The following is a 72,089-nucleotide window of genomic DNA, read 5'->3' on the forward strand; positions in this document are numbered from 1 at the left end:
GGAGAAGGACTATGTATGCTGTAAGGATGTATCAGTTCTGCTGTGAGACCCCAAATAAAAGACAAGTTGCATTGTTGCTGGTACTCCAGAGTGCTTCTTGCTAGAAGGAAAGTTCCTGTATGGATGAATCTCTGCCCCTGGCAGAACCCTGCGGGATGGAGGTGCAACACCAACCTGAGGAAAAGACCCCTGTACCCCAAGCTCCTTACTACACCTGCGGAGACTCAGCCTCCTGGGAGCCTACAGGTTAGCACCATAACACCCGTAACACACCAATTTCCCTTAGGGGTGAAGGTGTTACATTATTATTATTATTAAAATTACTAAATTGTTTCCAAATGGCATCATTCTTACCTAGGAAGCAAAAAACACCTGCAGATTTCATGACTTTATAATTTTTTTTAATCAAATTCACATTTTCTCTATAATCCATAATTTTCAGCAAAACCAAATCATGATTTTTTTTTAGGGCGGGATCCAAAATCAAAACACTGGGTCAAGTGCCCACAACTAATCAAAAGCAATGAAGTTAGTGCTCCGTAACCACCCTTCCATGAGTTTAGTACATAAGTCACATATTACCACTTTGCTATTATAGAATAAATGGTCGAACTTTGTACAATTTTGTACGAATTAATTTTTATTCAAGAGTGAACTGCAGAGAGGAAAAAACTTCAACTTTAATCAGTCAGCTTGTCCTCACTTTTAGGTTTCAGTTATGTTACAGTTTCGACAAACTTTAAAACTCATCTCAATCCTGTTTTCACACTTTGAAAATATTCACAGTGCTTGTCCAATTTTGGATCAGTGGAAAATGTATTATGATTGTGCTTATTCTAGTTTGGTTGTGAAATGTAACTATAATATTTGTGTTCCAGTGCCTTCCACTTGATTTAATTAACTATTTTACAGTCTTCCATAATACTAAAGGATTACATACATTCATAGGATTCCAAATAAACATCTCTGTCACTGACCCACCATCTGGATATGGTTTAGATATTTAATTTCTTTCTTTTTTTTAAGAATATGCATCATAATCTGTTATTCCAACAGATTTATTTAAACACTAGCTGATATACCCGACGTTGCCCGGGATTGCAGGGGCAGGGTGCGTGAAGGGTGGGGTGGGAAGGGGGGGTGCGTGAAGGGCGGGGTGGGGGGTGAAGGGCGGGGAGGGGGTGGGGGGTGAAGGGCGGGGAGGGGGTGGGGGGCGAAGGTCAGGGATGGGGGCGAAGGGCAGGGAGGGGGTGGGGGGCGAAAGGCAGGGAGGGATTGGGGGCAAAGGGCAAGGGGTGGGGGGCGAAGGGCAGGGGGTGGGGGGAGAAGGTCAGGGGGTGGGGGGTGAAGGGCAGGGGGCAAAGGGCAGGGGGTGGGGTGAATGGCAGGGGGTGGGGGGCAAAGGGCAGGGGGTGGGGTGAAGGGCAGGGGTAGGGGGTGGGGGGCGAAGGGCAGGGGGTGAAGGGCAGGGGTAGGGGGTGAAGGGCAGAGGTAGGGGGTGAAGGGCAGGAGTAGGGGGTGGGGGGTGAAGGGCAGGGGTAGGGTGTGGGGGGTGGGGGGTGAAGGGCAGGGGTAGGGTGTGGGGGGTGAAGGGCAGGGGTAGGGGGGGTTGAAGGGCAGGGGTAGGGGGCATGAAGGGCAGGGGTAGGGGGGTTGAAGGGCAGGGGTAGGGGGGGTTGAAGGGCAGGGGTAGGGGGGGTGAAGGGCACGGGTAGGGGGGGTGAAGGGCAGGGGTGTGGGGGGGTGAAGGGCAGGGTAGGGCGGGGTGAAGGGCAGGGGTAGGGGGGGTGAAGGGCAGGGGTGGGGGGGTGAAGGGCAGGGGTGGGGGGGTGAAGGGCAGGGTAGGGCGGGGTGAAGGGCAGGGGTAGGGGGGGTGAAGGGCAGGGGTGGGGGGGTGAAGGGCAGGGGTAGGGGGTGAAGGGCAGTGGTGGGGCGGGTGAAGGGCAGGGGTGGGGGGGGGTGAAGGGCAGGGGAGGGTGGGTGAAGGGCAGGGGGTGGGGGGGTTGAAGGGCAGGGGGTGGGGGGTGAAGGGCAGGGGTTGGGGGGGTGAAGGGCAGGGGGTAGGGGGGTGAAGGGCAGGGGGTGGGGTGGGTGAAGGGCAGGGGGTGGGGGGGTGGGGGGGTGAAGGGCAGGGGGTGGGGGGGTGAAGGGCAGGGGGTGGGGGGTGAAGTGCAGGGGGTGGGGGGGTGAAGAGCAGGGGGTGGGGGTGGGGTGAAGGGCAGGGGGTGGGTGGGGTGAAGGGCAGGGGGTGGGGGGGTGAAGGGCAGGGGTGGGGGGGTGAAGGGCAGGGGGTGGGGGGGGGTGAAGGGCAGGGGGTGGGGGGGGGTGAAGAGCAGGGAGTGGGGGGAGGGTGAAGGGCAGGGGGTGGGGGGGTGAAGGGCAGGGGGTGGGGGGGTTGAAGGGCAGGGGGTGGGGGGGGGGTGAAGGGCAGGGGGTGGGGGGGTGAAGGGCAGGGTGTGGGGGGGGGTGAAGGGCAGGGGGTGGAGGGGGGTGAAGATCAGGGAGTGGGGGGAGGGTGAAGGGCAGGGGATGGGGGGGTTGAAGGGCAGGGGGTGGGGGGTTGAAGGGCAGGGGGTGGGGGGGTTGAAGGGCAGGGGGTGGGGGGGGTGAAGGGCAGGGGGTGGGGGGGGGTGAAGGGCAGGGGGTGGGGGGGTGAAAGGCAGGGGGTGGGTGAAGGGCAAGGGGTGGGGGGGTGAAGGGCAAGGGGTGGGGGGGTGAAGGGCAGGGAGTGGGGGGGGTGAAGGGCAGGGAGTGGGGGGGTGAAGGGCAGGGAGTGGGGGGGTGAAGGGCAGGGGGTGGGGGGGGGTGAAGGGCAGGGGTAGGAGGGGATGAAGGGCAGGGGTAGGAGGGGATGAAGGGCAGGGGTAGGGGGGGTGAAGGGCAGGGGTAGGGGGGGTTAAGGGCAGGGGGTGGGGGGGGGTGAAGGGCAGGGGGTGGGGGGGGGTGAAGGGCAGGGGGTGGGGGGGGTGAAGGGCAGGGGGTGGTGGGGGTGAAGGGCAGGGGTGGGGGGGTGAAGGGAAGGGAGTGGGGGGTGGTGAAGGGCAGGGAGTGGAGGGGGGGTGAAGGGCAGGGGGTGGGGGGGCTGAAGGGCACTGGTAGGAGGGGATGAAGGGCAGGGGTAGGGGGGGTGAAGGGCAGGTGTGGGTGGGTGAAGGGCAGAGGTAGGAAGGGTGAAGGGCAAGGGTAGGAGGGGGGTGAAGGGCAGGGGTAGGGGTGAAAGTGAGGCACAAATTGTTGGCAGGAGTAAAATGTCTCTCTCCACACACACACACACGACGGGAGTGAGAGGTGGTGGAGAGTTGGACTGGCGCAGATCCGAGGAGGCTGCTTGGCCCCCCAGCGGCCGGGGAGGTAGCGCCGGGGAGGTAAGGGAGCGCCGGGGAGGTAAGGGAGCACCGGGGAGATAAGTGAGCGTTCGCGGATGGGTTAGGAGGGCCATGCTGCGCTTCCCCTCCCTCCGGGAGCCGGTTGAGAGCGAGGGGGGAGGAGCCTGAAGTTGGCGGCTGTGGCAGGAGGGCCGCGCCGCGCTTCCCCTCCATCCAGGAGCGGGCAGGCCAAGGGAGCCATCTCATTGGCCTGAGGCGGAGTGACAGGCCAAAGGTCCAATGCGATTGCCCCTAGAGACAGGGAACACACATACAGACAGGCAAACACACATACGACGGTTTGAGAAATATATAGATAGATATGTTTATGCACATTACTCATATGTATTAATAAAGACATCCACACGCAAACACATGCACTTTCACAAATATATGTGGCCTGGTTCCCCGCTGGGTCCCGCTTCATCCCCTTACCTTCTGCTGCGGCTGTCCGGAGTGTGGGGAGGGTTGCGGGCAGTGGCAGCGGGCGCCGGTGTCACCGGAGGTTCCCATGTTGGGGGTGCGCGCACATGCACAGTAGAGGAAGACAGCCCGGTGGCCATTACAGACCTCACGCATGCGCAGTGTAGCGCAAGCAGTGGTGATCATAGAACAGGCTCTGCAGAGGGACTACATGTCCCAGCAGCCCCAGGGGCTGCAAGTCATGGGGCCAATCATAGCCAATAGCGTGGCTGGATTCCCTGCTTTCCAAGAAGATACATTTGGCGCACTAGAGAAGCCACGCCAGTCGGAGCTGGTACAGGACAAGGGTAGGGTGTGCAGGTGTCTGTGGCACCTGCACTAGGCCAGATAACCCCTTTGGCCCCAGATAGGCCCTGACTCACCTTTCAGCTTGTGGTTGCTGCAGGGATAGGCCCATGAGATAGGGACACTGCCCCTGTAGTAGAAGTGACAGAAATCTAGCCAGGACGCGGCTGTGCTGGCCTTAGGTGATCTGGGACCAGATCACCCCTCTGTTACAAGAAACATTGCACATGGTGGTAGACTCCACATGGGACCCGGCCAACGTAGAGGTGGAGGCTTCGCGGATACATCCTTGGATCCGTGAATCCCATCAATGAGACATCAGCACGCCCGGGTGTGGGACCACCCGGCAGGTACCTCAACTCTGAATGTGCACCAACCATACACTTTAGTGGGCAGTGCTGTACCACATTTTGGGGAGGGTCTATATACTCATGGACATCAGGGTGGTTGGGTGCCCGAGGGCCCCTCAGTACTTTGGGGAATGGGGTTCCATGTGGGGGACAAAGTGCCGGGTTGGCACGGCCGTGCATGGCCTGGTTGTGGTATATATATATATATATATATATATATAAATATATTATATATATATATATATATATATATATATGATTCATGCAGTAAACTGTTATACTTTTGTACTGTGTGTTTCATTGCATGGTCTTGTAGCAGGGTTATCCCACATTGTAGGATCCTGTATAAGTGGAGGCGCTCTCCAGAGATGATCCAGGTACACCCCATGCTCCCAGTAGCGGAGGCTCAGGCCTCCTGCAAGCCGTTGGTAAAAGCAGCACACACATTATCCGCAAGATCTCCCAGGGGGTGGGTGAAAGTGCGCTACATTTATATAATGGGGAGTTATTGCCTTTGCTCGCTCCTCCAGGGGGTCATCTCGGTAGACACTAATAAATGTAAGGCAGAAATAGTAAGGCAGAGCAGGACACATACCTACTCTTCTTCACTACTATTGTCTAAAAATATAAATGAAACACATTTGGAAAATCACTGAATGGGTGGGCTTCTAAAGCGTGCACATTCTTAGTGATAAGAAATATTGCACATTAATTCTGTATTATGGCATTACCGGAATGTAGTATTTGTCTTAGAGACGTAGACATGCAGAGATCTAAAAGCATTGAGTTTCAGCATTGTATTGTTAAACAATTTGCACTGAAATGACGAGTTTTATAGCCATCTGGTGTTTAAATTGCTTCTCTTTTCAAAAAGCACGTGCGGTTACTTTCCCAAGCACAAAAGCACAAGTGACATCATTGAGTTCCATGATGGAGTTTATATTTGTGGTTTTTTCCTCATTTCTCAAAACAAATTGAAAACATGCGTCACCCAGGTTAGCATCTTAGGCAGTACGGATGCAGAAGCCCAGTTAGATGTTTCAGCTGCTTAGTTCCTTGGTTGTCAAAACAATATTAAATGCATTTTGCAATTGGAAACCATTGTATAATTAATGATATAAATCATGTGAATAATAATATTTTGCCTTTAATTCAGACACTTTATTAACAGTATCGCTCATTAACGTCATCACTTCATAAACATTTATGCAGTCATGTCAATATTGGAAAATCTGGCATACAGATAATTCCATCTTTTAAGATGCACTTACATAAAGGAACAATTCTATTATTAACTTATTACATGTTTGTGTAAACTGAGGAACATAGTTGTGTAGTTGCTTTTCCAAGATCATACACAAAGCTACCAGACTCAGGAAAGTCCCTCAAATAAGAAGGAGTTCAACCGTTAGTCTTACATAATAACAATAATGTGTAAAGAAATGTCTCTGTGGGTTAGCATCAAGTGAACTGAACAATGTTTGCTCACAGAGCTCTTGAGTAAGAAACATCCCTTTAGGAGTTCTCCACCCGACACAGGATTTAGTCCATAATAAACTTTGTACTTAGTTGAGATTTTTTTTACATTGTACACATTGTGGGCAGGCAAATACCTGTAGCATAGGCACAAAATAAAAACATTGTAACCGCAATAATTGCAAATGCAAAGTGGCTAATTTTTTCTGCAATATGACAGCATTCAGTGGTCACATTAGTGCTGTGGGATTTGGCCACACTATCAACTGGAAAGATGCATAGAATTGACAAAGCAGCTACCCCTACCTATAAGGGTTATCTCAGGACATCAAGATGGTCAATGGACCGGTTGCCAAGTGTCCGGTTTTGATCCAGAAAGACCAGTAATTTGCCCGTCTGTCCAGTAAAAAATGAGAGGTAATACTGGACATGTATGCATTCTCATGGGTGAGAGGATGAGCTGGGTTGCAACAATCTTGGAAGTAGTGGGAGAGAAGCATTAAGATCAGTATAGCTCGCCATATATGACTGCAGTTATGTTATTTATAAATTATGTCACCGTTATGTAATTTCTTTCTAAATTTCACTCCACGTATGCACCTACCCAGAATTTTTTACGATATAGAATATAAAATGGTGCAAATTGGTGCATACGTGGAGTGAAATTTAGAAAAAATTACGTAACGGTCTGAGAGTTTATAAATAACATACCTCCCCACCAACTTTGAGCATGCCGCATTTGTCACCATTGTGTCCAGAATTTTTGGAGAAGCCACCTGGCAACCCTACCCACCTGAGATGGCTGTGTGAGGGTCAGTGTTAGACCCCGCCCCCGCGACAGGTCCCGTGACGACACGTGTGACGTACCGCAGACCAGGGAAGCCATCCACAAGCCCCGCGCCGTCAGATAGGGGCATACCTCCAGGTTCGTGCTTAGGCCCCGCCCCGCATCATGTCCCATGATGACATGGGTGATGCATCACGTCACAGGAAACCTCATACCAGCACCACGGAGCACACAAGAGGTTAATCTATAACTCCACTCTGCACTGGGATCACCTATAGCTGCAGCTCACTCCGCCTCTGCTCCACCATTGGGCGCCTGCTAGCTCTGGAAGCTACTTGAGAGCTGCCTATTGGTCACCAGCCCTTTATATGCTCAGCCAGCACTCTGGCAAATTGGCTGAGCATAATCTTTCATTCCTAACGTAGTGCTTACCTCAAGCTTCCGTTGCCATGTTGCCTTGCACATTCTGTTCCTGTTTGTTCCTCAGTGTTTTGACCTCGGCTTATACCTTCACCCCCGACTTTTCTCTGCCTCGACCTCAGCTTGCATCTGACCTCCACCTTTGCCACTCCTGGACCCCGGCTACCCTCTACGACCATCTGACTTCTCCAACCCCTGACCGATGCGCTTTCTTCTCCAATAAATTCTCTTCTGCCATACAAAACTATGACGTAGGCAATTGAGAACTCCTGCCATCAAAATGGCTTTAGAAGAATGGAGGCACCTGCTCGAGGGTACCGAAAATCCGGTCACCATACTAACGGATCACAAAAATCTCCTATACATTGAAGGCGCTCGCCAGTGGGGTTCACGATAAACACGAAGGACACTTTTTTCCGGTTTAATATTATTATTTCGTATCTACCAGGTTCAAAGAACATGAAGGCAGGCACCCTCTTCTGACAATTCCTGGTGGAGGACAAAACTGAAGACAGAGAGGAGACTATACTTCCCCAGAATGCATAATCTCCGCAAATAGCTTTGATTCTTTGCAGAACATCTTTCAAGGTCAGTTCAACATTCCTGAAGGTCTCGAAGTCCAGAGGGTCATCTTTTCACCGCACCTACATTTCGTAGGAAAGTACTGGAGTGGGTTCATCCTCCAAGAGCTCTAGACACCCAGGTACTAGGAGAACCTTCGACCTGCTGGAGCGGATTTTGGTGGCCGGGAATGCGTAGGGAGATGAAGGAATTTGTCACTGCTTGCCCTACATGTGCTCAAAATAAGACTTGCCATAACAGACCCACAGGGTTGCTCCAACCCTTTCCTATTCAAGATCGTCCATGGACCCACCTATCCATTGTTTTCATCATGGAACTTACAATATCCAAAGGTATGAATACCATCCTGGTAGTGGTGGACTGTTTCTTAAAGCCTGCTCACTTTATTCTCCTCAAGGGCCTACCTAATGCCCCCAAACTATCAGAAGGTTTCGTCAAGGAAAATTTTCGTCTTCATGGGGTCCCCCAGGTTATTGTTTCAGATCGGGGGTCACAATTTATTTCTAAATTCTGTCGGGCCGTTTGCCAGCAATTGGGGATCTCTCTTCATTTTTCTTCGGGTTACCATCCCCAAACCAATGGTCAGACAGAACGGACTAACCAATCATTAGAACAATTTATCTGATGTTTTATTTCCGATACCCAGGACAACTGACAGACCTTCAACCTTGGGCCAAGTTTTCTCACAACAATTTACGGAGTGAGTCAACAAGGGACTCTCCATTTTTTATCAATAATGTCTTCCACCCTTCAGTTCTTCCACTACAGAACCCAGATCCAGATTGCGAGCATTAACAACAGGATTCTGCAGATACAGACCTCATGGGAGAGCAGTGTCCATACAGAAGAAACAGTCTGACCGGCATCGACGAAGAACTCCTGCATACAATCCAAGAGAGAAGGTTTGGCTATCCACCAAAAATATTCGCCTAAAGGCACCCACTGCGAAATTGGCACCGAAGGCTCATTGGTCCATTCACCATCACTGAAAAGACCAATCCGGTGGGCTATCCCTTACGCTTGCCGGCTTCCATGCAAATTCCATCGGTTTTCCATAACTCTCTTCTAAAACCATTAATACAGGACCCTCGGTCTCCTGTCCCGGCTTCGCCCCCTGAACACCTCTTTATAGAGGGACAACAAGAATTTGAGGTACAGTCAGTACTGGATTCCAGGATAACCAAGGGAGGTCTCCGGTGTTTGGTCCACTGGAGGGGTTTCGGTCCCCAAGAGCGATCCTGGATCTTCCGGAAGCAGTTACAGTCTCCCAGGCTCGTCCGGGCCTTCCACTTGAAGCACATTCTCAAGCCATCCCTGAGACGCCCAGAGCTTGTTCCTGAAGGGAGGGGGGTACTGTGAGGATCGGCGTTAGACCCCGCCCCCACAACAAGTCCCGTGATAACACGCATGATGTGCCGCAGACCAGGGAAGCCACCACAAGTGCTGCGCCATCAGACAGGGGCATACCTGCAGGTTCTGGCATAGGCTCCGCCCCGCATCACGTCCTGTGACAACATGGGTGACACATCATGCCACAGGAAACCTCGCACTAGCGCCGCACCACAAAGCACACAAGGGGTTAATACATAACTCCACTTTGCACTAGGATCACCCACACCTGCAGCTCACCCCGCCGCTCCACCATTGGGCTCCTGCTACTTAGTGAGCGGTTCAATCTAATCTCTGGCAGCTGCTTGCGAGCTGCCTATTGGTCACCAGCTCTTTATATGCTCAGGCAGCCCTCTGACAAATTGGCTGAGCATAATCTTTCGTTCCTAACGTAGTGCTTACCTCAAGCTTCTGTTGCCCTGTGCAATTTGTTCCTCTGTGTTTTGACCTCGGCTTGTACCTGGACCACGACTTCTCTCTACCTCGACCTCGGCTTGCATCTGGACCTCCACCTTCTCCGCTTCTGGACCCCGGCTACCCTCTATGACCATCCGACTTCTCGAACCCTGTCCCGGCTATACGACTATCACTCTGCACTCCGGATGTGCCCATGCGGCTGGAGGTCGGCTTATACTAATATCCCAACCTCATCCTCGCGGTCTCGTTTTTTTGTGGTGAGTACCCGTTACAGGCTGCTGACAAGAAGTCAGCCTCTCTCTGGTCCTCTACTTACTGCCAGCAGCTGCTCCAGGACTCTAAATAGCAGGCAGTTGCTCCCTGACATTGCTCATGCAAAGTACCCAGTACCATGTTTCTGCTTGCACTCTACCTTTGTTCCTGTGTTCACCTGCCTGTGTTTGGACTGCTTGGACCTGACTACCATTGCCTGCCGCCTGCCTCGACCCCAGAAACGGATTTGCATCCCAGGGCTCTGATCCTAGGTTGGTGTATCACTTCCTACCTCTGCCCTGCGGGTCCGAATCCTGGTTGCAGTCAGCAATGTTACACTACTCCACTTTAATTCTACCAACTGTAAAACTCTCCCACCCACAGGTAAAATACAAGTGGCCAAGCTCCCTTCTAACTTATTATCTGCCTTTCCCTCAAGTGCAGAGAAACTGAGCCCCTTCCCCCCTCTGGCCACATCCTCTTTCCACCTCCTTTTATATTCAACTTTCAATTCAATGACAGGCATAGCCTATGTGTTCCATAGACATGCATCCAAATAGATCAAGCATAGACACAACCACTACAGCCTTTATTTCTGCAAGTACTGTACCATACAGCCAATATAGGCAAAGTGACTCTGTAAATATATATATACAAAAAATATATAGCGGTAAAAAAAAAGCAGCAAGCACTCCAATGTAGATATCCAGAAAGGCCTGGTGCTAGTCCCATAAATAATGTAAAGAGTATGTTACCATCCAGCATGGCAGCAGAACAGCAAAGAAAGACAGCACTCAGAGGTAAGTCAGCAAAATAATGAAACAGACACAAAAATCCAACGTTTCGATCCCCAGAGGAATCTTCTTCCAGGGGGTGTGCAGTAAGCCTATACCTTACTGTGACTAAATACCCTAAACCCTGTGCACCCATCACCTGAAATAAATAATATTAATAATAATAGCATGTTCTTGTATAGCGCTGTTAGTTTTTTACGTAGCGCTTTACAGAGACTTTTTGCAAGCACAGGTCACTGCCCCATGGAGCTTACAATCTATGTTTTTGGTGCCTTAGACACAAGGAGATAAAGTGTCTTGCCCAAGGTAACAAGGTTCCCCTGCTTCAAACTCTAAGTGCCAGTCAGTGTCTTTACTCACTGAGCCACTCCCCCTCCCCTGTAATCAATCACAATGCTAATTGGAGCCATCTGATGTCCCTCCTACTTTCCAAAGCACTGGTGTCGGCCATCTTGGATCAGCTGCCTCTAAAATCCTGCTCTGGAGTGTGCAGCAGCTGTGGAATGTGACAGCTACCGTAATGAAGTGCTGAGTCATTTGTTGCCTAGGCAACCACCACTCCTCCCCAAGCAGCACACAGCACAATAAAAGTGCTGCCTGCAGTGCTTGCAAAACACTGCCGTAGGCAATCTTAGATCAGCTGTTTCTGTGGTCCGTGCTCTGGAGTGTGCATCAGCTGTGGGAAGCAACAGTTAATCAAGAGCTGAGTCCTCTGTTGTCAGGGCAATTCCCAATACTATGCATGCAGCACAGTCCAAGTGCTGGAAGCAGTACCTGCTGAAAGACATCCACAAGCATAGCCTATATAACATATTGTCCACCAGGGAGGTGCAGTGTAGTGTGCGCATAGTGAATAAAAAGGAACACAAGGGGGTAGAGGCAGGGGGGATGATCTCTGTAAAAACGAGAGGCAAAATGGACAGATAGGCATGTATGAAAACAAAGGACATCAGTGCCAACACCAGAGACACAGGAACCATGAATAAAGAATAAAGAACCAGACATAATCAAATGAAGAAGGAACACTGGTGGGGCACAAGTCAAAGGTCCATAATGCAAATCCATGTGGGCAATCACAGATAACAACCCAAATTAAGGTCCTCATTCAGCCCCCTATGTGACATGGTCCCCAAATTATGTATAGTCTTAGCTTCTAATTGCAGTAGGAGTTTATTCCTGTCGCCTCCATGACTAGGGATATGTGCTTGTAGGATAGGCATATACTTGAAGGTTGCAAGGCTGTGTTTTTTCTCTTTGAAATGCCAAGCGACAGGAAGATGTTTCAAATCATGACCCACATCTGTACCAAGGAGAGCTTTTCTGATGGTTGATCTGCGCGTGGCAATTTTGCTGACTTACCTGTGAGGGCTGTCTCTCTTTGCTGTTTTGCTGCCCTGCTGGATGGTAACGTACTCTCTCTATATATATATTGTTATTGTATTATTCGTAGTGGGCACATAGAGATAAACTGTTTTAATTATTATACTGTTATACAGTTAGGTCCGGAAATAATTGGACACTGACACAATTTTCATAATTTTGGTTCTGTACACCACCACAAGGGATTTGAAATGAAACAACCAAGATGCAATAGAAGTGCAGACTTTCAGCTTTAATTCAAGGGGTTGAACAAAAATATTGTATGAAACGTTTAGGAATTGCAACCATTTTCATACACAGTCCCTTTATTTTAGGGGCTCAAATGTAATTGGACAAATTAACACCATCATAAATAAAATGTTCATTTTTAATACTTTGTCGAGAATCCTTTGCAGGCAATGACTGCTTGAAGTCTGGAACGCATGGACATCACCAAATGCTGGGTTACCTCCTTTGTGATGCTTTGCCAGGCCTTTACTGCAACTGTCTTCAGTTGTTATTTGTTCGTGGGTCTTTCTGCCTTAATTTTTGTCTTCAGCAAGTGAAATGCATGCACGATCGGGTTGAGATCAGGTGATTGACTCGGCCATTGCAGAATATTCCACTTGTTTGCATTAAAAAACTCCTGGGTTGCTTTTGCAGTATGTTTTGGGTCATTGTCCATGTGTAAAGAGAAGCGCTGTTCAATCAACTTGGCTGAATCTGAGCAGACTGCTTCTGTCTTCTGTCATATCATCAATAAACACTAGTGATCCAGTGCCATTGTAAGCCATGCATGCCCATGCCATCACACTGCCTCCACCGTGTTTTGCAGATTATGTGGTATGCTTCGGCTCATGAGCCGTTCCAAGCCTTCTCCATACTTTTTTCTTCCCATCATTCTGGTACAGGTTGATCTTAGTTTCATCTGTCCAAACAATGCTGTACCAGAACTGGGCTGGCTTTTTTAGATATTGTTTGGCAAAGTCTAATCTGGCTTTTCAATTCTTGAGGCTTATGAATGGTTTGCATCTTGTGGTGAACTCTCTGTATTTGCTCTCGTGAAGTCTTCTCTTTATCGTATACTTGGATAATGATATGCCTACCTCCTGGAGAGTGTTCTTCACTTGGCTGGATGTTGTGAAGGGTTTTTTTGTTACCATGGAAAGGATCCTACGATCATCCACCACTGTTGTCTACTGTGGACGTCCTGGCCTTTTTGTGTTGCAGAACTCACCAGTGCGTTCTTTTTTTTCCAGAAAGTACCAAAATGTTGATTTGGCCACTCCTAATGTTCCTGCTATCTCTCTGATGAATTTTCTCTTTTTTGCAGCCTAAGGATACCCAGTTTCACTTGCATTGAGAGCTCCTTTAATAGCATGTTGTGGATTCACAGCAATAGCTTCCAAATGCGAATACCACACCTGGAACCAACTCCAGACCTTTTACCTGCTTAATTGATGATTAAATAACGAAGGTATAGCCCACACCTGTCCATGAAACAGCTTTTGAGTCAATTGTCCAATTACTTTTGGTCCCTTGAAAAGAGGGGGCTACATATTAAAGAGATGTAATTCCTAAACCCTTCCTCCAATTTGGATGTGAATACCCTCAAATTAAAGCTGATAGACTGCACGTTAAGTCCATATTCATTATTTAACTGTAACTTGAATTTATTTTGGTACACAGCTGAAATAACAAAACTTGTATCAGTGTCCAATTATTTCTGGACCTAACTGTACATACTACTGTGTGGGTGTTTCACAGAAATAAAAACATTATAACCGCAAAACATTGGAAATGCAAAGTGACTAGTTTCTTCTGTAATATGTACAGGTACATTAAAGTATTCAGTGTTCACATTAGTGCTGTGGGATTTGGCCACATTAACGACTGGATAGATGCATAGAATAGACAAAGCAAAGTTTGACCTCAATTTGGAGAGAATGGAGAGGATGGAGAGGGACATTGTGAGTCCCTATTCTATTCTAGGCCCACAGGAGCAGGAGAAAGCAAGACATCTGGAGGCACCTTCACCACCCTCTGTGTCTCCATGCCATACCAAGATGTTACAGAACATCACATTGGAGGAGGAAATTTTGATTACAAGCCCCATTGACGGAGGCAGAGATCTGGAGGAAAATGTCATCCAAGAGCAGAGATGTGCCTGCTTTCCAAAGCACACCTGCGGCACCACAGTGGCAAAGACCACAGATGATCCATGGGAATGCAGTAGGTGACGTCCCGCTTTACGTAATACCAACGGAATCTCTCATAAGATATGCAATAGACTGCAGAGGACAGCCACATCGATTTGCCCTGGTAATTTTCAAACACCATGTCATTTACGAGTTGTTTTCCCAGTGGTTCAAACAAGTGAACTTTGATGGCTCGAAGGGGAAAAGGGCGATTCCCATCAATTTGAGTAGAGCCATTTTAGAAGAACTGCAGAAACAGTTTAAAATGAGCACTGCACAATTTAAGACTGTCAAAGACACCATCAATGCAATTTTGCTGCATCAGTGGACTCTGGGCTGGACTCTTCTGAGCAAAGAAGACACATTTTTGAACTAAATAAACAAAGTTTTACAGAAAATATTTTGAAATTACTGTAGTACTTTATTGTAGTTATTGTTTAATTCTTATTTTCATTCTTGTTTTTCAGGTTTGGTGAGCTGATGACAATATCGTGTTTGTGCAGGTAACACATCCAGCCATACTGCTGAGTACAGTGCTGCCATTCATGCATCAATAGTATTTTCTCCTCTAAAAAACAATCCCACGATTTATTTAACATTTGAACATGTAAAAGAGACAACAGTAAGATGTCAGTTGGTGGTTGAAGAATTATTATTGTAGATTTTTAAAAATGCCTATTATAGTCATTGTTTAATTTTTGTTTTCATTAATGTTTTGCAGGTTTGGCAGGCTGATGAGCATCAACACTGTGTTCGTACAGGAAACACACCGAGCAATACTGTCGTGTAATGTAATTTAATTTATGCATCTATTTTTTTTGTCAATACCACTGATACCCATACAGGGCAGAAATTCAATGACACGCATATGCGGTTCAACCAGGTTTAATAGAAACACGCATGCGCAGAAATGTTATTGCATGCATATATGTTTCAACAGGTCCCATAGAAACACACATGGACCACACAATGTAATTCATACACTAGACCAGGTGTGCGCAATCCCCTTCGCCAAGTGTGGCATCAAATAGCACGTGGGGTCATGTGACATCACGTGACCCATGGGGTAATTTTATGCTGCGTTGCTATGGTAACACGTGTGATGTCACATCGCATGAACCCACAGTGTCATTTGATGCCGCGTTGCCATGGAGATGCACCAGACGCCAGCTGAATCGTGGTAAGTTGATGTTGCAGAGGCCTCACGCGAAACACCGGCATTTAAATTTAGTGCCTTGGGGAAGAACGCGGGGCCTCTGCAAACAGCAGAACCCCCCAGAAAAATCTTGCGCCCCCCAGTTTGCACACCCCTACACTAGACGACTGTAAAGGAAAAAGGAAACAGCGCAAAAATCTCATGTTGAAGTATACAGGTATAATGATTAAATTGGGGAATCATACATAAAAGGTAGGTAATGTGCGTACATCAATATAGAAATTTACAAGCATGACATGTTTTGGACATGTTACCACAGTGGCAAAGGACCCCCGTTCTCCACACCAGTCTCTCGAACCTGCAGACTGCAACCAAATAGGAGTCCTGGACCTCCTTGTGTTTAGAAAAATGGGTCCTGCAGGCTGCAACTAGATAGAAGTCCTGAGTCTCCTCTTGTTAGGAGAGACTGTTCCTGGTGCGGTAGGGGTCTAATTTACTAAGATAATGCGATTAAAAGTCCTGCATAACAAGGGGCAATAGGATGCTTCAATGTGATTCATCAAGGCTTCCTATTGGCCCATATGACAAGGGTCCTTTAAAATTGCAGGAAATACTTTCAGCTATGGAGACCCCTTGCTTCCCACCAAGGGGGATTTGTTTTTATTTTTTCGGAAATTGTCTTTTTACAGTCTGAGTGGAGTAAGGACAACATCTCATGGAAATAGATCTTAAGCTTAGATTAGTTTACCTTTGAAAGTGTTAAACATTAGAGTGCTTTTTTATTTTATAGAACAGTAAGGCTATATTAGATAAAACAGATGTTAGAACATGCAGGTACATGTCATACATTACACATTTTTTAAATGTGACACCCTTTGTTAGCATTTATCTTAAACAATTAAATCACATGGTACTCTTCTGCATTCCCATTCAGTAGAAATCCTCAAAATATATAGTACAGTATAGTACAGTATACTGCTCAGTTGCATGAAACCGATTACTGTAAATTCTCATCACTAAACAGCATCAACCTATTTTGCAGTTGGAGAGTTTTTGGGTTACAAACATTTAAAGTTTTCCCTTCAGGGCAAGTGTTGTTTTTTTGCTTCTGGTATCACAGCATTCCATTGCATGAACTGTTTGGTTGGTTATAAGAACATTTTAATTTTTTCTATTATACCTTTATGTTACATACTGTATTATTAGTAAAAATGGAAATAGACTGGTTTCAGGATGAAAGGGCTGGAATCACATGGATACAATATTTTGATTAGTGTCCAAATTACTTGCTTTGCACTCAAACCACTGGAGGAAACAATTGTATTTTCTAAAAAAAAAAAAAAAAGGAATACAGGGACATTTTTTACTTGGAAACAGAGTGCGGGCAGCACAAAAAGAAAATGAACAGTTGTTAGTAACAATATTATTATGATGTGTGAAATCACAGTGCTCAGGGTAATGGGGGTATGTATAATATAAATACAGGTGATGTACTCACACGGCCATGTGTGAGACTGTCTCACAAGTTATTTCTTTGTGGACTATAATCATTAATTTGCTCAGAAGAAAATCTTTCCTCCTGGATCTTTTTCCTCTCTGTGGGGTGTTTGTGTTGTATGACTAGTGTCCTCGCGGTGGAACCCAATGGGGATGACAGACAGCCACACAAGTGGTTAAAAAGTGACGCTTTTAAGGAATATTATACATCTCTTTACAATCTGCCTGGCCCAGTGGAAGAATCGGCTAAAAACAAAAAAGCGAAAAAAACTCGAAACTTTCTAACCCAATGCAGGCTCCCCACGCTGGAACCAGAAGATATAATAAATCTTGAAAAAACTATAGATACCCCTGAAATCTTGGAGGCTATCAAATCTTTGAAAAATGGGAAGGCCCCTGGTCCGGATGGATTTTCAAATCTTTACTACAAAAAATTCTCCATAATACTCCTCCCACACTTAACCAAGGTATTTAATGAAATGCTTTTAGGCCTCCCCCCACCCAGAGATATGCTACGAGCAACCATAGTAGTAATCCCAAAAGATGGAAAAGATCCCATGATGTGCTCTAGCTATCGACCTATATCTTTGTTAAATACAGATCTAAAATTATACGCTAAAATCTTGGCCACTAGATTAAACAATATTCTTCCAAGATTGATCCATCCGGACCAGGTTGGCTTTGTCTTGGGCAGACAAGCCCTTGACAACACAAGGAGGAAGGTGAATTTAATACATGTAGCAAAACAAACCTCACGCTCATTATTACTTTCACTAGACGCTGAAAAAGCTTTTGATCGGCTGGATTGGCAGTTTATGAAGGCCACACTGTCACAAATGGGATTTACTCCCAAAATCTTAAACAGCATAAACACGTTATACTCTGTTCCAACAGCCATAGTAAAAACGAATAACTCCTTGTCTGACCCTTTCCCAATATCGAACGGAACCAGACAGGGGTGCCCACTGTCCCCCTTGTTGTTTGCTTTGTCAATTGAACCATTAGCCTGCCAGATAAGAATGAACCCCAATATCACGGGTATCAATGTTGGACAGAAGGAATTCAAGATAGCTCTCTATGCGGATGACATACTATTGACGCTCTCAAACTCTCTTATCTCCCTCCTCAACCTTTTCCAAGCTCTATCTGAGTTTGGCTCCTCTCAGGATACAAAATTAACCACTCTAAATCTATGGCTCTTAGCTTAAACCTTCCCAAGGACATGGTAAAATTACTTGAACTTAATTTTGACTTGAAGTGGAATCAGACCCACATTAAATATTTAGGGGTTCAAATAACAAAAGACTACTCATCCCTATACAAAACAAACTTTAAACCTTTATTTGACCAAGTTGCAAAGGACTTGTCCACCTGGAATCCATACATCATATCTTGGTTCGAAAGGATCGCCACTATTAAAATGAACATTTTACCTAGAATACTGTACCTCTTCCAAGCTCTCCCAGTAAAGATTTGTCAGAAAGACCTAAACAATATTCAAAATAAAATTCTGAAATTTGTATGGCAAAATAGACGTCCTAGAATCCGCAAAGATATCCTTTATAAATCTAAGCTAGAAGGAGGCTTAGCCCTTCCAAACCTACAAAAGTACTATAGAGCGGCACAATTAGGGCAACTAGTTAGTTGGCATTCAAACCCAACCGTAAAAGATGGGTTGAACTAGAAGAATCGATCTGCTCCCCATGCGAAATTAAGACTCTCCTCTGGCTTAATAGAAAATCCAGACCAGCTGAGGTTTACACAAACCCGGTGTTGTCTTTCGCATGTAATCTTTGGGACTCCCTTAAAGTCAGGTTCCAACTGACTGGTACCCCATCCCTCATGCAACCTGTGTTTTCAGATCCCTCCCTTTTTAAACTAATAACCAACAATCCAACCTTTGGGCCCAAAAAGGACTCCTAAGAGTTAATGATATTCTCATCAAAGGTAAAGTCCCTCCATTCACCTCGTTACAAACGAGCCACGACATTCCCTCCTCTGAATTTTTCAGATTTCTCCAAGTTACGCACTATATTCAATCCATTTACAAGCCAAACCAATCAGATGTGTTGACGCTATATGAAGACTGGTGTGTACGTCAGCCTCTTATGAAGGGCATTACTTCCAGGCTATACCATAGTTTGACGCCTGTCAAAAATAGCCAAATCCCTGATAAATATATGACATCCTGGGAGGAGGAGTTAAATACCAATTTGGACCTTGATGTCTGGAAAGATGAGGCTGCCTCCAAAAATTCTTCCTGTGTTGTGATTAAGGTGAATATTTACAAGCTAATATTTAGATGGTATATGCTCCTACCAGGTTGAACTCTTTTCTCCCAGGTGTGTCTCCTTTATGTTGGCGTGGTTGTGGCGAAATGGGGAATATACTGCACATATTTTGGTTGTGTCCAAAAATTCAGCAAACATGGAGGGATGTGTTTGCTTTAATACACAGGGTTCTGGGAATCACTGTCCCACAGGACCCAATATATACAGTCTTGTGAAAACCAATGGCCAATCGTAACAAAAAAGAAATTAAAGTTATCTCCCAAATTCTAAATGCTACTAGATGCACCATCGCCAAAAACTGGAAACAACGACCCCCCCATCCGTAAACCAAATCAATAATAAAATCTGGCATATAGTCTACATGGAAAAACTCACTGCCTACCTAACTGTATCCACTTCACAATTCTCCGAAACATGGGCTCCTTGGTTTAGACATGCAGGTATATCCCCATATTTAGACTAGATTATTCTGAACAGAGTGATTTAAGATTTATGATCTATGTTGTACCTCACCTGTTATTTAATATGTTATATGGTTTCAAATGCTGTCCCCTTGCCCCCTTCCCATACTCTCCTCCCCTCCTAATGTGTAATCAGACTATTTGCAATATTGTACCATTGTATTGTTCCCCCCCTTTTTTCTTTTTGTACCCCTCTTACTTTTGGAAAAAGGATTAATAAAAAACTTAAGTAATAAAAAAAAAATGCAGTCTATTGCTAAAAAGTCAGAGTAACAGTGTACTCACACATAGAATGGACGCCTCCGGTACTTGCAGCTGCTTCCAGCACTGAGGTTCAGTGCACTCCTGCTCCCGCGTCCGGTTGACAGGACTGGATACAAAGCGGTTGTGATTTCACACATCAGAGCAATATTGTTACAAACAACTGATAATTTTATTTTTGTGCTCCCCGCACTCTGTTTCTATTATTCCATGAGGATCACGGGAGGATCCTCTTTGGGTTGAGCAGCAATACATATCGGGCTAGTATTGTACCATTTGGTTTTTATTCGTACGTAGACTTTGCATTTTAAGACACGGACTGTCAGCCATACAATCTGTTTCTTTTTGAATTGATAGTTAGAGGGAGCGCCCCAGATATCCTTCGCTACATTTTTTATTTGACCACAAACCCGTTTTGGTGACTAGAGATTTAAAAACATGGCCATCCATTTTAAAGAAGCTGGAGAAAACAACGCAGTTTGGGGAATCTGTTTTCTGAACACAGAAGGATCTGGAGAGGCAGCTTCTCCTTAGAGCCAGTGTTCTATGGGGTAGATCCACAGAGCTCAGTTAAATCTTTTATCGTGACGTTACCCCCATTTAATGTACCGATAGTCATAACACATATTCACAAAGGTGATTAGCAATGTCCTCGCATTAACCTGGGAAATTTCATACCGCTAACTTTTAAGGGACTCTTGCTTACTCATATGCAAATCATATGCTGCTGAGACGTTAACCTAACATTGCATATGCACAAACCTCCGTTCCTGTTACTGCACGGAAATAGTATTACGATAATTAGATCACATCCAGACCAGGATTATCATAGCGTATTTCTGGAAATAGGCTACAAGCAAAAAGGGCAGGTCTAAAGTGGTACTCAAATGATTGTACCAAGTATAGGACTTAACCCTTTCATTGCAACAAGTTACGTGTCATACAAAGATACAGTACACTGTATATCGTTGTTGTAGAGATAAAATGAATTAAATGCATTTTTGGCAAAAACGCAATAAATGCACTTCCTGACTTGAGCCCCAGAATGCATCTGGACTTCCTGACTTGGAAAATCTTGATATTTCTATTGAAAAACTTATTAGAGACACCTAATCTTCATAACGTTTCATATCAAAATATCTTCCTTTTTAAATACTGCATTTTTCTTGTCAAAAACAACATTTAATCGCCTTTTCATCAGTACTCAATGAATATAGTTAATGATGTTTACCTCTACAATGACATATTATGGATCATATAAATGTCTGAAACACACCCAGAAATGTATCTGGTAATGTACTGTATCATGAAGTTCTTGTCATAAACGATACTATGGTTTTCAGTGATTAAAGTAGGATATGTTTGTCTGCCTAATATGGCATATAATCTTGACTGTATTAAGTACAGTATGGGTGTACAATAATTTGTCTATATATTATAACAATAATTACCAGAGACAGAAGTTGTGAAAAAAAACATGTATTTCCACACAGCTACAGTACTTCACTGTGTGCGAACAGTATAGGGAACAAAAATGTAGAGGACAAATAAGAACAATATTTACAGAAAATCCACCCCTCTTCCTTTTTTGGGTGAAACTGCCAAGCTCACTAGTCCCACTGGTGCAAGCCTGTCATGCTTCAATCTTAATGGGAACAGTGGATCTGGAGGTAACATGGGTGACTCCACAGAGAATGGAGGAGGAGGTGGAGTGGCCTGCACCAAGGAGACCCATGATCTGGACAGGGACTCAATTGATGCTGCAGGGGTGTGAGCATCGAGGGAGCTCTTAGGCTCTCCATCCCCTGGTGTACAGCCCAAGTCAGGACATTCACAGTAGCAGTGAGCTGACCAAACATGTTGGTGATTACAGAACTGTGCTGCGGCATCTGGTTGCCCAGATGCCCATTCATGGTGTGAAATTCATGGCGCTGGAGCTGCTGCAGCAGGAGCAGCAAGAGCTGGAGCAGAAGTTGAAGCCTTTGTCGACATTTCAAAGGTCTAGCTGATATGGTTAAGTAACTTCAGTATGTAATGTGTATTTATTTAAATTTAAACTGGATCATGGGTGTTATGCATATCTTTAGCTTTGTGGATATCCATTACAACTAAGGAAAACAAAGGGATGTTAGCTATGTAGGTAAATGTCATGTTAGAAGCATGTTTAACAGAGCTCTGTGGATCTGTCCCACAGTGAGAATCTGAAGACTGAGACTGACTGTGTAGGAGTTTCTTGTCTCACCTGTCTCTGCTGCAGCTTCAGCCCTCCACAAAGACTTGCCCACTGATGGATGTCCCACCTACTGACCAAAGCCACACCCACTGACAGAAGCTCTGTAGAAAGAAAGGGATTTCCCCTGGGGGCTTCCTGCATTTGATTGGGACCCCTGTAGAAAATTGATGTTATGACAGGGGCTGGGGACCTAAACCCACCAGGCCGGGATAGAAGTACTGTACCAGCTGTCCCTCCCTTATTTATATTTATTTTTCAAATGTTTTATCAGGATGTAATACATTGAAGGATAACATATTTTACCAGGAATACATTGAGAGTTACCTCTCATTTTCAAGTATGTCCTGGGTACAGTTATGATGACAATACATGGTTAAATTAAATTAACAGGATTATACATCATATTTAAAGACATTTCATGAACAGTTAAAGATAATATATGTTATAGGCGTATGGAACAGTTACAGACCAGATTAAAATGTGAAGAAATAAGAAAATTATGTATAGTGGCACTGAAACAGGGACGCATCCCTGTTTAAATAAATCTGCCACCAAAAGCTCTGAGGAATCCAGCAGGGAGCTACATAATTGCAACCAGTCAATTAACCAGCCTCCACCTGGATAATCAGAGCTGTAGAAAAACCTCCCATGGGAAAATAATTAGACACACTCCTTAGCACAGAAGTGTGCTGACACAGGAGAGCAGAGAGGCCTGCACAAAGACTCCTTAGCATACCGCGGTGCTGACAAAGGAGAGCAAAGAGTCTTGAAGCACACACCTGGGAGAAGCAGGACTGAAATGCCTGCATCTGGAGAAACTGGAGACGCCGGACCAGCACAGTCAATTGAGACTTTCTTATATATTGCTACTTGATAAATAGGTTATATGTTCTTGGACTGGGAACTGACCTATCCAGCCAGTCACAGATAGTTTGGGCATGTATTGTCTATTTAGTCTCCTAAGTGAAGTAGGTGTTTGTTTATTTTGTTTTTGTATAAAGGGACAGGCTCAATAAAGCCATGTTTTAATTTCACCCAAATCTGTCTCCATTAGTGTAACCCTGCACACAACTCTTACAGACACTAATAATTAAAAGTATCAATAAAAAATAGTGAATATAAAAAGTGCAAATCAAAAAATTATTGAACAAAGGATATATGTATAGCAGAGCTCCCTTCCTACCTCCGGTGAGAGGGAGCTCCTGCTGTGTACCACAGGGCGGACACGAAGGAGGGGCCCGCCATTTTGAATTTCCCACATGTGCGATTAAAGGCGCGTGCATGCGCAGAGAGACCAGGAGTGCGGTAGCCATTACAGATGGCTCCGCAAGGGACTTGTTAGGATGTGCTCACCACAAACGAGACGGGACCGCGGTGCTGAGGTGGGATAGGAAATAACGCCACCCACAGCCACGAGGGCACGTCTTGATTGAAGAGTGGTCTGGGATTCCGGATCGGGGTAGGAGAGGTACGGTAGGTAGAGGGGCCGTTAGCCAAGTCCGGGGTAAGAGAGAGGGACGTTGTAGTTTACCGTAAGCCAGGATCGGGATGCCAGAGGTGCGGAGAGTCGTGTAGCTGTAAGCCGATTTCGGGATGCCAGAGGTACAGGTAGACGTAGCGGAAGCCGGTTCAGTTCACGAGGAAGTCTGCGGAATAGACTAAGGAGGCAGAGAATGGTGAGAACAACTGGTTCTATGCTCAGCCAACGAGTCAGTGACTCTGCAGGGTATATATAGGAGAGAGGAACCAATAGCAGCGCAGCAAGGTAGGGGTGTGTGGAAAGGCCAGGTTACAGCAGGTATAGGTCCAGAAGGAGTCCCAGGGGAGGAGCCATAAAGCCCAGCAGCCTGGCTGAGTTTGGTGGTAGCCATCAAAAGAGGCGCTGTGCCTTTAAGAGGCGGGAGCGCCTTCGTGTGGCCGCGCCTCCGTGAGGCAGTGCCATCGGCTGCGTGCGCGGACCCACGCCCTGCTCTGAGAGCAGAAGAGGAAGGAAGATGTGCGCGCGCGCGCATAGAGGGAAAAGCTGACGGCGGCTTGCCTCCGGAGTCCACGTGTGCCGCGGGAGACCCAAATGGAGCTGCAGGTAAGTGAGGAGCACGCCGAGAGCGGCGTGGCTCCAGAATCCTCACAGTACCCCCCCCTTCAGGGGCGACCTCCGGGCGACCATGATAAGGCTTGGAAGGATTCTTGCGATGAAAAGCCTGTAGAAGATGAGGTGCGTGAAGATCCCGGTGAGGAATCCATGAACGCTCCTCTGGTCCGTACCCCTTCCAGTGAACCAAGTATTGTACTCCTCCTCTGGAAATTCTAGAATCCAGGACAAACTGCACCTCGTATTCCTGTTGACCTTGAATCATAATCGGACGTGGAGGAGAAGTTCTCTGGGACAGAACAGCCCCAGCCCCAATGTCCGAAGCATCCACCTCCAAGTGGTCTGGGATTCCGGATCGGGGTAGGAGAGGTACGGTAGGTAGAGGGGCCGTTAGCCAAGTCCGGGGTAAGAGAGAGGGACGTTGTAGTTTACCGTAAGCCAGGATCGGGATGCCAGAGGTGCGGAGAGTCGTGTAGCTGTAAGCCGAGTTCGGGATGCCAGAGGTACAGGTAGACGTAGCGGAAGCCGGTTCAGTTCACGAGGAAGTCTGCGGAATAGACTAAGGAGGCAGAGAATGGTGAGAACAACTGGTTCTATGCTCAGCCAACGAGTCAGTGACTCTGCAGGGTATATATAGGAGAGAGGAACCAATAGCAGCGCAGCAAGGTAGGGGTGTGTGGAAAGGCCAGGTTACAGCAGGTATAGGTCCAGAAGGAGTCCCAGGGGAGGAGCCATAAAGCCCAGCAGCCTGGCTGAGTTTGGTGGTAGCCATCAAAAGAGGCGCTGTGCCTTTAAGAGGCGGGAGCGCCTTCGTGTGGCCGCGCCTCCGTGAGGCAGTGCCATCGGCTGCGTGCGCGGACCCACGCCCTGCTCTGAGAGCAGAAGAGGAAGGAAGATGTGCGCGCGCGCGCATAGAGGGAAAAGCTGACGGCGGCTTGCCTCCGGAGTCCACGTGTGCCGCGGGAGACCCAAATGGAGCTGCAGGTAAGTGAGGAGCATGCCGAGAGCGGCGTGGCTCCAGAATCCTCACAGGACTACAAGTCCCAGAATCCCCTGGGAGGGATAGAATGGGTTTTGGTGCAAAATGGAGCACATGTGCCAGTAGGGGAGCAGACAGTGAGGAAGCAGGTAGCATCCAGGGTGCCAGTAGCCCCTGGACTAGGCCAGACTTCCTCCGCAGGCCTCAGTTAGGCCCAGACCCACATTAGATATTGTAGAGAAGGCCCCAGATAGGGACACTTCCCACAAGTGCTTAGTGTTGTTATTGAACCAGTGACTGGATGGCCACACGGTGCCATGCGGCTTAGGACCAGGCCCAAGGCCCTATAGGCTCTGATGGTGAGACCCTCCAGCTGGACCTCAACCCCAAGCGGAAGTCTTGGATAAGTTGTGACGAGGGAATTTATGTTGGAGTCCCCACACCGTGGGACCTGACTGCCCCTTGTAACTATCAGTAGTACCTGGCTACAGGAGTGCCCAGGGAGGTAAAGTGCACCAACTTATCCACACAGGGGTAGTGCTACTCCATACACTTTGGGTGGGACTGCCTTATGGATGTTTAGGTGCCTACGGCGCCCTCAGTACTTTGGGGGAACCACGTCGGGGTGTTGGGGTATTGTGTGGATAGCGCATTGGGGCATTATTATGTGGGTTTTATTGTATTGTTATTGCTATATGTGTGTGCATTAGTAAAACTTTGTTATATACCTGTGTGTATTACTGTTCACTGTAATTGGTTCCTGTGAGGGGTTATCCCGCTTCGCTGGTATTCTTCATAGGTGGAGGCGCTGTACATAAGGAAGAAAGAGTTCACCCCAGGCTCCCAGTGGCGGAGGATTAGGTCTCCTGTGAGCAAAACAGGTAATCAGCATGCATAGATTCCTTAGTCATAGGGAAAGGGGGCTACATATGTAAAAAAAAAAAAAACGTACAAAACGTACATAACTTGATATGAGGCTCAAAGTCCCGCAAAGTTTTCTAAGAGTTTTATCATTTTTAGATCCTGCAGCCAACGTGCCAAGGGTTTCCAAGCCCTTGTTGTAGAGAATAAGCAAAGAAGGACTTCTTTCAACGCATGGATTCATGAATTCCAAACGAGGGTAGAAAAAGAGAAACAAGAAAAATACATATATAGTGTAATACTGTATGGATTTATGATTGAAGTATATAGAAATGGTGAGGCTTACACTCACATTTGCCTCCAAATAAAATCAAGATTAATGTATACACTAGCACCCTCTTTCTGTTGGTGATCTGTCCAGTAGTTTCAAAGAACTTCTGGGGGGATGCGTTCCCAGAGTAGTATTTAAATCTACACTTACACTTGTCATCCTCTATCTCATCCCTGCAGAAAGTCTGGCACAACTCCACATTCTCTCCCCATCCTGAATTGACTGACTGATGCTGATGATGCTGCGGCACTGTGTAAATCTTGAGCACACACTCTCAAATAACCCCTGTAATGGACTGCTGTAATTGTTTTTTTGGCACACAATACATAGGACTGCTGTCTGCGGATGAAGGTGATTATTTTTTTACTTCTGTTTTCTCTTCCCCTTTTTGTATTAAATTCCATTATTTTATCAGAGCATTTTTTCATTCATATGAAGAAATCATTCTGAAAGATAATTTAACCATTCAATTTGAGGCATGTGGAACACATTGAAGACACAGTAATATGAGCTCTACATAAGCCGATTTTATTAGAAGGCAAATGTGAGTTTAATCCTCACCATTCTATATTTTTTGATCACAAGTCCATACAGCATTACACTATATATATTTGGTTCTCTCTTTTTCTTCCCTTGTTTGGAATTCGTGGATCCATGTGTCGAAAGAAGTCCTTCTTTGCCAAGATTAAAATGTGAGATAGCTTTAGTCTTGAAATAACTTAGACCAGTGGCTTTGAGAGTCTCAGGTAGGTTGTTCCAGTTGTGAGATACACAGTAAGACAAGGAGGAGCGGCTGAATTCTGTGTAGAACCTTGGCTCAGTGAACAGTCTTTTGGAGTCAGATCTCAGATGATAAGTGCTGCATTTGGTAGGGGTGAGGAGCTTGTTCAGATAGGTGGGTAGCTTTCCCAGAATCTATTTGAATGGAAGACAGGAAAAATGAACTTTGTGCCTAGACGTATGTGATATCTAATCTAGTTCGTTGAGCATTTCACAGTGATGTGTATTGTAGTTACATTGTAGAACAACATATTCATTTGTAAAAGGTATCTAGTGTACTAAGGTGAGTTTGTGGTGCTATACCATATACTATGTCCCATAGGTCTATAATTGGCATAAGCTTCAGTATGCTGTGCGATGCCCTTTCTGACCAACTAAATTAGGGAGGATTTGTTCCTATAAAGTACACCTAGTTTGGCATAGGTTTTGAATCTTAGAGTATCAATGTGCAACCCAAATAAATCGGAGTCAAACCATATGCCCAGATATTGAAAACTAGTGATGAGGGTAGAATGGTATTAGTGTTGGTTCTGATCTGGGCTTCATCAATGGTAGCTTTAGATATCTAGCCTGGGTTCCAAATACCATTGTCAGCGGCCTTGTGTGCAGCCGGACAATTCTCTACACTATCTAACATCCACACCCACAAACGTTAACCTGAGCAGCTATGTGGCTGGACCAAACTCCCTCCTGAGGCATACACCATCCTACAATGAGCATCCACTTTGCCTTTGTTTCAACATTGCCCCTTGTAAGCTCTCACGAGCAGGACCTTCAATACCTTTTGTGTCTGTTTGTCCTTGTTTGTCCTTATTTTATATGTCATTCTGTTTAATGTAATTTATGTCACTCTGTACCTCCATTGTATGGCGCTGTGGAATATATTGGTGCTTTATAAAACAATGATAATAATAATGAGGATAATCATCAGTTATTAAAATAAACAGGAAAACAAAAGGAGTACAAAAGTGTTTGTGCTCCAAAAGAAAATTCACTTATGTGCACGCTATGTGAGTTAAAATGTAACTTTTAATACAGCATCCTTAAAAAATATATTACCGTACTTTTAATGTAATTAACCTTAAAAATAAATTAAATAATATGCACGCATGCAACAGAGTTAGCCTCACATATAGATAACTTCCAGTATAAAATTGCAACTGGAGCCTGGGAGGCTAAACAAAGTGCAACCAGGCAAGGTGAGACAAAATGCCCAACACTTGCAATCACTTAGCACAATAAGTAGTTGGCCAGATACAGCAGCAGGGATACGGCTACAATATGTCCATAGATTGTTACAATAGTATCAATAGAACCATCCCTGCCAGCTACACTGTTTTTAGATATATGGCTATGCTAGTGAAAGTACTGGTATTAGCACACTGTGTTAAAACAACCCCATGGTAGGGGCTGATGACATGATAACGCGTCCAACGCGTGTTTCCCTCTTACTATGGAGCTTCGTCAGGGACAATTTTGCATGGGAGGGGAAGCGGAAGCTATTTAAGTACTCAGGTCGTCATGGCAACAGAGAGACTCATCGCTATAGCGCATGCGCAAAAAGCACCTGCATAACTGCATAAACTACATAGAATAACTTAAAGTCACATGCTGATGACATCAATACTGGAGATGATGCTGGCGCTGGGACCTTAAACACACATATCAGGCTGTAATGATAGACAGCAGAAAACGGGCCGATCGCGGGAGTCTAGTGCGCATGTGCGGGGTGATACACATCTTTATTATCACTGCTTACCCCGCGCATGCTCAAACTTGGCTCCTGCTGTCAATGCGCATGACAGGACTATTTCAGGCTGTAATGAAAGACAGCAGAGAGCGGGACGATCGCGGGAGTCTACTGCGCATGTGCGGGGTGATACACATCTTTATTATCACAGCTTACCCCGCGCATGCTCGAACTCAGCTCCTGCTGTCAATGCGCATGACTGGACTGTTTGCTCTTACAGCCAGTAAGTCTGCGATAAGGCGCATGCTTACAATAACGTGTGAGATCTGGCTACCCTAGGCTGCATTGCGCATGTGTGAGTAAACATAGATATTCCTACTCGTCTATATGTTGTTATTGCGCATGCCTAGGGTAATATAAAATAGGTGCCAGAAAAAAAGTCCCATAGCCCTGAATACATATTGTTGCCAAAAGCAGCAAAAAGAACATAAATAAAAATGATGATAAATGCAGAATGACCCTCAAGTCAAAGCATAAATGAAATCATGTCCCAAACACAGTGACAAAAAAATAAAATAAAATAAATACAAATTATTTGACCACACAACTGATATAATATCACTAATTATCACAATATACGTTGTGTGAGTGGTTGTTACACAGACCAATAAACCCATAACATGGTAAGGATGGGTTTATCTGGAGGGTAATATAGTCACTAATTTTCAATAAAATTGAGTGCAATCTAATAATGTATGACAATATCATGGTTGTAATATCCAAGCTCTGTGGTTGAACTAATCTCAAATAAGTCAACGAGAATGTATAACAGCTAAAAGATGAATACCATGTACAGGTAGTAAAGGGTACTGTTGACAACGTGAGTGGGTGACCAGGAATGGAGTGGGCAAGACGGTTAGTAATCATGGAGATCAGATGAAAGGAGTGAATGTAAATCCTTCGTTAAGTCCATATGGACTCTTGTCTTAAGTTTATAAATCCACTCAGCCTCAAATCATAATAGCATCTGATCTACATTTCCGCCTCTTGCTGGGCATCTAAGTTGATAGATGCCCATAAACTTAAGGCTGTTAACATCTCCATTATGGTAGTGCATGACGTGTCTAGCTACTGGTGTTTCTGCAGAATGCTTAATAGAGTTGATATGTTTGCGTCTACGCAATTGCCTTGTGGTCTTGCCCACATAACTTTTCCCACATTTACAGATGAGAAGGTAAACGACGTTAGTTGTTCTGCAGTTAATAAAACTGTCGACACTAAAGTGCTGTGTGTTGTCATGTTGTGGAACGTCTTTGTTGTAATTGCAAATTTACACGCCTTACAACCCTGACACCGATACATCCCCTGAATCGGGCTCAGCCAAGTTTCTACTCGGGCACGCTGGTAATGGCTATGTACAAGTTTGTCACGTAGGTTTTTTGATCTCCTACTAGTAATGTTTGGTCTAGGTCCAATAGCTTTAACCAAATCTACATCGGATAGAAGAAGGTGCCAATGTCGAACAAAGATTCTTTTAATCGCCCACCATCTTTAATTGTAGGTACCGATGCATCTTATGATATTATCCTTTCTCTTAGGTGTATTGGAGGACAAGAGAGAGTCTCTATCACTGTGTAATGCTCTGTGATAGACGCGGTTCAGTGTCTTCATTTTATACCCACGACTAAGGAACCGACCGCGGAGTTCTTTGGACTGTAAGTGAATTTTCTTTTGGAGCACAAACACTTTTGTACTCCTTTTGTTTTCCTGATTCACTTCAATTCACAGCTGCACCTATTGTTCTTGATAATTATCGATTATATACATTATTTATTCACATTACAATTTGTATGATTTAGTTGATCACTCCCTATCTCCCCTCCTTATTAAAATAAACACTCACATTAGTATCGTGAGAATTGTTTTATTTGATGACTCAGCTTCTTAGTTACATTGAAAAATCTGTTAACACCTCTGAAGAACCACAATTATAAGCAGAATGATGTGACGGTGAAACTACAGCCCTATCTGTATGGCAGGTCATTCACTGTGATCACAGATCACAATCCTTTAAGTTGGCTACAAAGGGTGTTGGGAGAGAATGGCAAGCTGCTTCGCTGGAGTCTTGCATTGCAGGAATTAACTTTACCATTCAACACAAAAAAGACAGCGAGCATGGTAATGCTGATGGACTCTCCCGAAAGGACATCGCTAGTGAGCCAAAAACCTCAAGAAGTGGCAGGTTTGCGGAGCACCTGATGTGGTTACTGCCACAGAGCCTTCATCTTGAGGGGGAGGTGTGACGGTGAGGGGGTAACCAGGCTCACTAATAAAGGTTAAGCCCATTTGGTTTCCTCTGATCCATGTATTGGGGTTCGGGAGTGTCAGCTCTTGAGCCCAGTGATTGTACATGCATTCTGTAAAATTATGTGACAATAAAGAATTTATGTATTTTTACCTTTCCAGGAGTGCCAGCTAGCAGAGATTGCTGAGCTATGAGTTTCAAGGGGGTTTTGCGGAGAAAGTGTTATCAGAATATGTCTAGGTAGTCTGTGTCCATGGTTGCTGGATACCACAAAAATGTACCCGGGAATCGAGTTGGATTCCTGGATACATATAGGCACATTGTCCCAGCAAAATTTCCCCTTGAAAATGCTTGCGCGACTCACCACTAGGATTCCCTGCTTCAGCACAGACCAGAAAGGGAAACGGGGCATAGGGATGTGAGGTGTCCCTGGAATGGTCAAGGGGTCCCAATGCTAAGGGGGATACCCAGTTAATGCCCAGGTCATCCAGAACCCGGTATAAGGGTTCTCGGGCGGCTCCAACCATACATAAGGTGGTGAGGAGTTTTAAAAGGCTAAGTCTAGTTTATAGTGTGTGGGAAATATGGCTAGTAAGGAATAAAGTGCAGCTTCTTATTCTATTCCCCATAACCAGAAGACTTAGGAAAGTTAAAATGTATATTCTTTTAACAGTATGGGCCTCATGCAGTAAGCGTCGATTAAGTGAAATCGGCAAGCTTACCGATTAGTCATGTTAATGGCGATTTTTCCTCTCCGTATGCAGTAAGTGCCGAATACATTCAAAATCAACCCGAAAACAAATCCGCCCACTCTCACGATGATTAGCCGATCACACACAGGTGTATCGGCGTGCGTGGCGGGGTGCTGATAGGTTGCCCAATCACAAATCTTGCTGAATCAGGCGAAACAAGCATGTTTTGGATTGCGCGCCATATTTAAAGGCAACGTGTACTGCTAATAATTCTCTGTGTTGTTGGGAGTGAGAAAGAGAGAGACGCACAGAGCTGGCTGATTGAACATTTGCATATTGACGGAGAGACTTGTTGTGTATTGGGTGAGCTTTGTCCATTGTTGTTTTGTTTACATCTTTGTCTTGTTTTATATGTGGAAGTGTTTCGTGTGATTGGCTGTACATTAGTTGTCTGTTTTTTGTGAGTGCTGGAAGTATGCCCGCAAAGCGTGGGAAGAGTGATGCTGGTGGGAGTGGGAGTGCTACTCGTGCGAGTACGCGTCGGAGTGAACGTACTGTTCAGGGGAGTGATGTTGCTGGTGCACCGAGTGGTGTTGCTGGGAGTGGGAGTGCTGGTGCTGGGAGTGGGAGTGCTGTTGCTGGGAGTGGGAGTGCTGTTGCTGGGAGTGCTGTTGCTGTGAGTGGGAGTGCTGTTGCTGTGAGTGGGAGTGCTGTTGCTGGGAGTGGGAGTGTTGTTGCTGGGAGTGGGAGTGCTGTTGCTGGGAGTGGGAGTGCTGGTGCTAGGAGTGGGAGTGCTGGTGCTAGGAGTGGGAGTGCTGTTGCTAGGAGTGGGAGTGCTGGTGCTGTGAGTGCTGCTGGTGGCGCAGTTGCTGATGGGGTGTCTGGTGGTGGCGTGCTTGCTGGTGGCCAGCTTTTGGAGGCTCTTCCATTGGAAGAAGGAGAGTCCAGTCAGCACCAGCCAAGCTCTGACCCTAAACCTGCTCGGAAGAAACGTGTGGAGAAGCCACGTAATCCTCGCTTCAATGACCAGGAAAATACAGCTCTTGTCACTGGCATTCTGGAGCACTATGACAGTATATATGGACATTTACTAGGTAAGTGTACCTTTACATTTATTATTCAAATACATGTGATCCTAGGTGATCTGAGTTTTGTTCATATGCAAATATGGGTTCAGAATATCTTTCTATGTTAATTAGTCTGGAAACACAGCTTTTTATCATGCCTTACAAGGACAACTAAACACAGGCGGTCAATTTGCCATAACTGCATACAATATGAATGCAACCTTGCTTACATGTATAGGTTTAGTAGTGAATGCTCATGTGCTTCACATATTACACATAAAACAGCATGTTTGCTATCTCTTGGAACAGCTAGCAGTGTAGGAAACTGGTGCTTCTATTATTAATCATTTACCTCATATATTTTATATGTTTTTCAAGGGCGGAGAAGTTCAGCAAGCAGAAAAGAAATGTGGGACACAATAGTCATTGGTGTCAATGCGTGTGGGAATCATGTGAGGGACAAGCGGAATTGTCACAAGAGATTTGATGATATTAGGTCCAAATTGAAAAAGAAAATACAACACCAACGCGTGCATGCTACTGGCACTGGAGGTGGGCCCACACCACAACGTCTCATATTAAGTCCATTGGAGGAGCTGCTTCGGGCAAAATTACTTCCCGTCGTCGTGGAAGGCTTACCTGGTGACCGTGATATAGGAATTTACCCCTCACAATTTCCACCAGGTGAGAAATATTACTGTACTAGGCGTGTCGTTGCTTACAGTTATTTTGCATAGTTACACTGCTTTTTATACTGTCTTCACAATATAAGCATACCTGCATCTATATATGTATATGTCTGATTCTGTATATATATATATCTCAAAATAGACATATATGTTGTAGTCCTACTAAAAGCAGTAACTAATATAGCACGTGCCATTGCGTGCTCATTTACATGTGAATTCCCAAAATGCATTGCTGCAGTGGAAGCAATTGATGGTGGGCGAAGATGGGGAACAACAGGGTAGTACACATGTGTAACACATGTTAATCAGAAATTATTACTAGCTACAGGTACAGAACAGAAATATGTAGAATATTATTGTGTATTTTATTTATTTTACTCCGACAAACATGACATTACTGCCTATTTTAAGCATGCATCAAATATATTGCATGCAAAGGCCTACAAACATCACTTACACTAACACATCTATAGTTGTTTATGAAAAGGTCCATTTTTGCTTTAACTCATATACAGACAGCATAATGAGGCACACGTATCATATTTTATGTCATTGTTTTCATAACTTAAAAACTGCACACGACTATTTAGCTCATCTACCATTGTGTTAAAGCAGCTGCAATTAATATCTCATCACAGCATACACTTCAACAGAGGGGGTGGGGTTCAGCACACACACTAATTGCAGCCTCATTTTAGGGTCAACTTAGTTCACACCATTTTCACCTGTTTCAAGTAATTGAAAGGTGTGGCTGATTAGGCTTTTTGGGGAAGGGAATACCGTTCTTACAACCTGACTAGCACAACTGAAGTTAATCACACTCATTTGAAAGCTTCACTTTAGCTACTAAATGCCCCAACAACTCATTACTTATCAAAGCGTACGTCACACATTAGTTCACTCATATCTATAGTTGAACTACTACTATCAACGACACATTATCACACACTGCATGTGTTGTCTTGTTTAGTCACAGCCACATTCATGTGTGCCACATCTTATATTAATGTACCACACATATCCTCTACCAAAAACAACACTTTTTGCAATATGACCACCTTCATGATAACCATTGTGAATGGTCATCTCATGATAGTTATGTACATTATGATACTGATATCACTACACAACATATGATTTTTATGTACAAATTTTATCTATTTATCCTCACGCATTACTGCAGGAACATAGTATGTTTTATGTTAGGGAACTCAAAAGTTCTAAGTACACAGGCATGCACATTGTTATTACAACTATTTATGTTCACTTTCACACACACATTTTGGGTTAAGGAAATGATGCTGTTAGGTACTCATAAATACAGAACATACAATAACTGTTTGTTCAATATTTACACATGTAAATGTAAAACTTATGTTATTGTTATATATAGTTGCCCCTGAAGGACATGTGTCACCTGAGACTGAACAAGTGTCTTCACCTGGGTCAGCCAGCTCAACACACCTAGAAGGTGAGTGTATCAGTTGGTGGCCATATAATATGTGCTCTTCTATATGTTATGTTGTCATGTTCATTATTTGTTTTGCACATCTTCTTTAAATAGGATTACTTAGTGTCAGTGAAAATGAAGTGTAAGGCAACTTGTATTGTGTTAGTGATGTTAACTATCATGTAGGAGTTGTGAGTTTACAGCAAGTTTTCAGTCACTCATATTTCATACTGAGTCCAAACATTATTCTTAAGTCAAGGTAGTTTTTAATGTGAGGTTATAAAACGTATGGAAACATGTTAGTTGTTACTTATGACACAGTACAATTACATAGTAACACAGCAGAGATTAACATGCCATTTAATAATGTGTACATTTATTTGTAGAACATGATGAAGAGGATTTTGATGATGATGATGATGATGATGATGATGCCGCCGCCGCCGCCATAGACACACAAATACAAGCAAGTGACCATGAAGAGGTTCCAATTGAAACTGTTTTACCGCCAAATCGTCCAGCAAAAACCACATATGATGCAATTGTAGCTTCTGAGGGAAAAATTGTGGAAGCAGAAAATCGTCGCCATTCTGACCTGATGACAGTGCTGGAAAGGATGATTGCACTGCAGGAAGAAACAGTTTCACAATTGGCACATCTCCACAGAGTCTTCATTGAAGTGCCTAAACAGTTGCAAAAAATCAACACCTCATTCGAAGCATTAGTTGTTCAGCAAACACAAGCTAATTACTGGAGAATGACTAATGTACCACAATTCAACAGCTCACAGGCAGGATCTGTTCATGCAGATCAGTTTTCACCACATGCTTCTGATATTCATTCACCAGGCCCAAATGTTACCAGTCAAGTAGCAGACATTGCTGTGCAGGTTCCTGACGACATCCTACCGCTGCCATCTGTACAAATTCAGCAGCTGACACCTACAAAGGAGGCCACAAAAAGAAAACACAAGCAGTTACTACTGACCAGTTTTTGGTCAAAAACAACAAAAGACACACATGAAACAGACCAACCATCACTTGTGCAGTGTCTACCAACTTGCTCACATGTGTCAGTGGGCACAAGCCCTGTCCGTGAACAGTCACTACCCAAAAGCCCTGTAGGTGAGTCACTGCCCAAAAGCCCTGTAGGTGAATCGCTGGCCAAAAGCCCTGTAGGTGAATCGCTGCCCAAAAGCCCTGTAGGTGAATCGCTGCCCAAAAGCCCTGTAGGTGAATCGCTGGCCAAAAGCCCTGTAGGTGAATCGCTGCCCAAAAGCCCTGTAGGTGAATCGCTGCCCAAAAGCCCTGTAGGTGAATCGCTGCCCAAAAGCCCTGTAGGTGAATCGCTGCCCAAAAGCCCTGTAGGTGAGTCACTGGCCACAAGCCCTGTAGGTGAGTCACTGGCCACAAGCCCTGTAGGTGAACAGTCACTACCCAAAAGCCCTGTAGGTGAGTCACTGCCCAAAAGCCCTGTAGGTGAGTCACTGGCCACAAGCCCTGCCCGTGAAGTGCCAGAGGCCAGTCAAAGTGGCTCTGTTGTACCTAAAGTTGGTGGCAAAAGAAAAAGGAAAATTCAAGAGACAACAAGCAGGCCTGTTACTCGCTCGCAAAAAGAACAAAAAAAATAAATTTTAAAATTCACAAAATATGTCTTTGGCCTTGTTTTGTTGACTTCAGATTATCTAATTACTATTGTATGTATGCTGAAGACTGTGTTGTTTCCAAACTTTCAAGTATGTTCTTGTACACGTGAAGTTTTGGAAATGTTAACACTACTAATTAATGAATAGTGTTATAAATATTGATGTTTTAATCGTCTGTTCAGTAATGGTCCACCAGGAGCCAGTTGCTAAGTTTAGAGAAGCTGCCATTGACTTTGCAGCAAAACATTGCATTTGGGTGTGTTAATTGATGTAATCATTGCATGTGCATATTATTTTCATGCAATTATAAAAGCACCTATTTAACTGCAAACATCTTTCTTGTACGTGTACAGCAGGATTTTGTGTTAAATATTACTTACCTTTGGTGGCCATTGTAATGTTGTCCTTTAATCATTTATGTGTTCTTGTTTCAAGAACATCTCTGAATTTATACTAAAATATATGTAGTATGTATTGATATATGCACACACACACACAGACACACACTGTGTGTGTGTGTGTGTGTATATATATAGTACTATCTAAACTGGTATAGATGTATTTACAAAAAACATACACTTCATGCTTCCTTGTGAAAACACACTATTTTAATAATACAGGCCTAATGTTTGACAACTATACTAAGTGTGAGCCTCTAACATTATTGGGTGCAAACAAATGTTTATGACTTAATTCACTCATGTTTATCACCATTTAAATAGGTTTCATACAAGGCCTACTTACTGCCATCAATATGTTGTGTGTACTCCTGCAATATAAAAAAAAAAAAAAAAAGATACAATATATATATATATATATATATATACATATACATATATACACACACACACACACACACACACACATATAGTACAATATACACTTTATATATATATATATATTTTTATGAGAGAGATATATTTATATATATATAGATACACACGTATTTAAACTCATGCAGACAGGTAGTTAACCAGACTTTCAAATACACACAGAAAAGTATGTGGGAAAAAAACATTTCATTTTGCAGGTGTGTGTATTTACTGATATGGCTGTCTAAGCACTATTTTCACACAGTGCTCTTTGTTATTTTTCTAGAAAACTCAATGTTACTGAAATAAGTGTAGCAATGTTTTCACAAACGAGATAAAATAATGATACATGTTTTTCCCACATTCGCCTATCACTAACCACAAAACTTAACCCAATTAAAAGGACACATCCAATTGGCGTTTGAAATAAGGAGTAAAATTAGTTACTTTTGTTGACCTTGAAAACGAAACACAGGAATTTGTTAGCCATTGAGCAGAATCATTTTGATGAGCAAAGAAGACAGAACTGCACACATCTTTTGTGCTACTCTGACATGGCTGATGAATTCGTTAACAATATGAATCCCCTTTTAGGGTATAAGTTTCAGAAGCTATTTTAAACAGTCGCGGACACAAAGCAAGCACACGCCAAATCTATGATTTGATTCGAGCAAAATATCCTTATTACCAAGACCGTAGGCATGCGCGGAATTTTAATTCCTCAATAAGATTCACTTTATCAACTAATGACTTTTTTGAACGTGTGCAGGATAAGCTAGAACACACATATGGTTTCTGGAAGATTGCAAAGGAAAAGCATTTTACCCTGAAAGAGGGCACATATATTGTTGTGAAAGGCATATTTATTCCTAATGCCAATAGCAATGGATCCGCTACTACTGTTCCGTGTGAATCGATACCTGCTGCAATATCTGCACCCTCCATTCCTGAAACCCACATTGTACAACAACAAAAGTACTATGATTATGTACCAAGCCTTTCAGCTGAAAATGCATTGGAATGGGAACCAGAAGAAATGAACCTACCTCCCGACCAATTGTTTGAAGAAAGCAGTGGCGATTCCTATGAGCGCTTCATGGAGGAGATGTGTGTCATACTGGATTCAGCGGGTGGGTCAAGCGTGGATGAAAATGCCTTGCATTTCTGGAGCGACCAGTTGCAGCCAGACGAAGAGTTAATTCTAGAAGAATGGTAAATATAACAACCGTTATGCGTTGACTGTGCGTTTAAATGTTTTTTTTTTTTTTTAACCACCATTTTCCCTTTCAATGCGTGGATACAGCGTAACATTGCAGACTGCATAACATGTAGCGATCACAAAGAAATTGTTGCCGAATACAATATAGTATAACCTGAAAGAGTAGTACACATTGCTGACGGAATAAATATACGTACTTTCCTATCCCTTTAACCATAGTAGCAACATTTTAACATAACTCTAACACATACCTGTTTTGTTATCATGCAACATTTAAAAGCGGGTCCACCACGTATGACGTGGGACCCTTGTCATGGCCCAAGGCGTCCTTAAAAAGGATTACGGATGTAAGTCCCGCCCCCAAGCGACGTGCGCGCCTCAAAGCCTATTGGCTGTCATGTTTTGTTATAGTAACGGTAACTGCAGTGTGTCATGTGTGCGGCTCAGTGTTTGTAGCCATAAAGTGGGCGTTAGCAGAATGTTAATTGAGTGGGAGGAGTTAGCGTGCGTTTCACGCTGGTTTAACATGACGTCACACGTATTGCATTTGCGCATTGTGTTATCAGCCGTCCTTTCTGTCCAAACACGTCTGTTTAAAAAGAATACAGATGTACTCGTTTAGAACGAATGTAGTTTCGTATTCATTGTATTTGAAATAAAGATTTTATGTTTAATGGTATTTTCAAGATGTATTGAACGCACAACGTACGCTTTGTTTTGCGCATGCGCTAACAGTTAGTGCAGCCAAGCGTGAAGTGCGTGCGCACACTAAGATGTGCGCGCACATTTTTCAGTATACAGGCAACGTTCACATCATATACATAGTTATGCCTGCTACAAATTTAAAGAAACATTACATAATGATGTACACTTGTACTTCTAACATATAAGTGAGTGACGTGTGTATGTACACAATCATATAGAGCTGTGTAACGCGTTGTCACGGATACATATATAGTAAGGTGCCATATTTGACCATCATGTGTTTGCTGTATTTCAGAGATGTCGGGGAAGATACAATCGGATCAATGTATGATTTCAGAAGAGTCTACCTTTATATGAGATGATTGTGAGGAGGAGCCACCGACTACTATACTACATATGGAACTAATTTTATATTGCTTGCAGCGCTTATTAACAAACAATTAAAAATGTGATACCCTTATGCCTATATTGCATAAGCACTTAATTAACATAATGATGTTGCAAAATAGTGCCTCATGAATTTTTATTGAGTGTTCTTTAATGACTACTATCATTTTATGGCATGGTGTGTTTTATATATAACAACCATTCCCACTCTGCTAACACATTTGTGAATTCTATTGTGTAATGGAACGTATGACTGTCGAAACTATGTAACAATAATAATAATAATAATAATAATAATAATAATTATAATATGAGCATGTTCATGTATAGCGCTGCTAGTTGTACACAGCGCTTTACAGACACATTTTTCAGGCTGAGGTCCCTGGCCCGTGGAACTTACAATTTATTTTTTGCCGCCTGAGGCACAGGGAGATAAAGTGACTTGCCCAAGGTCACAAGGAGCCGACACCGGGAATTGAACCAGACTCCCCTGCTTCAAACTCTCAGTGCCAGTGTGTGTCTTTACTCACTGAGCCACTCCTTCTCCCAATGTAAAGGACACTTACAACCAACTAGCCATTTATTGTTAAAAATCTCTTGTTACATGGGTATGTTGATAAAATGGTTTGGGACTGTAGCAAATAATGTTATTGGCCAGATGTTGTGGTCCCCTACAATGCATGATGTTCTGAATATGACATCAACATCATGTAATGAAGTACGTTTCTGTGTATATTTCATTAACCTAACTAACTATAGTTTACTGTGTTTATTAAACGTTCTAAAAATACATAGTATAGTCAATATGATGATATAAGCTACCATAATAAAGCTGGTGTTATCATTTGTCGGTGTTATACATGGATCCTACACAAATTGATACAGACACAAACAGTTGTCTTAAAAAGTGTGTCTATGCTAATGTGCACGTGATTGACGTTACAATTGTGAGAATACTTGATAATTATCATCATGATAATGATGAAGTGACGTGATTTATATTGCAAAAATATTACCAACATTGTCATATTGGTAAATTAGAAATGCTAAATGACAGTAACATTTGCAACAAAATTGTGTTTTCTGTTAACAGTTTTACACTTGGTACATGTAGGACACATCCACACACGTGTGACTTATACATACACATGTCACAAATGTAAATTAATGTTGACTATTAATTCCTAGCATTACAAAACACCAACATTGCTAAATATAAGATGTAGTACGCATTGTTGTGATTGCAGGCATTCATGCATGGAGTTTTAGGATCAGTCAATTTCATCCGTGATGAATGATCTCCCGTAAGTAAAGAAATAACTACAGTTATCCCCTTGTCTCCAAACACCTCTATATTACATTAATGGAATTTATAAGGAAACATACATAAAATGTGATGAAATGGGAGTAATCATTTTCTAATACAATGCACATGAAAGCTCAAGAGTAGCTAAATGCATATACATGATACAGAAAGTACATATATGTAACATTTGTGTTTAAACCAATATGTTGGGTTTTGACTTCAAATAATTATAGGAAGATTGATGTAGGCACATCTTATGAGAGATGTCAGCAAATATACATACCATGATCAGTCATACTGGAGATATACCTATAATGCAAAGGAACAATATATAAATTGCAAACATTGACATGCCATCTTCAGTACCGTAAACAACACAGCAAAGTGTGTATTTGGTGTTAAATGTGCAACACCATGTATATTTCATGACATTCAAAATGTAAATCAGCCTGGTGTACACATCATATGGATGTACATGTTACACTGCACCAATAACATTGTATGTAAGCATACTAGAAGCATGAATGAGTATGGGCATAATATGTGTATTGTGTTAGCCTAAGGAACAACACAATGCTAAAATATTAGTGCTTTGTTACCCCAGTTGTATTCACATACACACAACTAAAGTACAATTGAAGAGGGATTATATAACCTGTGCAACAATAACATACCGGTGCCACATCCCTTTGTGCACACAGCAGAGAAAAGAAAGGTGTGCAACCCATATTCATCTGTGTCCTACCAGAAGGGTATATAAAAAACATTATTGTTAAGATAACATAATGTAAGTATAAAAGTATAACTTGGAACATATATGTTTTTACTTACAAGAAAAAAATGAATTGATGAGATTCTGGCGTGTCTGGCCACCACTGGCTGTTTGTTCATTTTCAGCAGCTACATGGGTGGGATGCTCGTCTACCAAAGGCTCAGCTAGGTCTGATTGTACATTGTGCCTGAGTGCAACATTGTGCAAAATGCAACAGGCAAGGATAATATCAGACACTTTTTGAGGCTTGTATACAGTAGAAGAGCCCCACCAGTTCTGTCCAGACACCTAAATCTGGTCTTGAGTAGGCCAAATGTCCTCTCTATAACAGATCTTGTAGATATATGGGCTGCATTGTACCTCTCCTCTGCTTCAGTTTGAGGGTTTAGCACCGGAGTCAAGAGCCACGGCCTAATTCCGTATCCTGAGTCACCTATAATGAATGGAGCACACATAAGCTGACATTAGTGATCAAATTGTACAATGCCAACATTCCTAAATAAAAAAGTGTTTTGTGTTAGAACATGTAAATGTGTACTCACCCAGCAGCCAACCATGTTCAAAATGTCCCTCTTCGAACGCATGGAAGACTGAAGAGTTCCTCAGGATAGAGGAATCGTGACTGGAACCAGGGAATTTGGGTACCACATGCATTATCCTCATCGTCGCATCACATACCACCTGTACATTGAGTGAATGGTAGTGCTTCCGATTGCGGTACACATGCTCACTCTGACTAGGTGCAATCAAAGCAACATGTGTGCAATCGATTGCACCCAGCACACATGGTATCCCTGCTATATTATAAAAGCCAGTCCTGACTTCCAGCCACTCTGTCGCCTCTGTAGGAAAATGAATATAATTCCTAGCGCGTCTATTGAGTGCATAGAGAAACTGGGTCAAGGCCCGCGAGAATGTAGATTGCGAGACCCCGCCCACTATGCCCACAGTTGTCTGGTATGACGCGGAAGCAAGATAATGTAATGAGCACAGCATTTTAACAAGCCCAGGGACTGCACGACCTCTGGCTGTGAAAAAATCTAAATCTCCCCTTATCTCCTGATAAAGAGCTAAGATTGCTGCTGAACTCAAACGATAGCGACTTACAATCTCCTCCTCACTCATCCCATCTAACAGGGTTCTCTCCCTGTACAGACGCGGACGAGGCACAACTTGTCTCCTCTGTCTTCTCCTCTGATCTCCTGTCCCTCTCCCTGTCTCTGTCGTATCCGCGTGACTGTCACTGTCACTGTCCCTCGGTGTGTCCCTCCCTTGCCCTATATGATTGTCTTCATCATCAAGCATGTCATAGAAAAGAATGTTCCTCCGTCTCCTAAACAATCTCAACATTTTGAAATGAGTAGCTGTGAATGATCAGGTAATGGGCGTCCTTTAAATAGGTATGTGATGATGTCAGGTGACATAGTAAAATGCAAGGTGTTACATTAACATAATAAAGTACTTCTGTGGCAAGCTGTGTGCAGTTCTTGTTATAAGTATTTGTTGTGTGTATTCTGCAGGGAATGATGATATTTGTCAATGATGTGACGTGAACCTTTGTAGAAACATTGCTTGCAAATAAATAGTTGCATGTGCAATGCATGTAACACTTGTGAACGCAACAGTCAGTCATGTAATTAGGCAAAAAGGCTGAGATTGACGTGGGAAAAGTTGTGTGTAACATGTGTAATTAGGCATGTTATTGTGACATGTTGACAACAATGAATAGTCGTGTGCATATGCATGCATTTGTGTAATGAGGATAGTTGCTATAGAATGAGTTTACAAGGTGTCCCAATGCTGAATTACTGTACATGTGTGTATAAGTTAGGTTGAAGTGCTTGTAATGCTACGGTTACAATGTAAACATGCAATGTGATTGATCGTCCAATAAGTGACGTCATGAAAATAGGGAGGACCCAAAACTAGATGTAAACATGAGAATACAGATGTACATGAACGTTTAAAGATGCGTGACACATTACTAGCATTGTGTAATGTAAAGGAAGATGAATATACTGTGTATGTGTGACATGTGTGACATGTGTAACATCATGTAAATAATTGTCGCTCAGTTCAGTAAAATGTGTGATATGATGTGAGGTTCTCCTTTAAGAGTTGAGTATAGTATTTTCCCTTGGCACATCATCACATGATGAGTAATGTGACCCGCAAATGCTGCAAACATGTAAAAGTATAATGTTATGCAAATAATACACGTCAGCTGTGACACAATGCAGGGAATGCCCCCACACTGTAATGCAAATGACGTTTGTATTGTGAGCAATGAAACGTAAACAGTACTATACTGTTATACGTCCCTGCTCCATTGACTCCATTGATGTACAGAAGTTTTTTTTTTCTAAGTGCCGTTGCGGCAGCCTTAGCGATCGTTCTCCCCTCCAAACTGCCAACTTTAGTTGGCGGGAGAAATTGGCCATAACATCTCAATTTCGTAGTGCCGATCAGCCCCGATAAGCTGTTTTTTTTTGTTGAATCCAGCCGATTTAAAAAAGTGGCGATCAGTGGCGAAAACAGGCTTATCGGCAGCCGACTGGCCATAACAAAATAATCGGCTCCGAAACCTGGCGATATCAAGCACTTATCGGCGCTTACTGAATCTCAAACCCAATTTTGGCTATAAAATGGCGATAATTCCCTTATCAACGCTTACTGCATGAGGCCCTATGTTTTAAAATACATATATGCTTGTGCACGGTATTATGAGCTGGGTCTTTCCGGACTGATGTTCTGAGTGGGTCACTGGGCTACTAAAGTAACTTGGTGCCTGCAAGTCAACTCAGACATCGGACATGAAAGCCATAAAGGATGCCAGAGGTATGAAGAACATTTGGGCAGGAGGTTTAGGCTCGAGTACCCACATCCCGGGATGAATGGAAGTCCTCTTGACTACCATTTGCTCCACCAGAAAGTGTGGAGCCTAAACAAGTGGGTGGCTTCTGCATACCAAGTGGATAAGGTGGCAAGTTTGCGCATGCCCTTGGCTGATTCAGAAGATCTGCTTGCCCGGCTTCAGAATACAGGCATCGCTCTGACTGGTTGGTGAGAAAGTTCCCACGCTGGGATTGGCTGTAGAATTTTATGAATGAACTCAGAAATACTATAAGAATCCCTCAGCCAATCAGGTGATCAGATTCTTATCGCCAAAACAGCAGCGGCAAATTTGGATGTTACCAGAAGATGCTCTCGGAGAAATAGCAGTGAGCTGGCATCAGAAATTTCAAGGAGAAATATTTTCTAAGTCCAGCTTTTTGCGGTTGCGGCTAGGATTGCAAGCTGAATTTAGTTCCATGACGTGTGGTGCTAACTCCTGGTGAAGTGATTTCAGGACCTCCTGAGGAGGAAAGGGGAAAGAGAGCGGTGGCATCAGGAATTTCATGCTGATAAGTCATGGTCAACTAAAGACTTTGGATTTTAACTAGGAAAGTCTAGTTTTGTAGCCCAGACCCCCATTAATTGTGTTTTTTTTTAATGTATTTTGTGTTCCACTGTATTTGCCTATTTTAAGTAAATAAACAACTATTTGTGCTATTTGTTTCTTATGGTTTCCGTAATGACTATGCTCACCTACTGTAGATTCTTAACTGCATGCTTAATCTTTTAAATGAATCATGATGACATACGGGTTTTAACTGGTCTAGTGGTTTTTCCTACATATTGTAGTCCACATGGGCACTGTATCAAATATATAACGTGATCTGTTTTACACGTGATCAACTGTTAAATTTGGAATTTCTCTTTAGAAACATGTGATGAGAACCCAAATTTGTCTGGGGATCTAAATTTGCATGCCTTACATGTAGTGCAACCAAAAAAACCATTAACTTGGGATAACATCTATTACCTTCTTTTTTAGGTTTAGGTAATGCACTGGGTGCTAGTTTGTTTTTAAGCACATTAGCTCTTTTAAAGATTACTACCGGCTGTTAAGGAACAATGTCTCCTAGAATAGGATAATTTTTGACAATGTGCCAATGTTTGCGTATGATTTTAACAATTTTGTCAGATTGTCTATTATAGTTCGTAAGAAAAGAGAAGTCGAATTTCTTATCCGATTTAATCTTTACTTTATCATTGAGGAGATCCCTTCTATCTAGACCCCTAACTTTCTCTGCTGCATCCTGAATGATCTTGTCACTATATTTATTTTCCTTAAATCTATTTTGCAAAAGAATGGACTGTTTACTGAAGCTTCCAATATCAGAACAATTTCTCCTGATCCTCCTCAGTTGGCCATAAGGCACATATTTTAACCAATTGGGATGATGACAACTCAATGGCATAATGTAGTTATTTATATCTACATCCTTAAAAAAGTTTGAGTGCTAATTGACCCATTCTCGATGAAAACAGTTATGTCAAAGAAATTAACCCTTTCCCGACTGTACTCACAAGTGAACTTGAGATGAAGTTCATTATCATTTAAATAATGAATAAACCTCACCAAACTTTCTTCATCACCTCTCCAAATGAAAAATATATCATCAATGAACCTCCGCCACAGGCACAAACTCGCACCCAGCTCTGCAATGGACCAAATATAGTCTTCTTCCCATGTACCCATGAAAAGATTTGCATAGCTGGGTGCAAATTTTGTGTCCATATACATAACCCACCCACACCATATAGCTAATATATTGTGGTGTTACTTAACCCCTTAATAACAATAACGCTTAATAAGCGCTAAAGTTATTAATGGTTTAAGCCACCCTGCACTCATTCATTTGTAGAGTGGCTTCATCATTCACATATTATATATATATATATATATATATATATATATATATATATATAAAAATATATTTCAAATATATGTATGATTAAGCAATCTACAAAGAAATGGTAAAGGATATCTAAGTACAAATTGAAAACTTCCGATCTCTAATTGACAACATCACTGACAAATTAAAAACAAAGCCAAATGAAAATGAAAACACATCTCATAAGAGAATAAAGCAAGCACCTATCCAAACCAGTAAATAGCAAATTGCAATAAAACATACAATTCAACAATTTGTACATGATGCAAATAATATTTCCATCATGTACACAATAGCAATCAAATGTCCAAAATAAATACACGATTGAAATTAAACATGCAATATAAACAAAGCAAGTAGACAGTAATAAATTACCAACACAATTTATGGCATCCGAAATACATAACAAGCAAATCTAAACCAAAAACCATAGTCAATATTGTTAAGCAACAACAAAACCATTTCCAAAAAAAATCTATTTCTAACTAAGACGATCATACACAATATAACTTCACCAAATAAGCCACAATAAAAAATAAAGGCAGGGTCCCAACATAAACAAATGCAATCATTATCATTTGAAATGACATAACTAATTCTACATAACATTTCACACGCACAATTGTAACCAAACAGGGAAAATACTTGAACAAGACATGAAAAAATGCAATTAACATTTGCAAAACAACCCTTTAATAAACATGTATGTATATAGCTCCATAGGGATATATACTGTATACATACATGGGCATTAAACGGACAGTAAAAAAATAAATCTGACATTAAAAAAAAACAAAAAATCAGTTCCTACTTAAATAAAATACATTTCTTTAGTTTACTTACCATTAGATGACCAATGACCGACTTCCGTTGAAACCGCTACGTCTGTAACAAATCCAAAGACAGGAACCAGGAACCCATAAAATTAAAAACCTTTGTAATCCAATGTGGTGTCTTCTTTCTTATCTTTATAATCCATACCATCTGTGGTCTTCTTTTCGGGGTCTTCGGGGTCTTCTGGCTTCTTCTTCTGCGACACTCTGACCATCTTCTTCTGAGGGGAGGTCCTCTCTCCACGGCGTCTAGCTATAAAATGAGATGACATAGGCTTTTATAGGCCTATGACGTCACATTTTGCATCAAATGGTTCTCACGGTCCTGATTGGTCCGTGAAAAGCATGTGATTTTGGTTAGGGAAAAAATAAATGCTGACGTCATTTAAAGGAAATTAAGCCAGCCAATCAGAATGGCTTTGCTTCATTTACCTTTAACATGACGTCAACAAAACCAAAATGGAGCCGTCATATGGGACTAGAGCCAATGAGATCGTTGATTGTATAAAGATTTTTATATATATATGGTTTGTTATTATTTAAACAATGATAGCATGCATTTTCCCTGTTAGTATGCGTACATAGTTAACGCCCATTGGGTAGGGACAACTCTATCAATTAACCTATGGTAGGAGAGTTTATTGGTAGATCAGTGGGTATATAAAGACCCTTTTAGTAGGCTACAGCTACTCCTGACGAAGCCGTCATCCAGAACGGCGAAACATGTAGAGCGTAGCCCAGAGTTCAGATCGAGAGGGAGAGGCAGCGCTGGGAGATCCCGTGACGTCAGACCGGAACGACGAGAGACCGGAAGTGACGCATCAGCCCCAGCAGGGATACGAAACAGAGACCTGCAGCGGCGTTGGTGTGCTGTGATTCTGAGGTCGCGACTCAGCTATTACCATCTTTACCACATTTACCCTGCTGTTTTGTCTTTTGGACACTGTAAGCCTCCATTTTTATTCTTGTGATAAATATTCTATGTTACCATTTACACTATGGTATTTTGTTTCTCTTCTTTGAGATTTGATGTCCTCCTACCTACTCCAGCCTGGAATCATCTTTTGCCACAGTTGGATATCTGCTCCTTTTTGTCTACTATATTGTGAGTTGCCATTTGGGAGCCTTCTATTTCACTTTATTGCACATACAATATTGCACTATGTAGTGTTTTTCTTTTAAAGGTATATCATTGCTCCCCTGGTTCTTCAGTGATACATGCTGGGTACATGCTGCAACATTTCAGTGACATTTCTGTAGACAGACTAATGGCCCATCGGCCACATGCTGTGTTAATCCGATGGGCCATTAGTCTCTGCAGAAATGTCAGTGAAATGTTACAGCATGTACCCAGCATGTACCTGGATCTTGTTGGTGATAGCCCCAGATTTTCCAAGGCAAGTTTAAGGCAAGTTTTAGAATACTCGTCGGCGCACCTGTATTTTGTACTTCAAGCAATGTCCATACACAAGGGGTAGCATGTAATGTAAAATTGGAACAAACACTTCCCGCACTGTTAGGCTCCGGCTGTCCTAGCCTAAAGTATGATAAACCAAAGCTGCTAATACCGCACCGGGAATGATTACGTCACTGAAGCACACCGTAGATCAGCGGCGGCCACTGCGATATTAAGCGGAGTCCCGTGGGTTACTCTGTGGGATTACGCAGGATCACTCTGACAGTTAGCACTCAGGGATAGTTTCAAAACAAATAGCAACAAAGATCTTACATGTTTCTTAGACCAAACTACTTCGTCAGGGATAAACACTGTTGAAAAGATCATAGCATATAAACCCCATGTTGTCCGGCAATTGGTTAACACAAAGATTCAATCAACCTATCCTAATACAGGGCACGTAGCTTTACACAGGTATCTACTAACTACCTCGATCATTATACAGGTTGAAAATACCTACAGTTTAAAACTACATATATTCTTTATTATACATATACAATTAACAATATTCAATGTTAAAAAATTTAATTAAATCGACCACTGAAACGAGAAAGCAGTGTTAGTAAAAAATATATATATATTACACACAAAAGGTCTTAAGTTGCTTTAAAAGACAAAGATACAGAAAACCAATCAATAGAGATAAGTGTATGAAAGCTGCAAAAATGTTGCAACAAACTTTCAGTTACCAAATGAGTTATTTAAGCATTCAGGTGCACACAGGAGATAGCTTATAAACAAAACTCTCAAACAGGTAATACAGTATATGATACATTCATAACCTAAAAACTAAAGCTCACGCCCCTTTATGGGGTAGCTTGTGCGTCACTAAAAATAACATATATGCATAATAAAAAACAAAATGAATATGTACTGTATTCACCAGCCAAAAATCATTATACCAGATCGGTAATCTTTCCTCTACATACGCTGTGTAACGCTCGCACTGCCCAGAAACAAGACAAGACCCCGGCACTGAGGTGGGAAGGTATTACACCAAACACCCGCAGCACCGGAGGCGTACCTGGAAGGCGGATAGTTTAGTGTAGCCGGGTCTGGGTTGGAGAGTGTAGATGATGTGGTATACTTGCCGAGTTCTGGGATTGGGGAAGACAGGATAGAAAGGGTCCATAAGCCGTTGTCTGGGATTGGAGAGCGCATCGTAGTCCGAGTCCGTATGCCGTGTTCAAGGGTAGGAGAGATCGCCATAGTTGAGGGTATGCCAAAGTCCAAAATCCAGAAGGGTCCACAAACAAGCCGAGTTGGTACACAAGAGGTTAACTGCAAAGGAGAGAGCACTGCACAAACTAAGTGAGCTTCACGAGGCTACATAAGATTATGCTGTGCAAAGCATAGGAGGAAGCAGGAAGTATTTAAAGGCAGGACAGGCCAATGGGGACAGGGGGTGGAGTGGAGGCGCGGGCCCAGCGGAGCAGGGATAGGCTGCAGGTAACAAGGCAAGAAGGGGAGACTTGCCATGCAGCTGGGGATTGTTGCACGTCATTGTAATGAGAGCATGAGCAGGAGCAGGAATATGAGCAGGAACAGTGGCCGCGGCAGCAGCAGCAGGTCAGGAGGGAACACGCCGCAAAGAACGTGTTCCCTGATTCCTTACATGCTGGGGTTCAATGTTTATGCATTCTTCAGGGGGTGAATCATGAGAATTGATGTTTTATCTGTCCTCTCACCTGACAATAGTAGTTCAAATGTGTGAGAAACAGTTAAAATTGTGAGAAGCTGTGCTTATCTCAAACGCCTAATGAGGTCTCTCATTATTTTCTGGCCTGTGTATTATACTCCCTTCAAACTCCTTCGTTTGCAGCTGGTGTTAGATTTCAAGGATCAAGAGAATTAGCTGGGAGCGCAACATTCCAATCTCCGCTTCACATGATACAAAATGGAAGACAAACACAGCCTATAACACAATGGGGGCTATGCACTCAGCTCCGAGCTTTCGCACCGGCCTGAAAAAAATTAGCACGTCAGATAAAAAATGAAGCCGGCGACGCAATTCACTAAGGCCCTGAGCCCATTTTCTATCGGACGTGCCCAAAACTGGCTTATCGTGCGTGCAAGGTTTTTTCCCTCAGCTAGCGCACTGAAACTTCACGTACGCTAGCTGATAGAAAAAATAAGCCGCCTGTAACATTTGCATGGAGATTCTGTATCCCCATGCAAGGCTTCCAACAAGCACGGCTTCCAATCAGGGCCGTGGGAACCATTTGCCGAAAATGTGACGTCATAGGCCTATAAAAGCCTTTGTCGTCTCATTTTCGCATAAACTGACCCAACGGTATGTTGTCAATCCATGGCCTTTTGTGATTACTTGAAGCCAATAACAAATTATTTTAATCTACATTGTTAAAGAAAGTTTTTGTAGTCACAATATTCCCAGGTTCAATTGCTATATGTAAATCCAAAAAATCTATTACAGAGGCATCAGATGTAAAGGTAAATTTAAGGTTGAATCGATTATGATTAAGGTACTTTAAAAAAGGTTCTAGAGAACCCTCATCTCCGTCCCAAACACACAGAATGTCATCTATGAACCGTCGCCAAAAAAATTACTTTTGAGGCGAACGGATTATGGGACCAAATACACTCCTGTTCCCAGAAACCCATGTACAAGTTTGTGTAACTGGGGGCAAAATGAGTCCTGCAGACCTGCACATAGATGTGGGACAGGAACAAAAAATAATTATGAGTGAGGATGTACTTAATGAATTTCAAAAAAAATTCTCCATTTAATGAATGAAGATCAACATCCTTCTGAAAATACGTTTTTATAGCATCTACTCCCAAGTCATGTGGTATATGTGTATAGAGCAAGGTGACATTAATTATCACCCAATGGTTTGTATCTCCCCACTTAAATTCTGTTTGTAAATTTAAGACCGAAGTAGTGTCCTTTATATAAGACGGGAGTTTACTCACATATTTCTGGAGAAAATGGTCTACATACTTTGATAAATTTTATGTAATTGATTGGATTCTGGACACTATTGGTCTCCCTGGTGGACTCTTTAAGGACATGTGAATCTTGGGGAGGTTGTAAAAATGGGGATTCTAGGACTCTCTATAAACAAAAAATAATATTAATTCGTATTCAAAACAGTTTGTACAAGTGCTTCATCAAGGAGACTCTTAGCTCCCCTATGAATTGCATTGTGGGATCACTTTTAACTTTCAAATAAAAAAACGATCATCTACTGTAGGAGCCTCTTAGCTTCCTTTTCATCGTCCTCATGATCCTGTATAACTACCCCACCCCCCTTATCAGCCTGCCTTATAATCAAATCATTATTTGCTCTTAAACCTTTTAGTGCTTGATGCTCATTAAAACTAAGGTTTTGGTGTGATATATCTAATTTAAAAACACTCACCATTTCTGAAAACTAGTTATTTACAATGTTAAAAAAAAAGAATCAATAAAACTCCCTTTGGAGTGTGCCGGATAAAACTTAGACTGAGGTTTGACATTTTCAGATAGTAAAGAAAATATATTCACAAGTTAAATATATTGAATAACACATGATTCTAGTTACAGTACTTTGATTACAGTTCTAAGATATATAGGTATTGGGAATAAATTTCTTACAAAAATAAGCCATAATAATTCTTGACACATGCAATTCCCATTTAGATTAAATGTACATGCTCTTAAACCTAAACATGCTGGCTGGAATGCATTTTCTTAAAGATAATGTCTTTTAAAAACATTTTCCTTCAGATCACATACTTCAATATTAAAACCTCCAGCAATAACATTGCTAAACATTATATCTTTTTTGTTCTCTGTCCAAATGATTGTAACTTTTAAATTATTATAGTAGTATTACATCATTGATATTGATATGATGCCCTAACTAGCACAGCTGTCCCTAAGGATTATGGAAAGCAGTATGTTACATTATATTAAAATTCACAACATGTGTCGTTGCATTTTTGAGTTAGATATTTGTGCCTACATTTTAAAAGCTGTTAAGCATATTTATGAATCAAGCATCATAAATGTTATCGAAAGTGTTACATGTCTTAAAGTATTGAGTATTATTGCAAATTAGATACAGTATATATTGTCAAAGTAACGTTTGTCTTAAACGTAAATGTTCATTACACATATGTGAAATTAACCAAAAAATGTCACTAGTAGCTTTGCATATCCAGAAAAAAATGGCATTGCATCATTGACATTGATATTCATTTGCCCCCCTGCAAGGATTCCACAGACGTTCTTTTGTTTTTTACAATAATGTAAGGAACCTCCCTTGCATCAGACATCAAAGTACTTAAAAGGGGTATTGCCAGTACTGTAGATGAGAAGTACCGCTAGGTGGTGCCAGGAATAACGACAGGAATACAGGACCCAGCATGTCATAGATGGTCTGAATGGAAATTACCTGGTCATTTGTGCCCCAGGAGTTGACCAGCCCAACTAGCACCTGTGAATCTTGTCATTCCTCAATAAATTCCTTTTTTTTTAAAATTAATCACTAAGTTAATTTAACTAGAGAAATATACACCAGGAGCATACAACACCAAACCTTCCACAACCACCAACATGACCAACTCGCTCCTTACTATTGTACCCAATCCCCAGCCCCACACACTCACATATGTTATGATGTGTAGAAACACAAAGAAGCAAGTCTGTTTTGTAGTAAGATTTATTTATAAACAAATTGTGTGTAACCCCCTTATCACTGCTTGATGTATCTGGCCCAACAAGTCTTTAACAAATAGCTCCTTTGCCATATATTTTATATGCATTTAAAAAAAATGAGTCTATTATCTGGCTTGCAGGAAGCATTAGAGTCAAACATTTATACAACTACCGGACTCACTTTTGTGCCCCCAATTCCCTGCTTGATCTTCTTTTTCAATCTGGTTTTTGTCCACTCCACAGAGATAGCACTAACAGAAGTAGCCAAAGACCGACTCACAGCTAAGTCAGAAAAGTCACTTCTCTATACTTATTCTCATGGATCTCTCTGCTGCCTTTGACACTGTTTATCACTCCCCTTCTCCTGAACCCTCTCCCCTCCATTGGCCTCTATGATGCAGCTTTCTCTTTCTCTTCATCCTATCTATCCAACCACTACTTCAGTGTTTCCTTCTCTGGTGTTTTTTTATCTTCACTCCCTCTCGCTGTTGAGGTCCCAAGAGGCTCTGTCCTTGGCCCTCTGCTCTTCTACCTCCACACCTCCTCTCTTGGTGAACTTATACAATATTTTGGCTTTCAGTATCATCTCTAAGTAGAAAACACTGAAATGTACCGTTCCTCCCAGGACCTCTCCCCCTCAGTGTCACGAATTGTCTGTGTCAAACTCCTCCTTGATGTCCCACCACTACCTGAAGCGTAACATGACCAAAACATGATCAAATACATTTTCCCCTTTCCCCTGCCACCCCTACACCCAAACTCTGTCAATAACACCACCATTTTATCAACAACTAAAGCCTGCTATCTAGGGGTCATCTTTGACTCTGATCTCTTCTTAATTACTCACATTCAGTCCATCACAAAGTCCTGCCATCTCCACCTCTGACATATTGCCATGATACACCCTTTTCTACCTCATGATGCATCTAAAATCCTAATTTGATCACTCATCTTGTCCTGCCTTGACTTGTAACCAAGTTGGCATCCCCCCTGTCTGTATATCCCAACATCCAAAATGCTTCTGCCAGACTCATCTACAATTCCTCACTCACCACTCCAGTTCTGCTACACCTGTACGCAAATCCCCTTATAGGCTTCCCATATCCTCTAGAACCATTTAAAACCATAACTCTGTCTTACAAATCTCTCAACAATGCTGCCCAACCTTCAGCCCCCATCCCCAAATATATCACTAAACACCCCTATGTTCTGCCCATGATATCTGCCATGCCCTAATCTCCTTCTCCCACTCCCATCTGCAAGTCTTCTCCTGTTCTGCCCCTTCTCCCCGGAATTCGCTACCATGTAGACCAGACTCTCCCCCAGCTTTCAGACTTTTAATAACTGCCTGAAAACTCCCCTTTTCAAGGAAGCATTTCTGGTACAACTATAATAGCCCACTACCCTTCTCTCCCCCCATATGGACCAGCAGTATGGCTGGACCAATCTCCATGCTATGTAACACCCCCTAATATCCCCACCCTAAAACCTTAATAGGATCAGCTGTCGGGCTGGATTATACTCCAACCTTAGGTTTACTCCATCCCATAATGAATAGCACTTGACTTTTTGTTTCAACACTGTCCCTCATTTCTTGCAGATTACAAAATCTCCCTAGCAGGGCCCACATTACCCCTTTGTGTCTGGTTGTGTATGTTTGTCCTTATTTGTATTTGTATGTAACTCTGTTTATGTAATAATAAAATCTCTTTACTCCCATTGTACCACACTGCGTAATATGTTGGTGCAATAAATATTACAATATAATACCTCAATGTACTATTTTGTAGACAGTAGGAACTTTTATAATTGTGTTATGATTTTTATGTTTGTTCCCATTTTTTGTTTTTTTAATTATGTGTGACCTGTCAGATTTGTCTCCCTTTCATTTTTCAAATGACAAACATTTAATTTTGTTATTCTACCTCTAAATGATATGATTGCCATGCATTATGTAATATTAATGGTTGTACTACAGATGTAGTGACTTACAGTACAGTACTGTCTTTGGAGACATGGACGAAAAAGGGAAAGTCCACGGTGCTGGAGTCAGCCTTCTACGGTTTGGAGTTCCATGCTTCCATATCGAAACGCCCTGCAGAGTTAATCCTCTGGTGCCGGGACCCTTGTGATTGCATTACCACAGCTTACCCTGGTGCCCAAACAGTAAGTGGGGCTACATCTGTATATATAAATAGTATGTGTTTCAAGGAAGCACCAGCACCTACTCTGGTGCAGCATGATGATGCATGCATGTGGCCTTGGTACCTCTCTCCACCATTTCCTAAGAGATGCTAAGGATACAGTTCTATTAGGGGATTGTTTTTCGGCAAGAACTGATAAAGGAGTGGTCACATGGGGAAATAATGTGACTTTGTTAGCTTCCTGTGAAGAAGCCTTTCCCGCCCCATCACCTTCCCTCTTTTTTGTCCGTCCTTACTCCTTTAAATAAAAACAATAAAGAAAATATATGTATAAGAATACAAAAGTTTAAAAGAAGGAGAATTGTTAAAAAAATATAGAAAATAACAATTCATGTAAATTTTGTTGAAGTTTGTATAATTTTTCACAGCTTGGCTGTGTTAACGTATCCAGATAGGGACCCAATTATTTGGTGAGATGAACTGTAATGATTTGTATACTGTTGATCAAGCCTCTTCAAGATATTTAGGTTTGGGGAGTTTTCCTCTTCATCAATAATAAATCTTCTGGTCAAGTGTTTTGACAGCAGTGGGGTTTATGAGCTGTGGCAATGCCATGGGCTCAAGATCACTGATGGGCAGCCTGGCAATATCATCTGGTGTTGATATAATTTAATAAAGCTGTATCCTTGTTTACCCCAAATGAATGAAGCATTGTGCATTTATTTCATTTAAAGCGGTTATTGGGGAACTCTACGACCTGCACAGGAATTTATAAAATCTAATCCTGACAAACATGTTCTTGGTAGGAAAGTTGCAAGCCTTCTATAAGGAAAATCAGTGATCTCCGTAGATTATATACCATAATGTACTGTGCAGTTTCAAAACATTTTATATTTGCTTTTTGATCCTTTCTAACTAAAAAGTCTTCTCTCTGTCACTCAGGTGCTCACTACAAACAGGAAGGGACCGTGAGGCCGAGGTGGGGATTGTAAACACCGACCTGAAGCCGAAAGGCCACGTCCGGGTCAGGGTTTGGAGAAGTAAGGTAGTATATACTCACCGTAGTCGAAGTTTGGAGACTGGAGGGTACTTGAGATCACTTAGCAAAGGTCGAGGATTTCAGAGGTCTGGGAAGTAGGTTAGGGGTCAGTGGTCAAGGTACTTGGAATGCAAGATATGTAGTGCAAAGCAAGACAAGCAAGGCAGGGCACGGCAAGCAGAAGCTTGTGGACAGCACTTCATCACTAGGTAGAGACTACTATGCTTAGTCGATTTGGAGCAGGGACCGCTGAGCACAAAAAGGTCGGGTAGCCATTCGGATGAGAGACAGCAAGGCTGAAGGTGATGATTGGTTATTCTATTAAGACAATCTGAGGAAAGGCTGCATGGCTGAAATTGATGATTTCAGATCAGACCACTGGGTCGTCACTAGGCGGAGTCTGCACAGCAGATGCTGATGAGGCACCCGCTATAACAATGATAGAATTAGCACAGGGACGGGTCCTGCTCCAGATCCTGTCATCTCAGGGGTGGCAATTGCGCCCGATCCTCACACTCACTCAATTGTTATTATTCTAACCTAATAAGAAAATAAATAATTATCCACACCACCACTGCCCCTCCAAACTCATCTCTTTTCTCTTTTCAGTTACTTCTTATTCTTTTCTTTGTATTTCTCTTCTATATTGCCACAATGTGAGTATTGAGAGGTTTGTCTAAAATATGATGTATTACTGTACCTCACCCGGTTATACCCATTTGTGAGAATGTAATTGGTTTTGTTATACTTGTAAAAAAATGTCAAATTACTAAATAAAAATGAAAGGATGAATGAGGAGCTAACTAATGTTAAACAAGTAAGTTATCGAAATTGTGAGGAATTGTGGTTAGAAGCTTCATAGCCACTTCTGCAAGATTGGCATAACTGAAATTAGGAAAAGTATAAGAGCAATTTTTCTTTATATCTTTCCCCACATTGGGCAGTTATGTACTGTTACAAGCTCAACAAAATTACATTCGGACGTGCAGCTGTTTATAGCAAAATTTATGTCTGAATGGACTTAGAATTGGATAACCTTCATAATCAGATATGTTTGGAAAATAGGTTTCCAACACTGTTGGATTTATTTAATCGATGCCCAGAAAAGCCAGACCTGCAGATCTCCGAATGCTCCACATCACAAATTACTGAAGCCGAATACAAATTTGACAAACTGTGATTTGTTTGGGCTTGTTTCAAAGCCCCAGAAGTTTTGATATATGTTCCTGTTGGCTAGTTAGGGACTATTATAGTTTCTAATACTTTGCTTATTCAATGACAAAGTGAAAATTATATATATATATATATATATATATATATATATATATATATATATATATATATATATATATATATATATATATATATAAATATATATATATATATATATATATATATATATATATATATATATATATATATATATATATATAATACTGAGTTAAGTTATGGTAAGTAAAAAAAGTGACAAAAACCCTCCACAGCAAAGCAAATATGCAAATGTAAATACAACTGGTTTTCTGGGTATGCACCTTAACCCTGGCTTTGCTCAAAGCTGTGACCATGCAGCAAGCTTAAGCCTATAGGGAACCATGTTAAAAATGTTTTTTGAAGCAAAAAGTGGCACTGTGTGCTCATTTGCATGTCATTTCCCAGAATCCCTTGCTGCAGTGGAAGTGCTGTGTGCTGGGTGATAATGGGGAAAGGCGGGGTTGCAGACCTGCCTAAGACATGCAGATGAGCATACAGTTGTATTTACATTTATATATATATATATATATATAAATATATATATATATATATATTTATATATATATATATATATATATATATATATATATATATATATATATAAAATTATAAATAATTATATCGGTGTCCATCTTTCGGGTTGTTGAATGATATACTGTAATACCATTATAAAGATTAACATAATTAATCTTGACAGCTTTAGGTGATACGTTTTTGCAAGTAACTTTTGTAAACAAAAGGGACCATGTTTACAAAGCAGCGCTACTTCATTAGACACCTTGCAGCACCGTAAATATGGCCCTTTCAAAGATAGAAGAAGGTGATTAAAGAAAGAAAAAAGAAGATTGGGGTACCTGATCCGGATCTTAATGGCGGATGACATCGGATGCTGTTGGAGGCCTTCAAGGTACGTGAGCTTCCTGTTATCCCGGGAGTCGGAGGGCCACCGCTTCTAATGGTAAGTAATATATTCAATGTTTGTAAATGTCTCTTTTTACAGGGTTCTTCATTGGATGTGTTTTTTTATTTTTTGGCGGAGGCACATTGACTGATAATATATTTATCTGTACCACTTTAGGGTACAGATTAATACATTATTGTGACAATATTTGTGGAGCATTTGTGGCTTGGTATTGATGTTGATTTTTTAATTTCAATTTCTTATGTGGATGTGTTTGTTTTTTTCCTGCTTAATGGTAATAAAATGTTTGCGATTGGTGTTCGTTTGTAGTTAATGTTGTATTATATTAGCTAATGCGTTTTATGGTTATTTCAGATATTGTTTGAATTTATTTCTTTGTCTTTTAATGTTTACATTAATTAATGTTGTAGTAATTCATTGGTTTGATTGGTTAGTGTTACTATTCATTTTGAGTTGGTTTAGGAATTAATTGGTTTCATTGGTTAATGGTTTAATTAATTCATTTTTGATGTTGTTACTGCTTGTATTCAATGGATTAGTTGGCTACTGTTTTTATTTACTTTATTTAGATATGCTAATGCAGTGTTTAATAATGGGCAAATAATCTATTATCCATATCTGGATAATAGTAATTTTGCACATTATTGTACTGTATGTGTTAGGGCGGAGGGTGGTGGGGGGGGGTTTGTGTATTGATGTTTGTTAAATCTTTTTTTAATATACATGTGTTTCATAGTGTAAATGTGCAGGGGGTCTCCGGAGCTGAACCGCATTGGTTTCAGGTCCGAGGACCCCCTACTTCAGGAGATACAGACCTGGTTATGGGGTGCCAGTATCCCCCACACTTTCAAGCGTCCACGTCACGTGACCGGGACATTGAAATTCTGCAGGGGATACCGGCACCCCATAACGAGGCCTTTATCTCCTGAAGTAGGGGGTCCTCGGACCTGAAACCAATGCTGTTCAGCTCCGGAGACTCCCTGCTCATGTACACTATTATTAAAATGTATTTATTTAGTGTACGATCGCCTGTAACAGCCTTGCATGGAGATGGCAAATCTCCATGCAAATGTTACATGCAGCTTTTTTTCTAGCAGCTAGCATACGGGAAGTTTCAGTGCGCTAGCAGAGGGAAAAAACATTGCACGCACGATAAGCCAGTTTTGGGTACGTCCGATAGAAAATGGGCTGAGGGCCTTAGTGAATCGCGCCGCCGGCTTCATTTTTTATCGGACGTGATATATATTTTTCAGGCTAGCGCGAAAGCTCGGAGCTTAGTGCATAGCCCCCTTAGTATTGAAATTTACCAATATAGAAACTGTTTGCAAACAAAGAAAATAAGTAATTACAGTAGGAGTAGAGAGAACTAATACTTATCTGTACAATATCATATTCTATGTAATATCTATTCATATGTAATTTGTACACGCACTACCTATTTGTTTATATTTAAAGCTATTCTTATAGCTGCTTATTTTGTTCAAGTGTAAATTTAACACATTAACCTATAGCATAAGCCTTCATCATATACTATATATGTGCAGTAGCAGAATTGATTGCACACGTTAATGTAATGTGATGTGTTAACACTACCGCAATATTTATCATAAAAAATATAGCTGCTCCATTGAAAACAATTGTAACACCTAAGTTCTCTCTTTAATGCACATGCTATTTTCTGCATTATTTCTTGCATAAACCAGTGTTAACAGGGGTAATAATGATTGTACATCTGTACAAGTAGAAGTAACAAATAATGATAAACATCAACAAGTATACAAATTCTTGCTTTGGAATGAAATGATCAAATGTTACACACTTTTCAGTGACAATACATGTGGAACTTGCATCATTGTTGCCCATTTAACATGTTTTACTTCAAGTTCCTCTAATATTGACTCAGTGAGAGCTTGCTATTAAAAAAAATAAATTGGAATATTCCTGTTGGCTGAGCAACTTTCCTGGCTCTGACCTGATTTTCTATTTTTTTTTTAAAGCTGTTCTACTCCATGTTTTTGACATGATCTTGTTTACTTAAGCAGGCTTTGTTTATAGTTCCAAATACTTTTTGACATTTTGCTTATTTTGTTAAGTTTTATTTGGCTCATGACCTATTTTAATCTCCGTCTTAAAAATATCTTATCTTTAAACATACAGTTTTCAAGCATAAAGGGTACAATAAAAAGGCTTAAAAAATCCGAAAAACGTACTATGGTAGAGTTTTTTTATATTATCTGAAGCAAATATAATCAGCTGAATAAGTCTTACATTCTAAATATAATTAGCTATCAGAATAAATGTATACCCTCCACCTGTCCCTATTTAGAAGGTATACCCATTTTTTATGTTCTCTCCAGTTCCTTTTTATGCCAGTGGTTGATGCTCAGAGACCAGCTAATTAAAACATATGGGAGATTGATGGCTTTTTTGATAATAATCAGCTGGTTATGGGTGATTTACCACCATTTCTGTTCTATGTATATAGCATCCTTATAGTTGGCTACTATGAGGTTAATAAGGAGTTGAGTCATCAGATGCTGCCTCTCCTATTAGCTTATTGATTTCATTATGGGGAGGTAGTATTAATAGCCACACCCTTATTCATCTGGAAGTTAAAGTTCAAAGGTGTTGTTAGGAGTTGTTGTTAGAGGTGTGTTACTTAGTCTACAATCTGGACCAGGGTTGCCACCTCTCCAGGTTTGATCCGGAGACTCCGGGTTTCGGGCACTTACCTCCGGGCTACGGGTTGCCATTGTCAATCTCCGGGTGGAGGAGGGGTGCGGTGTGGTACGGCAGCATCTCTGGCATTCCCCGTTATTTTCCTGCAATTCCACCTTCAACTGCAGTTAACATGGCTGCGAGATGTAAAATGACGGACGCTGCGCTACGCAGCATCATGTTGCCATGGCAACGCGGCATCATGTTGCCATGGCAACGCGGCGCCCGTAGCGCCATGACTTCACGTAGCGTCTGGTTGCCATGGTAACCCAGAGTCATTTGACACTGCGCAGCCATGTTAACCGCAGTTGAAGGGGGAATTGCAGCAGGATGCCGGGAGACGCCACCGCACCAGCACGCCACACCAAGTAAGGGTTTTAATTTCTTTTTCTGGGTTGACCTTCAGTAGAAATTGGCAACCCTAATCTGGACATCTCATTTTTTATTTTTTAGTTATACTGTTAACATAACCCTTTAAGCAATCAGTGCCTTTAGGAAATATAGGGAAGCTAACTACTGAAGGTCAATGCAGGGGATACTGTAACTAGACAATGTGTGCAGTATATACCATAGGCACCTACATGATGGAACTGGATATATAGGGCTCAGTAGATGGAGGCTTCTGTATGCGCATCTGACTGCAAAGAACTCTATCCTAATAAAACTGTTTGGCAAAAAATATGTACCCCCTCTGGGTAAGGCCCGGGACCTCTTAGAAGGTCATTCCACACTCAACCTATTTTTTATGTGTGTTTATTTTTTGCTACGTGTCTACTTTGTACGTGAATCTGGACTATTTTAATAAAGACTGATTTTGTTTTGTTAAAGTTCCTGGGGCCCATGCTGTTTATACCTTTCATACACACCTGGCCTTGCAATAACCCATAACCATTTTATTGCCTTGAGAGACTAAGGGGGCTATGCACTAAGCAGTGATAACTGCTTTTAAGACTGATAAATGGCTTTTATGACCAATACTGCCTGCTGGGCGATTCACTAAGCAGTGATAACAGGGCATTATCGGCCTTACAAGGCAATTTTTCAGCCATGGAAAAATACGGCCGATCAGGCAAAAAACGGCAAACGCGCCATTTTTTGCCAGTCAGCGCGATTCACTAAGCAGTAATAAGTAAATAGTACTTTAAAAGCACGCCAGATTTTTCATCAGCTAAAGGCTGGCGCAAAAGAGCTGGAGAAAGTTAAAAAAGCAGTGTTTACCTTTTTTTAGCACACCATTAATACATACATGACATCACAAAAAAACAAACAAAAAAAAAACAAGGCAGATGGTTTTCACTGGCCAATCAGATGACGTGTGAACCATTTGCCACACATGTGACGTCATAGGCCTATAAAAGCCTTTGCAGTCTCATTTGACGGCAAGAAGCCGATGAGGGAGGACCTCCTCCAATAGAAGTACAAGGGCGTGTCTGCTGAAGATGAAGAAGATACAGATGAACAAGACCCCTGAAGACCCTGAAAGACCCCAAAATTGGATTACAATTTATAGATGAAGAAAAAGGAAGAAGAAAAGGACTTTGGAGCTTGCGCTGCTCCTGGGAATCAGAGGGTGAAGACATCTGAAGTAAGGAAAAAAAATTGAATGTATGTTATTTTTCTTTTACAGGTTTTTTCTTTGTATTTCTATTGGTATTGGATTTATTTTTAGTTTTTTGTTTAGAACGGTTTGGCCTATTTATTTTTTATTTTTATTTAGTATGATGGCATTTTTAGGGGTGTTTAAAATTGCTTATTTCAGGGAGGGGGATTGCTGTTTGCTTTTTAATAGTGGCTTCATTTTGGTATTTTGATTTTGTCTAATGGTGTTTAATTTGAGCTTTCATTTATTTATTGATGTGTTTTGTTTGGTGCTTGCTTTTTAATAGTGGTTCATTTGCTGTATTGAATTTGAATGATCGTGTTTATTTGGATATTTATTTTATTTATTCATGGTTTTGTTTTGGTGATTTAATAGTTTATTCTGGTATTTATTTTGGATTGGATTAATTGATTGTTGGTAATTTAGTTCTGTTTACTTCTTTATTTGTTTTTTATTTTCTGATTGTTTTGATTGCATTGGATCTTGTTTGTGGAGTGCCAGTCAATGGTTAACCTAAAATAAACATACAGTAGTGTTTAATCATGCACATATTATATGAGCATGATGTGCCCACTGTGCCATTTAATTATTTTATTGCGCTTTGTTATCTATTTAGTTGGCTATGCAATGTGTTTTATTTTGCTATGCAATGTGTTTTATTTTGCAATGTACAGTAATGTGTTTTATTTGCGCCTGTTTTTTTATTTCTTCCCCATTTCTTGCTATAATGTTAAATCATGGCCATATTATATGAGCATGATATACCCACTGTACCAATGAATGGGTGAAGGGTGGGGGTAGTTGACTGGGGAGGGTGGTTAGGCCTCCAGGTGGGTAGTGGCAGAGGGTGGGTTAACCCCTTAATACCTATAGTGGCTACTAACCGCTAAGGTGATTAAGGGGCTAGGGGACATAAGATTGTATTTTTTGTCTTGTACTGTATTGTTTGTGCCAACGGAGGACATGGACGGTGATGAGGATGAGGTTAACCTTCATCGTGGCAGCCTAGCAGGGGTGAGTGTAAGATTTATTTACTTTATGCTGCTTGATGTATTTTAAATGGGCAAATGCACTATTATCCATATCTGGATAATATACATTTTGCCCATTATTGTACTGTATGTGCTAGGGGGGAGGGAATGGGTGTATTTATTTAAAAGTATATATTTTTGGGGGGGCATAGGATTGGTTCCGCAGGCAAGCGGGGTCCTCCGGACACCTGCAGGGACCAACCGTGGACCCCTGTGGGGCACCCGGACATCCGCAGGGACCACCCGAGGGCCACCCCTGGCCTATAGTAACATTGATATGCTTTTAAAAAATTTTAATATATGTTAGGGGGCTGCTTTAATGTATTTTTTTTTAAATAGTGTGCGGGAGCAGGGGGTCTCCTGACCTGAACCGCTGTGATTTCTGTCTCAGGGACCCCTGCTTCCCGAGTTACAGGCCCCGGTAAAAAAAAAAGACCCCAATCATAATTTCTTTTCTTCCCAAAATATTATTTCACATTTCCCATTTATTGCCCCTTTATTAGGTCCCACAAACATGGTGGGAGATTGTTATTTGGGGCAGACAGAATGGCTAGAGCTTGTGCTGCCGGTCCACCTCCAGTGCCAGAAGCATGCATCCGTTGTGCTTGGATTTTTTTCTTTAAGTTTGCCCTGATATCATCGAATCTCTTGCGACAATTCGCCCGGTCCCTCACATGATTCCCACACGCAGACACAGCCAATGTTATTTGCTCCCACATTTCATTTTTGGATGCTGAACTTGTCCGCCCTTGAAATACATACAAAATATATGACGTAAATTAATATTAGAAAAACGATCAGTTGCCTAAAATGCTACCTGTTCCAAGAGATACCAAACATGCTGGTTTAGGTTGAATATGTGTAGCACATGAGCATTTACGTGTAAACATACAAATGTAAGGAAGCTTGCATGAATATTGTATGAACTTTGTCAAACTTTTTAGACTGATTGTTATGGTCGTTGTAAAGCATGAAGGAATACAGTATGTGTGTAACAATTAACTTTAATTGATAGATATTAGAGAATAATAGTTTGATATTAAGACATCTCACATGACCTAGGATAACATGTCTTTGAACAATCAATGCAAAGATAGACTTACCTAGTAAATGGCCATACAGAAAGTCATAGTGCTCCAAAATCCCTGTGAGAAGAACTCTGTTTTCCTCTTCATTGAACCGAGGATTACGTGGCCGCTCCACACGTTTCATCCGAACACGTGCAGGACCAGAGCTTGGCTGCTTCTGACTGGACTCTCCTTCTTCCAATGGAAGAGACTCCAAAAGCGGGCCACCAGCAACCACCCCACCACCAGACACACCAGCAGCAGACACCCCACCAGCACCAGCAACAGACACCAAAGCAGCAACAGAGCCACCAGCAGCACTCGCACTTCCAGCAACGCCACTCGCACTCGCAGTAACAGCACTCCCCTGAATCCTACGTTCACTCAGACGCGTACTCACACGACTACCAGTACCACTCACACCAGCATCACTCTTCCCACGCTTTGCGGCCATACACTGGCGACACACTTTATTCGAGCTCGGCTAGTCCCACGAATTCGGGTATACCCGGGTGTATTGAGGTTTGTGACTGTTTTCTGCCCGAGTGCATTGAGGTATTTTCCAGGCAGGGATTGAAGCATTTTATTCCCGCTGGCTGCAATACTGCACAGTATATATATATATACTGCAATACAATTCATGAATTTATGCCATCTGGTAGACACGCGAAGCATTGCAGCCTATTAAATCCTAATCATTATCATTTAACAGATCAGCCGCCCGTCAGCCAGGCATGAACCCAGGCTGGGAAGGCAAACGCAACGGGGCTTGTCAGAGGTGAGGAGCGGCGCATTCCAGGTATCTGCCAGGTACATACTGGGTATTTGCTCGAATAAAGTGTGTCGGTGCAGTACCTCTAGCACTCACAAAGAACAGAAAAGAAATTTAAAGACAATCGCACTGAACACTTACAAAGTGAAAACAAGACAAAGATGTTAACAAAACAACACAGGACAAACCTCTCACAATACACAACAACTCTCTCAGTCAATATGAAATATGTAAATCGCCCAGCTCTGTGTGTGTCTCTCTCTCTCTATCTCACTCCCAACAACACAGAGAATGAATAAAAATACACGCTGCCTTTAATTGGGCCGCTCAATCAAAAACATGCTTGCTTCGGCAGATTCAGCAAGAAGTTTCATTGCCGAACCTAACACCACCCCGCCATGCACGCCGATACACCTCTGTGTGATCGGCAAATCATCGGCAGAGTGGGAGCAAATGTTTTCGGCTTGATTCGGAAGGGATTGGGCACTTATTGCATACAGAGAGTGAAAATCGCCAGAATCATGCCGATAAGGTACACTTGGCGATTGCACTTTTTCGGCGCTTACTGCATAGAGCCCTATATTTAAAAATGCGGAAAAAAATGGAGGAATCACTAACAAAAAACAGAAGAAAATATCAAATGAGAGATATAAGTTGGTCAGGAAACAAATAAATATGAAACAATCCCCAGATTCAAGAACAAGTTTTGAATGTGCAAGACGATAGAAGAAGAAAAGAAGACAAGAAATACTCATGGATGAACAGTCTTCAATCAGAGGACCCAGGGCTTTGAGTAAGGATGAGGATCCAACATCATAGACCATGGGTGGCCTTGGATTGCAAATAGGTCATCAGGCATTGGAATATGTGTTATGGTTTTTTTATGTGGGTTTATTTTTTTGGCCATCAGGCCTTGGATTAATGTTTATGGCTTTTTTCATTTTTGTTTATGGTTGGCCATCAGGCCCTTTTGGGTAAGTAACAACAGTTACTTACAGGTTTACATTGATTGCCAATGTGGTTATGTAGGCTCCCATTGAGAGGATCTTGGTAGCCGCAGTGTCAATCAATGCATTTTGTATTTTTAATTGCTATGTGTATTTTTTTTTACATTAATTTAAGATTATATATGTATATATATACACAGCTGAACCCTGTTATAACGCGGTCCTCAGGGGCCACCAGATCAAACCGCGTTATAACCGGGGTCACGCTAATTTAAAAAAAAATGGCCACCGTGCGCCCGATCGGAACGAGGGAGGAGGCAGGAGTGAGGTGCCGGCAGCCCCAGCAAACATACCCATCCTACTTGTTCTTGGATCCAGTTTGGCAGATGCCTATTCAGGTACTCTGTCATCCAGCCTGCAATGGATTCCCCCAGAAGCCAGCCCCAGCACTTCCCCCAGCCAGCAAGTTCCCCCAGAAGCCCCAGCACTTCCCCCAGCCAGCATGTTCCCCCAGAAGCCCCAGCACTTCCCCCAGCCAGCATGTTCCCCTAGAAGCCAGCCCCTGCACTTCCACCAGCCAGCAGGAGTGAGGTTCCGGCAGCCCCAGCACGTTCCCCAGCAGCCCGAGCATCACCAGAGGTAGGGAAGGGGGGGGGGGGGGTTGTGTGTGTGTAAAGTTTTTAATATTCATGGTCCACGCTCATACCGCGTTATAAGTGGATCCGCATTATAGCGGATCGTGCTTTAAAAGGGTTGAGCTGTATATATATATATATATATATATATATATATATATATGTATATATACAGGGCTCGACAAATGCACTCGCCCACTCAACTGAGGTGAGTGCATTTTAGCCGGAGAGCGAGGCAGTGGTGCTCTGATCCTCTCATCTCTCCTCTTCTCCCTCTGCTTCAGACAGATCTCCGGCTAACTTTCTATTTTTTCAATGGCCAATTTCCACGTAGTCGGAAAACATTGACTACATCCGGGTCACAGTTCTATGTCATACTGCGCATGTTCACACACTAAGAGAATCATGGAAATTGTAGTTTTTATAGACTCCAGTACAGATTAGGTTTCACATACCCAGAGGCCCCTCTGCTCCCAACAGAACCCCTTGGTCCCACAGAGTCCATCTGCTCCACGCAGAGCCCCCTGCTCCCCACACAGAGCCACCCCCCACTCCCCACAGAGCCCCCCTGCTCCACACAGAGCCCCCCTGCTCCACAACAGAGCCATTCTGCTCCCCACACAGAGCCCCTCTGCTCCACATACAGAGCCCCTCTGCTCCACACACAGAGCCCCTCTGCTCCACAGAGCCCTCCTGCTCCCCACAGAACCCCCTGATCTCCACATAGAGACCCCCTGCTCCCCAGAGCCCCTCTGATCCCCACTCAGAGCCTTCTTCTCCCCACAGGTCCTCTGCTCCCACAGAACCCCTCTGAACCCCGCCCAGAGCCACCGCTCCCCACAGAGTCCTATCCTCCCCACACAGAGCCCTCCCTGCTCCCCACACAGAGCCCCTCGGAGGTCTGACACTGAGCAGAGCTGAGCTGCAAAGTGCTTCATCAGAACCCCAACCCTGGTGCACAACCCTGAGGAAGATCCCCCTGTGGGATCGAAACGTTGGAGTTATGTGCTGTATTTAATACATTTATTTTCATTCACCTGAGTGCTGTCTCCCTTTTTGCTGCTATGCGGTAATGTATTTTATATATATATATATACATATATATATATATATATATATATACGTATATATATATATATATATATATATATATATATATATATATATATATATATGTATATACGTGTGTATATATATATATATATATATATATATATGTATATATATATATATATATATATATGTATATATATATATATATATGTATATATATATATATATATATATATATATGTATATATATATATATATATATATATATATATATATATGTGTATATATATATATATATATATATATATATATATATATATATATATATATATATATATATATATATATATGTGTATATATATATATATATATATATATATATATATATATATATATATATATATAGCAGAAAGTAGCCGTGTTAGTCCAGTTGCGATAGTGCAGAATAAATGAGTTCTTCAGTATTAGGTGATACCTTTTTTATTGGACTAACAATTTATGTCATAGGACAAGCTTTCGAGAGTTCTCCTCTCTTTTTCAGGTCAGCAATACTGATTTACACAGGAATCAATGCTAAAACAGTGTAGAGAGAAAAAAAACAAAAAAAAACAGATATTTACTGTAGATAAGGTCGGGTGTTAAGTGTTTGAAGCCAGGGGACAGTGTCAAAGAAAGGTGGGGAGGGGAAGGGATGCTGGGGGGGGGGGGGGAGAGAAAGTGTGGATAAGAATTAGGGCAAGCAGTATAATTACAGACAATTTTGGTAGGGTGTGAGAAAACCCATGTCCACATTAAGTCCCACATTAAGTCCCCTGGCTTCAAACACTTAACACCCGACCTTATCTACAGTAAATATCTGTTTTTTTTTGTTTTTTTTCTCTCTACACTGTTTTAGCATTGATTCCTGTGTAAATCAGTATTGCTGACCTGAAGAAGAGAGGAGAACTCTCGAAAGCTTGTCCTATGACATAAATTGTTAGTCCAATAAAAAAGGTATCACCTAATACTGAAGAACTCATTTATTCTGCACTATATATATATATATGCAAATACAACTGTATGCTCATCTGCATGTCTTAGGCAGGTCTGCAACCCCGCCTTTCCCCATTATCACCCAGCATACAGCACTTCCACTTCAACAAGGGATTCTGGGAAATGACATGCAAATGAGCACACAGTGTCACTTTTTGCCTCAAAAACCATTTTTAACATGGTTCCCTATAGGCTTAAGCTTGCTGCCTGGTCACAGCTTTGAGCACAGCCAGGGTTAAGGTGCATACCCAGAAAACCACCCACAGACAGCTGTTTCGACCTTAATGGGTCTCATCAGTGTGGGGTTGATTTTAACTGGGTATGCAAAGAGGCTATGGGATAGGCTATACCATAATACTGAGTTAAGTTATGGTGAGTAAAAAAAGTGACAACAACCCTCCACAGGAAAGCAAATATGCAAATACAACTGTATGCTCATCTGCATGTCTTAGGCAGGTCATATATATATGTGTGTGTGTGTGTGTGTGTGTGTGTGTGTGTGTGTGTGTGTGTGTGTGTGTGTGTGTGTGTGTGTGTGTGTTTGGAAACATGTATTGGCTCAGCTATCGTGGATGACATCATTATGAGTAAACATACACAACTTTACCTGCATGAAGGGATTATGTGTAATGATCTTCCAAATAACACACATTGCAATGTTCTACCTTACAAAGCATTCAACATGTTTGCCCTATAGTTGAAAGCTGCATGTATGTGTGAATCTTTGTACAAACAATGGGTTAACATGCATAACCACAAAGCACATCCGCACTCATTGTTTGTCACAGTAATGTATAACTTTGTTATACTGTGTCTGTGCACACAAATGCCTAATTCACTTTTTCATGTATGTGTCGATACATATTTACATATATACATATAATATATACATATAATATATATATATATATATATATATATATATATACAGTGTTCGACAAATCACCCAAAAATCTACTCGCCCAACCAAAAAAATCTACTCGCCACCTAGTCCCGCCCCCAACTCCGCCCCTAGTCCCGCCCCCAACTCTGCCCCTAGTCCCGCCCCCAACCCCGCTTTAAAAGAAAATATATAAATAAAATACATTTAATAAATTCCTAGTCAGAACAACATTCGTTTTTGACATAAATGTATTTATTGTATTACATTATACTACAATTAGTCGTGTGTGTGCGTGTGTGTGTGTGTGTGTGTTTGTGCGTGTGTGTGTGTGTGTGTGTCAATGTCGGATCTAGAAATAAAAGCCAGATGTGAATGACTAGTTTCCTGAATCCCTTAACCAGTGTCTTGACGTCGGCGCTTCACAGAGAGAGAGACAGACAGACACACACACACACACACACACACACACAGAGAGCGGCACACCCACACCCACACCCACACAGAGAGAGTCACACACAAACACACACACAGAGAGAGAAAGAGAGAAACACAGAGAAAGAGAGAGAATGAGAAACACACACACAGAGAATGAGAGACAGAGAGAGTGCGACAGAGAGCGCGAAGAAGAGAGTGCGACAGAGAGCGCGAAGAAGAGAGTGCGACAGAGAGAGTGAAGAAGAGAGAGCGAAGAAGAGAGTGCGACAGAGAGGGAGAGGGTGACAGAGAGAGGGCGAGAGGGAGACGGTGGGTGACACAGGGAGAGGGTGACACGGAGAGGGAGAGGGAGTGTGACAAGGAGAGGGAGGGTGACAAAGAGAGGGAGGGTGACACAGGGAGAGGGTGACACAGGGAGAGGGTGACACAGGGAGAGGGTGACACAGGGAGAGAGAGGGTGACACAGGGAGAGGGAGGGTGACACAGGGAGAGGGAGGGTGACACAGGGAGAGGGAGGGTGACACAGGGAGAGGGAGGGTGACACAGGGAGAGGGAGGGTGACACAGGGAGAGGGAGGGTGACACAGGGAGAGGGAGGGTGACACAGGGAGAGGGGGAGGGTGACACAGGGAGAGGGGGAGGGTGACACAGGGAGAGGGGGAGGGTGACACAGGGAGAGGGGAGGGTGACACAGGGAGAGGGGAGGGTGACACAGGGAGAGGGGAGGGTGACACAGGGAGAGGGGAGGGTGACACAGGGAGAGGGGAGGGTGACACAGGGATAGGGGAGGGTGACACAGGGAGAGGGGAGGGTGACACAGGGAGAGGGGAGGGTGACACAGGGAGAGGGGAGGGTGACACAGGGAGAGGGAGAGGGTGACACAGGGAGAGGGGGAGGGTGACACAGGGAGAGGGGAGGGTGACACAGGGAGAGGGGGAGGGTGACACAGGGAGAGGGGGAGGGTGACACAGGGAGAGGGGGAAGGTGACA

At 42.5% G+C, this 72,089-nt stretch overlaps 1 protein-coding gene across 1 annotated transcript; it reads left to right on the forward strand.

Moving 5' to 3' along the window:
- Positions 1–30,964: 30,964 nt before the first annotated feature.
- LOC142492399 (uncharacterized) lies at positions 30,965–50,763 on the forward strand. The gene is made up of 5 exons (XM_075595043.1): positions 30,965–31,031; positions 33,232–33,537; positions 34,936–35,013; positions 35,379–36,247; positions 50,731–50,763. Exons 1-5 carry the CDS (start codon positions 30,965–30,967, stop codon positions 50,761–50,763), a joined length of 1,353 nt encoding a protein of 450 aa, XP_075451158.1.
- Positions 50,764–72,089: the final 21,326 nt, after the last annotated feature.

The sequence above is a fragment of the Ascaphus truei genome, chromosome 4 (genome assembly GCF_040206685.1).
Source record: "Ascaphus truei isolate aAscTru1 chromosome 4, aAscTru1.hap1, whole genome shotgun sequence".
NCBI lineage: Eukaryota > Metazoa > Chordata > Amphibia > Anura > Ascaphidae > Ascaphus > Ascaphus truei.

What these genes read in the sequence shown, in the direction of transcription:
- LOC142492399 (XM_075595043.1), top strand. Translation starts at nt 30,965, where the DNA reads ATGGTAATGCTGATGGACTCTCCCGAAAGGACATCGCTAGTGAGCCAA. An exon ending in AAAACCTCAAGAAGTGGCAG is followed by an intron (nt 31,032 to 33,231) that starts GTTTGCGGAGCA and finishes ATGTTTTTCAAG; the next exon opens with GGCGGAGAAGTTCAGCAAGC. An exon ending in AATCGCTGGCCAAAAGCCCT is followed by an intron (nt 36,248 to 50,730) that starts GTAGGTGAATCG and finishes CTTCGTTTGCAG; the next exon opens with CTGGTGTTAGATTTCAAGGA.